A 72,089-nucleotide genomic window follows, 5' to 3' on the forward strand; every position below is an offset into this window, starting at 1 on the left:
TTATTTCACCCATTAAAATGCAAATCAATTTATAACTTTTTTGAAATGCGTTTTTTCTGGATTTTATTGTTGCTGTTGTTATTCTGATTCTCACTGTTAAAATAAACCTACCATTAAAGTTGTAGACTGATCATTTCTTTGTCAGTGGGCAAACATACAAAATCAGCAGGGGATCAAAAATTATTTTTCCCACTGTATATTGTGTGGCTTTTACTTGTACTCAGTGTTAAGAATTTAATGAAATTGAGATATTATGTCACTAAAAGATAGTTAAAATGAAAACTGAAAGCAAAAATAAGTTAATGTATGTCACAACAACTGGGTGTGTTGCACACTGTAAATAAAGTTTCACTGATTAACCACAACAACTGTGATCTCTTGACAAGCTAAGCACCTGATTTCTATGAAGGAGATATATTTTGACACACAGGCACTCCCAGCATTCTTGCAAGTCACAGCTACATTTTTGTCTGAGAAATAGATTTATATATATATATATATATATATAGAAATGTGTTATTACTAAAATAAGACATTGTAAAGGCAAACATTATTATAGCATTATAACATTATCATAAACAAAACATTTATTTAATCAAGCTTCAAAAATGCCTTGTTTGGATCTGAGGTGCCAGATGACATCAAAAGGGCACAAACATGTGCATCCAGAGCAAGTCATCCCACTGGCGTTACACTTGATTATGCTGAATGTGAGTGTTGCATTGTGTCAAAAGCAAATAGAAATTACAATCACTTGTCTACAGTACACAGATAAATGTTCGTTTTGGGACACTTTGGAGCACAGTCCACGTGCTTGAGTCTGTCGTCAATAGGACAAATGGAGTGAAAGAATGTTCGCTTTGATGGGTTTGGTTTAAACAGCTCCTTCGCATCTTTGTACAGATATCAGAAAGTTCCCAGTGTAAGAAACAAGTGGATAGTTTATTTTTAATGGCATCCCTGATTGTGTCTGAGGATTGTTCGGAGCATTTTGTTTAGTAAACGAGTTCACAAAGAAACATTTGTTGAAAGATGAAGCAGAACTAGATCTGACTGCAGCTGCATCACAAACTCTAAGGAAATGATTTTGTAATGCTTTGTCTGGAAATGTCTGTTTTATTTTAATTATGTTGCCAAAACACTCACAGGCAATAGTGAGGCGCCATTGATACTGTTTTCTATCTCTCGAGTGACGTTAGCCAATCATAACAGTTGTAGCGTCTGCCTAATATCAGTGATAACGGTTAGGCCGAATGCCTTAGAGACCCTCTTAGCCTTTTGACATTTGCATATAAATTAAAGAGATAACTTGTCCCTCTACATTTATATGGGTGTTAAATGGCCCATGGTTCCCTTCTCACTACCACGTAGATGCTAAACAGATCAACTCTTGTCTCCCCATTGGACTTCAAAGGGATTCCAACGAGGAGACCATCACCCACTCTGCCAGGCATGAGACGCCTGGCCACAGACTACCTTACAATACACAAACACACATACACAAAGACTTTCTCCTTATTTAGCCTATAATTAATCGGTCACAAATGTATCTGGTATATGCATGTGTTGTTTGTATGTTTTCCTATCATATTTGCCTAGTTACCTAGTGATCTGTATTAGTTAACCCTTTGAATGCTTATATTCCTGTGTATGAATATATCTTGGGTTTAATATCATCTAGACACTTCGTTCTTGGTACCAAAATGATCTGCTCTTCATTTTCTAAACAATTGTGTATGCTATGTGATTAGAAGATGCATCATATTGTTTACATTGTATTTTGGGTAAAACTGAAACAGTTTCACAGACCAGCCATAAACATGCAAATGGGCCATAAAGTGGAGACAAAGAAAGTTGTCCCACTCAAAAATCCAAGCTTTTGATTGGCCGGTCCACCCAAACGTGGGTGTGACAGGGAAACTTTGAAAAGATCGGGGCTCAAGCAGATCCTCGCTTCTCTTCTAAGGTCTCTTGCCTCTTAAACTTTTGCTCCTGAACCTTCTGGACCTTCTTCAAGACTCATCACTGAGTCTGACTTTTGGTAGTTTTATCATCAAATAACTTTGTAGACTCGTTGTGGATTCCCCTATCTTCAGAAGAACTACAGAAACTTCCAGCTCACTCTCCTAAAGGAATCCATCAAGAACCTCCGTTGTTTACCGCATCAGGACTCTTGTTCAGCAACAAAGCCAATGCAAGTATCCATCTACAGCTATTTTAGATGCGTTTAAGTTGAGCCCTTTTTTAAGGTGAATTGATTCTTTGATGATTCTCATTAGGTTGTGGTTATTTGTTACTAAATACTACCATTCTTCCTCTTCTTCTTCTCTCTCTCTCTATTTCCTTACTTATTTTCTTTATGCATATATGTGTTTAATTAGTTTAGTTGTTTGTTCACTGCAGATCCATTTATTAAATGTATTTTCACAATTGATTGTCTCTGTGTGCTGCTCACCATTCGAAGTCCCTGAATGCCTGATTTTGCTACATGCTACATGTGGAACTTACTAAGTTACTGCTAGTATACTGACTAAAAGTAGGAAGGTTACTCTTTCTTGGCCAGAAACATAATCTTTCCTAGAATTGATAAATGATTATACTGTCTATTCGGCGGACGAACAGATCAAATAATTGTAATATTAATTCTGCTACAGTTACTTCTGAGATCTAATCTAAATATTCATAATTAATTATAACCAGTTATAATTAATCATAAATATTTTTGAGCTATAAATCGCTACACAGTGGCCAATTACTGACAAGCCTTAAAGGTCCCATATTGTCAAAATCGAAATTTCCTGGCTTTTTTCATGATAACTGAGGTCTGGGGCTATGCAACTACCATATGAGTTTCAAAACAGTCAATCCACAGTAAACTGCACAAAGCCTGCTTAAAGTAGCTGTTTCTTTTCACAAGCCGCTGTGACTTCCGTACAGATGTGACGTCCGATCTACTCAGTCACCGCCTTCAGTCACCACCCCGAAAGCCAACCACCGTCCCACCCTCCTTTTGTCAAACCCAGACAATATCGTGTCCATAACATTGCTAAGCAACAACAACACGGAAACAAGTCGAGAAAACCCTGTTCAGTTGATAGATGTTGAAACTACATCATTGCACAGGCTTCAGAACAACGTGAAAATAAGAGACCAGAGGAACGTCAACTTCAGCCTCTTTCACTCAGCGATTCCGGTAAATACACGGATAATGTTTCCCATGATTTGTTCCGGAGTTGTTTAATTTGGTTCATTCACAGTTGTTTTCCGGAATCTGTGCGTGCTTTACACACAACCCATAAAGACATGTGACGTTTGGATGTGAGATGTAATGCGACGCCTACATTTCACTAAACTGAAACTAACCTGAACAATCTGTGCTTCAGCGCTGATAGTGAGGAGCTCCCTGATCGCTGCTTCATTCCACTTTGCACGTATTTTTTCGTTGTGAAGAGTCGCATGATAACGTGCAAAATCACTACAACACTGCCTTTATGGTTCTGGCTTTTGTTCACACAGCGCTCATTCCCGTAATTTTCCAGAATCAGCGCGCATTGTGAAAGGGGCTTTACTAAAGCAACATTTATGTAGCTTACTGCATTCGGTGTTTGAAAAAGAAAAAAACATTAATGATCATTCTGAAATATCCTGTTGAGTATCAGCAGGCTAGGCTCTCTCTATGGCTCTGGGCTCGGCCAGAGCCATATAGAAAGAGAGTTGCGACACGCTTTGATCTCGCCGCCGCGCGGTCACATGGTTCATGGAGCTCTCAATAGTTCCAAACAACTCCTTGCTGTCAATGTGTTTGAATGGGTTTAAGCAGGATAGACAACAGTTTTACTATATTTGCAGAAATTTCGAGTATTAACACATAATGTGCATTGATTGTGTATTGATAACTTCTCTGAATACGCTTTACAATCGCATTTTATTCTGGGGAGTGATAAAGAGACATAATTAATATGCTCTCATACTTTTTGGCAGTCAAATGTGACCAAACACCTTAAGTGTAACGTTTATTCAATTAAATAATTGTAATATATATAGTTCAGTTCTATATAGCTAATATTTTGGGAAGTTTTTTTGTACTAAATAATACAGCATGTGCAATAATGATCCTGACCATTTAAAAGATAACATTTTGTAATATAGTATTTATATTATAGTTAGTGTGATATTTAAGGTAAAATACAGTTGAATGTGTATTTGGACATGATCAAACACTCTTTTGTTATGTTTCGATTTAACGATTTAATGTTAAATTAAAAAAAAGTAATTTACTCGTGTTATTTTATGATATTCAAATATACAGCATAAGTGAATATTAGGCAAGCAAAAATTGCATTTAACACAATAGAAAAGATGAAAACAGTGTTTAAAAAAAACACAAGGCAACCAATTGCATTCAGCATACATTTTTATCGTATTTCTTGAATGCAGTCTTTACTGAAACTCATTCAACCTCCTACAGTGAGAGAAAGATCGCAGAAAGACTAAAAACGTAAAAATATGACAACTAGTATCTGGTTATGGTCGCTATTGCGGTGTTTTTCTCGTTATCTAACTGCATTTACAGTATACATTTTTTAACGATGAACATTAACTATAAAACAGTTGTTGGTTTATTTGACATCCATCTTTTAATAATACATTATAATAATACAACAATCAGCAAATATCTACAGCTAAACGGTGCCAGGGTTATTAAAAAAACTTGAAAAAAAAAAAAGAAAAAAAGTATGTTACGTTTGGGTGCTGGTTTGACGAGACTGGAGACTTAACTCAAATAATAAACAGTTCTTTTAATAAAGATCTTCAGCGGGAGTAACGGGAATATCCACACACTTGTACAACATGAAATGATCGACAAAGGACTGAAAACTGAGACAGACTTATAAAGACCAACTAATCAAGAGACACAGGTGATAAAGATAATGAATGAACAAGGACTAAACCAAATGATTACAAACAGACGGGGGAAGACAGAGTGAGAAACCAAATCAGAATAGTGCAAACACAAAGGCAAAAGACATGAAACATAAGGAGACATGTAACATTACCTCCCCCATCATGTGGCCCAGATGGGTCAGGCGGCCATGGCCGGACAGGCAGTTCTGGTGGCCATGGTGGGTCCGGAGGCCATGGTCGGACAGACAGTTCATAATGCCATGGCGGGTCGGGAAGCCATGGCCGTGCAGACAGTTCAAGGAGCCATGGCTGGACAGCCCCCGTGGCCTTGGCCTCAGTCCTCGGCCCGGCCACGTTGGCTAGGGGTATGTAGCCCCCCCAAAAAATTTTCTTTGGGAAATTTAGAGGTTCATAGGGGGGAGGCTCTGGAAGGCTGGGTTGGACCAGCGGAGGCTCTGGAGGGTTGGACGTAACCAGCGGAGGCTCTGGCAGACTGGGTGTAACCAGTGAAGGCTCTGGACAGCTGGACGGGATCAGCGAAGGTTCTGGATGGCTGAACAGGACCAGCTGAGGCTCTGGAAGACTGGACGGGATCAGCTGAGGCTCTGGGTGGCAGGACGGGATCAGCTGAGACTCTGGACAGCAGGACGAGACCAGCTGAGACTCTGGACGGCACTCTGGAGGAGCGGGCTCTGGACGGCGCTCTTGAGGAGCGGGCTCTGGACGGTGCTCTTGAGGAGCGGGCTCTGGACGGCGCTCTTGAGGAGCGGGCTCTGGACGGCGCTCTTGAGGAGCGGGCTCTGGACGGCGCTCTTGAGGAGCGGGCTCTGGACGGCTGGACGGCCCCAGCGGAGATTCAGGAGGGCTGGGCGTCTCCAGCGGAGACACTGAAGGAGCTAGCTCTGGGCGAGCGGTCACTGGAGGGCGCTCTGGCGGCGCAGTCACTGGAGGGCGCTCTGGCGGCGCAGTCAATGGAGGACTTGGCGGAACCAGCAGGGTTTCAGGAGAGAGGATTGGGGCCGTGAACTCCATAGGGAGAGCCATATCCATAATGTCTGTAATCTCCTCCTTTGTTGATGATTCAGGTACGGCGGCCCTCTTGGCCGGGAATTCAGGGGCATCGGCCATCTCGGCCAGGGACTCAGAAACGAAGGCCAGTTGGGCCGGGAAATCAGGAACGTCGGCTATCTTAGCCGGGAAATCAGGAACTGCGGCCATCTGGGCCGGGAAATCAGGAACTGTGGCCATCTTGACCGGGAAATCAGGAACTTCGGCCATCTCGGCCGGGAAATCAGGAACTGTGGCCATCTCGGCCAGGAAATCAGGAACTGCGGCCATCTCGGCCGGGAAATCAGGAAATGTGGCCATCTCGGCCGGGAACTCAGGAACTGTGGCCATCTCGGCCGGGAAATCAGGAACGCTGGCCATCTCCGGGAAATCTCGAACTGTGGCCATCTCGGCTGGGAGATCAGGAACTGTGGCCAGCGGTATTGGGCTGAGGAAATCAGGAACGCTGGCCATCTCCGGGAAATCTCGAACTGTGGCCATCTCGGCCGGGAGATCAGGAACTGTGGCCATCTTGACCGGGAAATCAGGAACTTCGGCCATCTCGGCCGGGAAATCAGAAACTGTGGCCATCTCGGCCAGGAAATCAGGAACTGCGGCCATCTCGGCCGGGAAATCAGGAAATGTGGCCATCTCGGCCGGGAACTCAGGAACTGTGGCCATCTCGGCCGGGAAATCAGGAACGCTGGCCATCTCCGGGAAATCTCGAACTGTGGCCATCTCGGCCGGGAGATCAGGAACTGTGGCCAGCGGTATTGGGCTGAGGAAATCAGGAACGCTGGCCATCTCCGGGAAATCTCGAACTGTGGCCATCTCGGCCGGGAGATCAGGAACTGTGGCCAGCGGTATCGTATGCAGAGGCTCTTGGCATTGGGTGAGCTGGTGCGATGTGATGTGTTTCTGAGGGGGTTGGACGTTGGATCGGACTGTCATTCTTTATTTGTTCTATCTCAAAATTGGAGCAGTTTAAATAGAGAATGGTATTGACCAATTCGACAAACGGGACATCATAACCAGAGAGATCGCAACGAATAGTTTCTTCATCCAACCCCAACAGAAACACAAAGCCGAGGGAGGCGTCGGACCAGCTCACCTGATGGTAAAGCTCAAGGAAATCCTCTACATACCGCTCCAACTCCCGACCGCTCTGCCTCAAGCTCCACAGCCGTTCCTCAGCACTACGGTTTTGGTCGATCATTCTGTTTGGGTGCTGGTTTGACGAGACTGGACTCAAATAATAAACAGTTCTTTTAATAAAGATCTTCAGCAGGAGTAATGGGAATATCCACACACTTGTACAACATGAAATGATCGACAAAGGACTGAAAACTGAGACAGACTTATAAAGACCAACTAATCAAGAGACACAGGTGATAAAGATAATGAATGAACAAGGACTAAACCAAATGATTACAAACAGACGGGGGAAGACAGAGGGAGAAACCAAATCAGAATAGTGCAAACACAAAGGCAAAAGACATGAAACATAAGGAGACATGTAACAGTATTGTGTTAACCGTTAACATCTGATTTATGTAACAAATTTCTGTAATTTCTGTAGGTCAAATTATTACAATTATCGACCCATTATTGACCCATAATTACAATTATTTTTATGCAGAAAACACATAGAGTTGTAAATGTGAAAAGTTAATGTGCCTTTTAAATATCTAAACAATTAAGACAGTAACATTTGTGTTTTAAATAAATATAATAAATTATATACTTGATTTATTCCTTTTTAATAGTATAAAGGCTGAAATATCGTTATATAAGAATTTTTTTGTGTGTGTGTGAAAACCTTTATCTGAACTGTATGTCATTTTATGGCATAATATGTTACCGTACATTGTCCAACCCCACTCATACTGTGCTTATTTTACTTGTGCAGCTCTTAAAAATTGTCATAAATGGCCTTAAATTGATATTTAAAACATTCTGCAGATACCCTGCAAATAGTGAAATAAAATTCCTTCCTTGATATTTGTTGATATTTGTGTATTGAAAATATTTTTGATGATATGTATCTGATTTTCTATATTTTAAAATATAATGAAGCTGTCAGTTTAACTTCCACATTAATAACATTTTTTTAATTTACTGCAGGGAAGAAGACTCCAGCCCAGGACAATGATGCCAGCTCATGTCCATCTCAGGAAAGAAAAAAAGGATTCATGCTGAACGTCACATGCAGAAACAAGAATTATTGCATCCCATTTTTGGTCTTCTGTTTGCACTTGTTACATATAGAGCTGTTTTACTTAAAATGCTTTAAAGAAAAGATACCAAAATATAAGTTTAACTGATGTCTGTAATATATGAAGATTGATATATACTGTATAGTGGTGGCCAAAATGATTAGAACACTAGTGTTTTTACCAGCCAAACATGGGTTTAAGTCAGTTATTTCTATCTTTTGCTGTTTTGCTGTAGTGTAAGTAGGAAATATCAGTTTACATTTCCAAACATTCATTTTTGCCCTTAATTGTAATAATCAATTGAAATTTCTGTGAGATTTCAGCTGGTGAAAATACTAGTGTTCTAATATTTTTGGCCACCACTGTATAAATGTTAATTCTTTTTATTTTCACTGATATTAAAAAAATATATTGAAAACACTTTGCTAAGTTAGCTTCTTAACTCAAAATAAAATCAATTGATATCGCTGTTATTTTATAATGCTGTTAATACTTTCTCTGACAAGCAGCAGTAATGAAAACTTTTTTCTGGTTTGTCATGTAATGTTTGATACATACCCTGTACTGGAGCTAAAGATTTTATAGTTAAAATCTATACATTAAAAAGAAAAAAAAAGAAAAAAAAAGAAAAATACAAAATTAAAATGTATTGTATGCTATGCTATTTTATGTATTTTCACAATTTAAAGTCAATAAATGTTATTTTTGTGACAAAAACAGTGTCTTCCTTTTAGACTACACACAATTAAAGCAGTACTGTTCATTATAGTACAGTATACTAATTACTATTTGTTAAAAAAATAATTTATTCATGAATTAATTCATTCAAAAAGAGCATTCTATTAATCTGAATGCAATTATGGTACTGTGATATTTACTGTATAAAAATTACAGTAGTACAGTAAGTTACTGTGAGTAAACTTACAGTTAGCATACTGTGGAATTAGGGGTGTGCAAAGCAGCCAGTATTTGAATCTGTATTTTTATTTGTTGAGGGAGGGGGGGGGGGGGGTATTTGTATTTGTATTCGAGTAAAATTCAAAATAGGCATAAAAATAATGAGTGACGGGAAGCTATGCTAAGGTTAACTAGCCTATAGCCTACATCTTGCTGTCTGCAAAAGACAGAGTAACCTAAACATACCATATAACTCCCACAAGTGCATACAATTCGACACAACTACACAAGTATTGTTTTACAACCTTTTTAACCAAACGTTAACGTTACTCTGTCAACAGCCTATTGTCTAAATTACCAGCTATGTAAACAGAGCGAACATGAAAGCACCCGACTGCAGACGTCAATAATGCAGCGGGGCCGTTTACATTTCGCGCCTAAAAATGCGTGGAAATGCTAGGCTCGCTGCTTTCTCCTTCTTTCCAAAGCGCTCTGCAGCTTGCACTCCCGTATTCGGGTTCGGGTTCGGCTCCACCCCTACCCCTATGTGGAATATATTATAACAACTTACTTGCCAATTGCAGCCAGCAAATTGCTGTAAATTTCACAGTTATCGTGTTACAGTGTAGCAGTGTCTATTTATAGTGGAGCAAAAGCACTTCAAGTTTCACATCAGTGTGACAGAGCAGAAAGACTTTTGACTTTGAGGCAATCAGCATGTCTACAGTGGACAAAGAAGTTCTTCTGGAGGGGCTGTCTGCCCTCCTCCAAACTACTGTGAAGCCTTACAATGGATTGGAAGAAAAGTCTCATCTTGATGAGCTCACTCTATTTAATATTCTGGAAATAGCCTTGACCAAATATATTGCAGATATACTTTTACAGCAAGCAACAGTGACAAGTTTCAACTCATATGTACGTCAGGAGATGTTTGTGGACATGGATGAATTCTTCGACCCACCCTTTGATTATGATTTCAGATACACAAGCGACAACTCCATCTGCATGCGGGGTAATGAGAGATACAAACGGCCATGTGGATGGTATCGTTTTGCTCTCAAAGTCCTGAACAAGTACCCTGATGGAAACGCCTGGCTGGGTACGGATGGATGGAGGTGTCAATCAGTGGCTGGCGAGTGGCCCGTCTCCTATCATGGAACCACCGTTGAGGGTGCTACAGGTATCATCAAATCCCATTACAGAGCAGGTCCTAGAAAACAGTATGTGAGGGGAATCTATTTAACATATGACATTGATCAGGCTTCTGGCTACAGCAGGGAATTTACATCCAAAAAGAATGGGAAGAAATATAGAGTCCTGTTGCAGAACAGGATCAATCCTAAGATGAGGAAAGTGTGCGACAGACCAGACTACTGGCTGATTGAGGTTCCTGAAGGCACCTCTCCTGCTGTAGAGAAGGAGATTGTGGAGAAGTCCATTCATCCTTATGGGATTCTGCTGAAAGAGGTGTGAGAGAAGAATCAGAACCAGCTGACTGGTTGAAAAGCCTCCATTTTACTGGGATCATCATGATGATGTTTGTTATGATTGATGATTTCTATAAATAAGGCACATCATTTGTTATCGAAACTGTTATTGATACATTATTAACACTTCATAGTGCTTCTTGATTATTTCTTTTATAACACGACTGTGTGTGGTGGTGGTTTACTGCAGGCTGACAGAATTAGCTTTTTTCACATTTTTAACGGCATTCAAATTATTTTGAACATCTTGATTTAGTTTAATATCTCAGGTTAATTCTTTAATGATATTAGTATTAGTGCAGATGTATATGATTAATCATTGCCAATTATTTCTATGTAAACATTTTCTTCATTGTGTAGGCCTACAATATACTTCAGACAAATACTTACTTTCTGTATCCTCTTTAAACTGATGAAATATAATTGAATAAAGATGAAAAAATGTGTGTGTGAGTTAAATCTCAGAATGATAATTGTACTTTTTTAATCAGGGATTTAGCATCATGACATCAATGTTAAGAGAATGCTGTTAGTGGTTATCACAGTCACATACCGCTGCTAGACTTAAACTTGACCTGATTGATGCTTTATAAAGGGAATGTATCAGCATTTCTCATTATGCTGAATGATAATGAGACCAGAACTCATCCCATCCTTGTCGCCTGGTACCTTTATTTTATGGGAGCAGTCATGGTCTAATGGTGAGAGAGTCGGGCTTGTATAAACCAGCTGGAAAAAGTAAAATCAGATAACACCTGATTTCATAAACTGTGAAACATGACATCATTTAAACTGACTTTATTTATACACATATTAGTTCTGCAAAATCTCCTCTTATTAATGCAGAAATAAAAATCTAATTTAAAAACTGTAACCAACCAAAATAAATAAATACAATAAAATAAATAAACACAGAAAACTATAATTTCATGCTTTTATATCTTCAGAGCTCAGCGAGGATCCCGTCCATTGGTAATGCGGACAGTGGGTTTTGATCCATGAAGCACTGCCGCTGTTCCAATGACTGCGGTTCAAATGACGTCCACCTGCACCAGAGGAGGGCTCTCAGGGGACAGGAGAAGGGAAAACACAGCAAAGCTGTTTGCTATGACAGGTAGAGAGGATAGGTTATATTACAGCTTATTCTGGCCAAGAACCTCCCATTAAGACAATCTAATGCCAAATTTACACTGCAAAGGTAGCACAGAAGTGCTTTTGAAGAAGCATTTAAACGTGCTTACACAGATTGTTAAATGCAGCTCAGAGGTGGTATAAATTAATTTACACAGAGCAGCCATTTCAGATAATTCTGCTGTAATGACAAAGCTGGTTATTTTCAAACTTCTTTATTTACAGAATAAGACCAGGTCTCCTGGTGGAGAACCACTGTATTACTGGGATTGCAACAGAAATGTTCAATTAAACTTGATCATTTGCAGCAAATATTCCCTTTGTCAAACAATCAAGCTTCTAAAGGTTCAACCTGTCCAGCAGGTGGCTCAGGATTCAGTATACTAGGACAGAGTGCTGCCATGAGCTTCTGTATACCTGTGTCCATGAACAACTATACATTTGTTTGGGGTCAAACACCTCAAAATGCCAAATGAGTGTTGAAATAGTAGGAAAATAAATAAATCATGATAAATCATTGATGCTGCTCTGCTGAACTTTATTATGCACTGCTTTGTTTATTGTTAAGGCCGGGACACATCAGCGTTGGGCTGTCTATGAGCATCTCTCAGGCTAGTTTTTGAGACAACAACATTGTTGGCTTTCATCACTGCTAGTTCTTTGAAGTCCGCTTGCCTTTATGATGACAAAGGGTTTTAAAGGTTATGTTTTTAGACTTCTCTGCCTCAGGGGTCTAACAAGGTTCATTAATGTCTATTTGACTGAAATGGCCAATCAAACCAAAGAACTTTAAATGAGTGTAAATTCCAGTGCGACGCTTCTGTTTTAACAGTCAAAGAGCACATGGTAAATGTAAGTAGCTAAACATTTTGAATTTGACTTCTTTTTTTTATAATGAACATTTTAAACAACCAAAGGTTACATTCAGTTACAGTTGAAGTCAAAAGTTTACTTACACTTTGCAGAATCTGCAAAATGTTAATTATTTTACAAAAATAAGAGTCATACAAAATGCATGTTATTTTTTATTTAGTACTGACCTGAATAAGATACTTCACATAAAAGACATTTACATATAGTCCACAAGAAAAAATAATAGTCGAAAAATGTCCCCTTTCAAAAGTTTACATATGCTTGATTCTTAATACTGTGAATGATCCACAGCTGGTTTTTTTAGTTGTTGTAGTTCACGAGTCCCTTGTTTGTTAACAGTTAAACTGCCCGCTATTCTTCAGGAAAATCCTTTAGGTCCCACAAATTCTTTGGTTTTTCAGCATTTCTGTGTATTTGAAGTTTGAACCCTTTCCAACAATAACTGTTTGATTTTGAGATCCATCTTTTCATACTGAGGACACCTGATGGACTCATATGCAACTATTGCAGGCGATTCAAACGCTCACTGATGCTCCAGAAGAAAAAAGGATGCATTACGTGAAATCTTTTTGAATTTAAAGATCAGGGATAATTTCACTTATTTTGTATTCTGGGAAACAAGTATCTTATAGGGTCCGAAGGGCAGTACTAAATGAAAAAAAGAAAAGAAAAGATATTTAGGCAAAATAATAGAAATGTACACATCTTCATTCTGTTCAAAAGTTTACACATCTGGCTCTTATTGCATTGTTTTTCCTTCTGTATCATGAGCGTATGAACTTTCTGTAATAGTAAAAAAAAACAAAAAAAACATACATTTTGTATGATCCCTCTTATTTTGGTAAAATAATGAACATTTTGCAGATTCTGAAAGGTGTATGTAAACTTTTGACTTCAACTGTATGTAAACTTCTCTTTTTGACTTTTTGAATTAATAAAATTCTACTTTTTCTTTATTCCCCTAAATCTTGTTGAATCATTTCATTCCGTTAAATAAAAAGGACCATTTAAAAACAAATGGGAGGGGGGTTACTTATTATATGCTCATTTGCTCCTAATAGTTTTATATTTAGTTCATCTTAATCTCATTTCCTCCTCTTTTTTATAAGCTCTTTTATTTCCAGTGCTTACTGTCAGACCTTGACTTTACATGTATGCTTGGTTTCGTTTCCCTAGTTTCTTTGTTTCTGGAGTTTTTTAGTTATTTCCATTATTACATAAACCATACGGATACTGATTCTGCTTTGTTGCTGAGTTCTAGTTACAGGAAGCAATTACAGGAAGCAATGCATAGTGTATTACAGCAAAACTGAAAGTAAAACATGTTAGTCATAGTCTATCTATAGCGGGTCAAAAGCACTTCAAATCATCTTTGTGAATGAGCAAATAGACTTCTGACTTTTTCAAGTTTGTTGAGAAAAATCAGCGTAATGTCTACAGTGGACAGAGAAGTTGCACTGGAGGGGCTGTCTGCCCTCCTCCAAACTACTTTGAAGCCTTACAATGGATTAAATGGATATTTGGACCAAAATATGCTCAACATACATAATTTTCTGCCAGTAGCCTTTGGCAAACTTTTTGCAGATCTATCCTATACACTTTTGCAGCCAGCAGCAGTGTCAGGATTCATCTTGGCAGGTGTACGTCAGGAGATGTTTGTGAACATGGATGAGTTCTTCGACCCACCCTTTGATTATGATTTCAGATACACAAGCGACAACTCCATCTGCATGCGGGGTAATGAGAGATACAAACGGCCATGTGGATGGTATCGTTTTGCTCTTAAAGTCCTGAACAAGTACCCTGATGGAAACACCTGGCTGGGTACGGATGGATGGAGGAGTCACTCGATGGCTGGCGAGTGGCCTGTCTCCTATCATGGAACCAGCGTTGAAGGTGCTACAGGTATCATCAAATCCCATTACACAGCAGGTCCTGGACAACTGTACGGAAGAGGAATCTATTCAACTTATGACATTGATCAGGCTTCTGGCTACAGCAGGGAATTTACATCCAAAAAGAATGGGAAGAAATACAGAGTCCTGTTGCAGAACAGGATCAATCCAGAGAAGAGGAAAGTGTGTGACAGACCAGACTACTGGCTGATTGAGGTTCCTGAAGGCACCTCTCCTGCTGTAGAGAAGGAGATTGTGGAGAAGTCCATTCGTCCTTATGGGATTCTGCTGAAAGAGGTGTGAGAGAAGAATCAGAACCAGCTGACTGCCTCCATGATGATGGTTATTGTTGTTGATTTCTGTAAGTCACATTGTTTGATGTTAAATATTAAGAGGATTTTTGTAATTTGATTCAAATATCCATTTTTAGTCATTCAAAAACAGGACAAGAAATATATATATATACATTTTAGCACTTCACGTGTTAATAAGAAAATCTGAATATTATTCCTGTTGTTACAAGACTGGGTGCAAAGGTTTATCACAGACTGACAGAATTTGCTTTTGCAGTTTGTTTTCAAGTTTATAACTGCATTCAAATTATGTGAATGTTTAGTTCTTGAACATATTTAAAATGATATTATTGTTAATAGTGTAATGAAGATGCAACTCATTCTCAGTGATTTCTACATAAACACAAACATGCAACATACTTGATTTGCTATAGTCTATAGTCTATTCTTTGGACATATACTTGCTTTTCTAAGTTAAATATGTTTCCTATATGTTTGTAAGATTTAATAGTGAAATTGTGTGTAGTGTCACAAAATGGCAATTTGATTTTTAGACAGACCTTCATAATTATGACATGTTGAGAAACATTTATGCTGTTATTCTCATACACTGCTTGGGGATTTCCGATTACCACACCACACAGTCTTGAGGCCAATGGCTGCTTAGCTGCTTATTTTGAAACTAAAAAAAATCTAGCTAGTAAGATCTATAAGTCCAATATTTTATGACATAGATAATAGGGATGTATATAGAAATATATTTTCAACATTAACTATCTTTCACATAATATCTATTTTGATCTATAATGTTTCCTGTAACAGAACCCTTTATGTTTAAGCCAAAAAAACAAACAAAAAACAAACAAACAAAAAAAAAAAAACAAAGAAATTGAAAGTTGGGTTGTACTCTGAAGAACAACTTTTTGCAGCATTAGTTATAGAACTAATTAACTAACTAACTGAAGAACTAAGTAGCAGATGATTGCTAAACTGAGGTTTGTTTCTTGTTGTATTAAAAACCTTTTGATCACTGTCTCAGCCTATTCTTTGGACATTGCTTTCTGTGTTCTCTAAATACCTATTTTTCTGCATGAAATATGTTTTCTATGCTAATAAGATTTATTAGCAAAATTGTGTGTTTTGTGTCACAGAATGGCAGTTTGATTTTTAGACAGACCTTATCACTATGACATGCTGAGAGATGGTAATGCTGTTATTCTCAGGTACGCTGCTTGACTACTCATATACAGAAACATCAGGATTTCTGATGACCAACCCACGCAGTCTTGAGGCTAATGGCCTTATGTTGAAACTAAAAATTTAACTAGTAAGATTTATAAGTCTGTAATTTCATGACACAGATAACACTCTGCAATGTCTTTTCAACATTAACTAACAACATTAACATCATGTGACTTGAACTCGAGTCCGACTCGAGTCATGAATTTGATGACTTTAGACTCGACTTGACAAAATATAAAAAGTCTTGCAACTCGACTTGGACTTTAACATACATAACTCGTGACTTTCACTTGGACTTGCGCCTATTGACTTGTAAAGACTTGCTACTTCCCATAAAAAGCCCAAAGATAAAAAGTATGTTGACACAGACAACTCCATCTCTGTTTATGTGTCTGTGCTCGTATGTGTGACAGAGAGCATGCACGCACTCGGCACTACTTCCTCAAAAAAAAAAACTAATTGTGCATGATTTATAAGCTTGTTTCCTCATGGGGACCTAAGAAATGTCTCCACAAGGTCAAAATCTACTGGTATTACTATCCTTGCAGGGACATTTGGTCCCCACACCGTGATGAATACCAGGACACGCACAAGCACACGCACACGCACACGCACACGCACACCAGTCTCTCTATGTATATGTGAAAACATTGTTGGAAAAACTGTTTGAGGACTGTTTTGCAACACTGTGGATATTTTGTGACAGAGTTTTGGAGAGTCAGGACACTGATTTTTGGGGTGTGATTTTCTTTTATAAAGTGGAGACATGTTTGAAAAGTAGTTAAACATACTGAAAAGTATATTTTTTTTACGTATATTTCTAAGTAAAGTAAAACTGTTTGGAGGACTATATTTTTGATCCTCTCTTCATCCAAGTACATGTTTTGAGGGTGAAGGCATGGTTTTTAGTTTAAGGATATATTTTAGATTTGAAACAATCATTTCAGGTGAAGACAATTTCAGGAAGTTGGTTCAGTTTTTCAGACCTGTTTTGCAATACAAGGTCAACTCGTTGTTAGTCTAGATGTACTTTTTCAGAAAATTACATTTGTATTTTTATGTATCTGAGCAATGTTCTTTCATAAAAAAAAGGTTTGTTTAATAAATACAGATCTTACAACCATACATAATCTGTATACATTTTATTTTTCTGTTAAAAAGACTCGAAAAGACTCGAAAGTCAAACCGTAGGACTTTGGACTTGATTTGGGACTTGACTCGGGACTTGCCTGTCTTGACTCAGGACGTGACTCGGGACTTGAGGGCAATGAATTGAGACTTACTTGTGACTAGCCAAACAATGACTTTGTCCCACCTCTGATCTACAGTGCCTTGCAAAATTATTCATACCCCTTAATTTTTTCACATTTTGTTATCTTGCTGCTTTGTGTTAAACTACTTTAAGTTAAATACTTTAAACTACTTTTTTTCCCTCATCAATCTACACTCCCTAATCCATAATGGCGATGCAAAAAATTGGTTTTTAACATTTGTGCAAATTTATTAAAAAAACAAAACTGAAAAGATCCCGTTGCATAAGTATTCATACAGATAACTGCCTGTAGAGCTCAGTGACAGACTTGCGTTAAGGCAATGATCTAGGGAAGAGTTCAGAAAAAAATCTGCTGCAGGTTCACAAAAGCATTATCCATAACAGAAGACGATTGGAACAACTAGGACTCTATAAAATGTCTGCCAGCCCCCATCCAAGCTGACAGAGCTTGAGAGGTGAAAAGGTGAGGCAAAGAATGGCAGATAATTGCCAAATGCAGATGTGCAAAGCTTGTCACATCATACCCAAAAAGACTTGAGGCTGTAAAGGTGCTTCAACTATGTACTGAGTTATACTTATGAATACTTATGCAATGTACTTATTTCAGGGTTTTATTTTTAATTAATTTGTAAAATTTACACTCCATACATCATAATAATAACAAAGCAAAAAACAGATTTGCACATTTTACAAATTTATTGATGTGACAAGCTTTGCACATCTGCATTTGGCAATTATCTGCCATTCTTTGCCTCACCTTTTCACCTCTCAAGCGCTGTCAGCTTGGATGGAGCTGGCAGACATTTTCTAGAGTCCTAGTTGTTCCAATCGTCTTCCTTTATGGATAATGCTTCCGCGAACCTTCAATGCAGCCGATTTTTTTCTGAACTCTTCCCTAGATCATTGCCTTAAATGCAAGTCTGTCACTGAGCTCTACAGGCAGTTATCTTGACCTCAGGACTTGGTTTTTGCTCTGATATGCATTTTCAGCTGTTAGACCTTTTCTGAGAGGTCTGTGCCTTTCTAAATCAGACTCTTTTAAATGAATTTGCCACAGTTTAACTCCACTCCAAGTGTAGTAACATCTAGAAGCAATATGAATGCTCCTGAGCTAAATTTCAAGTGTGCCAGAAAAGGGTATGAATACTTACAGTATGCAACGGGTCTTTTCAGTTTTTTTTTTTTTAAATAAATTTGCACAAATGTTAAAAACCTATTTTTTGCTTTGCCATTATGGATTAGGGAGTGTAGATTGATGTGAGAAAAAAAGTAATTTAAAGTAGTTTAACATAAGGCAGCTAAATGACAAAATGTTAAAAAAATGAAAGGGTATGAATACTCTCGCAAGGCACTGTATTTTGAGATTATGTTAGCTGTAACAGAATCCTTTATGTTCATGCTGACAAAAAAAAAAAAAAGTTGGGGTGTCCTGTGAAGAACAACTTTTGCAGCATTAGTTATGGAACTTTGAATGAACAACTTGGGTGTGTCCAAACAGACTGGTAGCATATACAATGAGATTCTAGTGGTACTCTAAAGCAGGGTTTCTCTCCAACCCTAATTAAACACATCTGAACAAGCTCATCAAGGTCTTCAGGACTGTTGTCAAAAGTACTGACTTATGTACCAGTTGGTACTGAAAAAAAAAAAAAAAATGGCGATACCAGCATTTCCTTTTGAATATTTTGAGCACTGTTGAGAAGATTCTTAAACACCTCTGATTGGCCACTGTGTTCATGCCCTCAACAGATATATCTGTGAATGACTACAACGATCATTATGCTTTCCATAGAGCGATTACACAGATACACACAGCACTTAAAAGCCAACTGACAACACTTATAGAAAATCACAGGTAAGTGAGTTTGATCAGGGTTTGAGCTAAACTCTGCAGGGCAGTGGCCCTGCAGGACCAGATATGTGACCCTGGACCACAAAACCTTTTAAGTAGCATGGGTAAATTTGTAGCAATAGCCAACAATACATTTTATGGGTCAAAATTATAAATTTTTCTTTTATGCCAAAAATCATTAGGATGTTAAGTAAAGATCATATTCCATGAAGATATTTTGTAAATTTCCTACTGTTACTATATCAAAACTTAGTTTTTGATTAGTAATATGCATTGCTTAGAACTTCATTTGGACAACTTTACAGGTGATTTTCTCAATATTTAGATTTTTTTTGCTCCCTCAGATTCCAGATTTTCAAATAGTTGTATCTATACTAACAAGCCATACATCAACAGAAAAATTATTTATTCAGCTTTGAGAAGCTGTATATATCTCAATTTATTTTATTTTAAAAAATTGACCCTTATGACTGATTTTGTGGTTCAGAGTCACATATGAACCTTGCTCTACATCCTTAAAGGGGTCATGAACTGAAAAATCAAAATTCCCTTCCCCATCTCCGTTCTGTTCAAAGGTTGATTATGTTTGACCATATAATCACCACTAGAGGTAATTCTCACCTCAATTTTGTTGTGAAAAATCTGTGAGGAATAAAGACACAGCAGATCAGTGTCAAGATCTAAAAAAAAGTTCAACTAGCACTGAAAAATAACGCAACGAGGGAATCATCTCTTTGTGACAAACGGCTTCCTGGATGATCGCCATATTCTAGCGTAGCTAGCTAATATTTGAGATTGTATAGATTGGATTTCATAGACTTTAAGGAAGAAAAAAAAAAAATCAAACAGATGGAACAAATTGTTTACATATGATGACAGGCATGGCATAATGATTTATACTTTATTTATACACAGATCTGTTCTGCAAAAATGCCCCCTCATCAATCCAGAAAAAAAGTCAATGTAATTTCTAAATCAAATAACCCTTAACCAAATCAACCAACAAACAAAAGATTAGTTAAAAAATAAACACCGAAAATAAATACAAAACAGAATCGTCCCTTACACGGAAATATAATTGTCATGTTCTTATCTCTTCAGGGCTCGGCGAGGATCCCGTCCGTTGGTAATGGTGACAGTGGGTTTTGATCCATGTCCTCCGCCTGCAGCTGCAGGAGCATTGCCGCTGTTCCAATGACTGCGGTTCAAACGACGTCCACCTGCACCAAAGGAGGGCTCTCGGAGGACAGGAGAAGGGGAAAATACAGCAGAGCCGTCGTCTGTGACAGGTAGAGAGAGAGAAGATAATCTGATGCCAAAGTTACACTGCAAAGGTGGCACAAAAGTGCTCATAAAGTTGCATTTTAGATGCGATTACACATTGACTGTTTAATGCTGCTCAGAGGTGGTATAAATAAATTTAGACAGCAATTACAGCTGTACAATTTGATACTACAGCTGAGACAGCTGGCATTATTTAGTATTGCTTTTATGTGGCATTGAGACTTTACATTACATTTTGAGCAGGCACAGATCAGCCATTTCTGATACTTCTGCTGTAATGACAAAGCTGCTCATTTTCAAACTTTTTTTATTTTATTTACAAAACTAGAATAATACATTATACTAATATATTAAAATAAATAATTATAATAAATTATAAGTGGATGTTCTTCTGGGTTTTGATTGTCGTTATTCAAAAATTTTCTAGTCATTTTTGATTACTTGTTTTTTTTTATTTATATTTGACATTTTCTATTTTATTTATTTTTTATGTTTTATTTAATTTAATTAAATTATAAAAATGTTTTTAAATATATTGTTAAAAAAAAAATTTAAAGGAAAAAAATAAAATAGGAAATATGATTTTAGCTTGCATCTTCATTTCCAGCTGTTTTAGTTTAAACCTATATTATTTTAAGGCCTTTTGCGGCCTCTTTGTAAGTATGCTGAGGCCTCCTGGCGGAGAACCACTGTATTACAGGGATAGGAACAGAAATGTTCAATTACATTTGATCATTTGCAACTAATATTCTCTTTGTCAAACAATCTTTCAAGCTTCTAAATGTTCAACCTGTAGGTCCAGCAGGCAGCCCATGATTCGGTATACTAGGAGTGCTGCCATGAGCTTCTGTTTTTACCTGTTAAGAGATCAAATAGACACTCATTATGCGCTCATACTTTCCTTGCCCTCTTAGAAGTATTTTTGAACTCACATGGGTGTTGTTTATTTGGTTCATTTTAGCCAGAACCTCTGGGTTGGGCTCACTGAAATTTGGCACCTCTGAGAAAATCATACAGAACCTTCGACAGATACAAGAATATGCTGGTTATTGTCATTATCGCTTCTGTGTCAAAGAACTTAGGTTTAATCATCTGTGAAGACATACTCTCCAATCTTCTGAAGATCCCCTGTTCTTCCAATATAGAGTGTAAGACAGCCTTTGAAAAGAGATGCATATCTGAAACCAAATATTTACACCAACAAGATTATAAAGAACAAATTTAAACCTCATAATCATGTAATTATCAGGATTACTAAGATTATCAATAATAAACTGTCACCCTCGATTGAGTCGGATGATGTCTCCTGTTTGTATCAGGCTTCCCACCTCGTCCCACACTGATATTGTAATACTTCCAGTCTTGTCAGCCACTTTACATGAACGAACTTCGTGTCCATCCTTTGTCTTAGATACTCGACCTTACACAATTTGTTAAAGAAGCACACTTGAAATGTAGGTCAGCTGGTATGAATTATTAGTTATGATTGTTTCCTTAAATTATTTTTTTTTTTCAGTTGGTTTTAAAGTACCGGTTTAAAAATTTATCTTTTTTTGTTGGATATATACACCAACAAAAATTTGAGTTCAGTAAGATTTGTAATTTTTAAAGAAGTCTCTTATGCTCATCAAAGTTTGTTTTATTTGATCAAAAACACAGAAAAAAACTCTAATATTATGAAATAATATTGCAATAAAAAACATTTTTTTCTATTTTAATATACTTAAAAATATAGTTTATTTCTGTGATGCAAGGCTGAATTTTCATCAGACATTACTTTAGTCCTCAGTGTCACATAATCCTTCAAAAATCATTTTAATATGCTAATTTATTTTCAGTGTTGGAAACAGTTGTGCTGCTTAATATTTTTTGCAACCTTTGGATCCTTTGATGAATAAAACTTTAAAAGAACAGCATTTATTCAAAATAGTACTCTTTTTCTAATAATACAAGTCTTTACTATCACTTTTTATCAATATCACACATCCTAAGAATTAATTTCTTTTAAACAAAGAAAGAAAGTAAAAATGCACTGACCCCAAACTTTGAACGGTAGTGTATATTATTTCAGAAGACTTTTATTTTAAATAAATGCTGTTCTTTTTAACGTTTTTTTTCTGTCATCAAATAATCCTGAAAGAAGTATCACATGTTCCCAAAAAAGCCGTTTCCAACACTGATAACAAATCAGCATATCAGAATGATTTCTGACGGATCATGTGACACTCAAAACTGGAGTAATGATGCTGAAAATTCCTCACAGGAAGACAAAATATTTTGCAGTATATTTATTTAAGCAATAAGGTACGAGAGGCCGTGCTGTATCATGAATAAATCACGGCTGAAGGGCATTGTTAGGCAACCCCTTCAGCCGTGATTTATTCATGATACAGCACGGCCTCAACAGTACCTTATTGCTTTTATAAAACGGTTACCACACAATAAAAATATTAAAATCAAAAATATATATTAATTTATATATATTAAGTTGTACGTTTTCATAAAGTAAAATCATTAACTGCCTTCCGCTGTAAAAAGTAGTCCCTAACTGCTGCAGCTGTGTTTACATTGCTAAGGGTGGTTGCTAAGGGGGTTCAATGATACACAAAACCGTTGAGTGAAGCGGTCATAGCAGTGCCATATCATGAATACGACACAGCTGCTGACCAATCAGAATTGAGGAATGGAACTAACCGTTTTATAATAAAACAGAAACCACAATTTTAAATTGCAATAATATTCCACAATATTATCTTTTTTCTGGCTATTAACGAAATGAAGTAAGCCATTTCGGATGCATACATATTCTCTTTCCCTGCTTCCCAATGTGCATACTATCCACCCTATCTGCCCTAAAAAGTTTTAAATTACTACTAAAACATATAATTTAGGATTGATAGTATGCACATTGGAATGCAGGCTTTATGAGTTGCTGATTCGTGAACCACGAGTCGATTCAGTTCGAACGATTAGTTTAGAACGAAACGGGTTTGTGAATCAGTTCAACCGATTCAAAGAACAAAGCTTCGTTCACGGATTCGCCACTGAAAACGACTACTGACTTATTTGTGTTATATTTGGGTTAGAAAACCGAACAACACAGACTTAAAGATTTGTAAGATATTGTTCTAAGATTATTTGTCACTTTAAATGCCTCAAACTGTTTGTGAACAAAATGGCGTGTTTTAAAATGAGGATTGCAAGTAATCGTGTAACATCAGAGCAAACGGTTCATACACAAGTTTGACTTACCAGTTTCCAGCACGATGAAAACCAAATTAATGTTTTTTAGCCCAGGTTTAAGGTCTTTAATCAGATACAGGTTTTCGTTTGACGCATTGGCCATTCTAAAACAGGAAAAAGATCATTCATGCTAACGTTAGCCACCTCAGACCACCTTGTGTTTACTGACTGATTGTGCCAGGCATCTATATAAGCTACCTCGATTAGTTTGCACCCAAACTTCCCCCTAAATTGAAACACATGAACTCACCCCATATTGGGAAAGAAATACAAATGGTTCCACAGCAGAATAAGTGTATTTTCTTGTAATAATTAAAGTGATTAAATATGTTCACAACGGTTTATTGGAGTGTTTTGTGTGGTCTAAGATGTTTCATAAAGCGATAAATGCAGTTTTTGTCAAAACTAAATATCGTCACGAACAGGATTCGAACCTGTGCGGGGAAACCCCATTGGATTTCGAGTCCAACGCCTTAACCTCTCGGCCACCGTGACTGCTTGATGCATCCTTATGAAAACAGCCCCATCTATTGATCAACGTTTTAAAATGTGATTTTAGTGAGCAAGTAACGGTAAACCTCTTTATTTTTAGGGTGAATGAATTAAATAAAATATAGAAAATGTACAAGATTAAACTGTTTTGGAGATGAAACTCGTATTTAGAATGCCTCGTGTCATCACTTCAGTTAAAAAACAAACAAACAGAGGACAAAATTAAGTATTTGTAAAACACAAAGCAGTTCATTCGATAGAATAGCCTAACTGAATATTTCGAATTATGTTTTACTTATGAATTTGGCTCTCATATAAGCTTTTACATCGTTTGCTTTGTTGCTTTGAGTCATCATAACGCCAGATGGCGCTATTGCCTAAGGTGTTTGTCATAAAGGGTGTGATTTGATTTAACCACTCTTCACGTTGAAACATGGTGCAAGAGATTACACAAACCTGTCCTTGACATGAGAAAAAAATAGTTAATATGAATATTCTAAAACAGATATCCTAAATGCACTGTTTTAAATCAACAAATTACTTTGAAAATGCAGGTACGAAACATTTTCATTACTAATGTGTTTGTAACTTCACTTAATTCATGTCAGGTTCATATTAGATGCTTATGAGAACAAAAGTTTACATACACCTTACAGAATCTTCACAATGTTAATTATTTTACCAAAACAAGAGGGATTATACAAAATGCATGCTATTTTTATTTAGTACTGACCTGATTAAGATATATCACATAAAAGACGTTTACATATAGCACGAAAGAAAAAATAATAGTTGAATTTGTAAAAATGACCCTGTTTAAAAGTTTACATATTGATTCTTAAATAACACTGTGTTGTTACCTTACTGATCCACAGCTGTTTTTGTTGTTGTTGTTGTTGTTTATTTGTGTAGTGGAAGTTGTTCATGACTGATTTGTCATGACTTGTTTGTATTTGAACCCTTTCCATCAATGACTGTGTGATTTTAAGATCCATCTTTTCACACGGAGGACAATTGAGGGACTCATATGCAACTATTACAGAAGGTTCAAACACTCACTGATGCTCCTGAAGGAAAAACCTATCCATTAAGAACAGAATGAGGATGTGTAGCCTTTTTTTAATTTCAACTAAATACCTTTTTTCATTTAGTACTGCCCTTCAGAAGCTACAGAAGGTATCTACATGTTTCCTAGAAGACAAATTAGTTAAATTTACCCTGATCTTCAAATTCAAAAAGTTTTTACCCCCCGGCTCTTAATGCATTGTGTTTCCTTCTGAAGCATCAGTGAATGTTTAAACCTTCTGTAATAGTTGCATATGCACCCCGTTGTTGTCCTTAGTGTAAAAAGATGGATCTTAAAATCATATAATCATTGTTGAAAAGGGTTCAAATACACAAAAAAGATGAAAAACCAAAAGATTTGTGGGACCTAAAGGATTTTTCTGAAGAACAGCGGGCAGTTTAGCTGTTCAGGACAAACAAGAGACTCATCAACAATAATCACAAGAAGAAAACAAAAACAAAAACAAAACACAGCTATGGATCATTCAGATAACAACACAGTATTAAGAATCAAACACATGTAGACTTTTGAATAGGGTAATTTTTCATAAAAAATTACTTTCTCTTGTGGACTATATTTAAACGTCTTTTGTAAAACATTTATATTTAAATATCTTATTCAGGTCAGTAATAAATAAAAAATAACATGAATTTTGTATGATCCCTCTTATTTTGGTAAAATAATTAAAATTTTGCAGATTCTGCAAAGGTGTATGCAAACTTTTGACCTCAACTGTATATCGATGTATTTAGATTTGGCTGAACATGTACTGTTTAAAAATGTATTGAGGTTAGAGTTTAGAGTCTGTCAAATGAAAAAGCTTTAAAAGGACTTTAAAAAAGCATACCAAAGATTCCAAGGAACAAGATAGACACAAAAAGGCATGATCCAACATTTTATTTGCATTAAAAGAATAATTTGAACAGAGCGTGCTTCAATAACAATTGGTAAACAGGTGTCACAGAAACGTTATGAGGTCTCTGCTGTAACTGAGCCTTTTCTTTGGCGTGAATCATAATGTTAAAATATGATAACCAAGACAACATATAGCTCTCTAATATATTATAAAGTCATCGACGCAATTAACATCTTAAAGAATATGCAGAAAATACAGATTAGGGATTACAAGCATCAGCAAAAATGAGTTAAAGTTTGTTATATTTTTAAAGACTCAAAAGAAGTAAACCTCATCCCTTTTCACAACTGAAAGAGACATCCACCCAAAGCAAAGATACACACTTTAATGTTTTTGTTCAGCACTGGAATACTGAAATGAATAATATGCTCTAATAACTTGCATTGTGCAGAAAGCAACAATTAATCACAAACACAAAGATAGATTTCGAACTACTTAAATGTTACTTTATTGTTGTTTTATATTATGGACCGAACTTTCCGGAAAAAGTACTCTAATTGGTAATTTGTCAGTGCTGTGTCTCATTTTTCACTTGATCCTCTAACAGCACTATTGTTCTATTTTTGGGTTTGCATGATAGCTGTGCTGAAGTGTGCACAAATATTAGTAAATTGTATGTATTCTAAAATGATGAGGGTACTTGCCCTTGGTGTTAGTCAGTTCTCACATTTCAAAACTTCAGTTCAACACTCCACACTCCTTTTTGTACTTTTTCAGATCTCCACACTTCTCTGGCTTATTTGCCTCTAACTGGGCTGATCGTCTCCTTCATCACTTTCAGAAATATGCCTGTAATCTAAACTGGCCTCACAGTGCCTGTTTCTCAGCCAGCATCATGCCAACGGGTGCTTGAGAAATGGTCTCTGAAAAGAGCTGTATATCAAAAGCAGGAATGCTTTCTGACTATGGTCCGAGACATATGTGAAGCTCAGGGAAGACCAGGATCCCCCATGTAAACTGTATTCCAGATTCCAGAAAAAGGTTATGTAAATGTTTATTAGTCACTATAAAGCAAAATTCTACAATTCAGAAATGATATTTTTAGTTTAGTTTAGGACAATACACTTCCCAACTAGCTTTCTCACATCTTTTGGTCTCTGTATTTATGAATTCACAGTATACATAGTGTGACTTGATTAAAACCAAAATGTAAAATTGAGTACATTACACATTTCTGACAAACACGTGTCACAATATATTTTGCTGTTTAATCTCAAAAACCAAACCAAATTGGACAAAGATTGGAAATAATCTAGGTTGCATGAAATCAATATCACTTTCAGCTGTGCACAGGCTGTTCCAGAAGAAATGAATTGGATGAAAACCAAGCTATTGTTAAAAAAATGTCCATGGGATAGATGGAGTGCACTTGGCGCCCATTGATTCCCTTGGCTGTTAGCGGTTTGTTTTCCTTTGCCAGCCTTCTCAGCTGACAGGTAGGCACCACCAGAGGAAAACAGAGTGTGCAGTTATACCAGCTGGAGTGGGTTTCTCACAAGCGGATGGTCTGTAACAGACTGTTGGATTAGACTGATTTCACATTCATTTCTGCTGAAAGACTAGGGACAACAGCGAGATGAGATTTTTAAGCAAATGTCATATAGTTCAGGAATTTTGCCTTAATAGCCTGTATTGTAAGTCTGTATTCTTTGAGGATAGGGCAGATGTCTGGGTTCATGGCAGGGATGGCTGGCACTGATAAGGGAGAGAGTGTTTTCTCATCTTAGGAGGGTGTCCAGGGGCTGGAATGGAGGGTCAGGACATTAGGATGCTTGTCCTACAGCAAAACCCTCTGCTTGGCCTGCAGCTTCTGCTAGAGGGCTGTCTTCACTCTGCACACTTTCTCTTGCCTTTTCCTCCTCTTCTTCCTCTTCATCCTCTCCCTGTAAGGCATTGTGGGACACCTCTATCTTGGAGGAATCCTGGGGCAGGGTCGCAGAAAGAGCATATTCCTCGCTTACATCTTCTGTGATGGACAGCTCAACCTCGGCTGTGCCATTCAGAAAGTTAGGCACCTCATCTTTCTCCATTGCTTCCACAGCTGCTTTTACTTCTTCCTGTGCTGGTGCAAGTTGGGAGTGGACCTCTTTGAAAGACAGGTCCTCAGTTGGACTCTCAATCGGGGCCAGTTCGATGGAGGCAATAGCACTCTCAGATTGAGCTGAGCCCTCAGCCTCTGGTTCGGCTTCACCACTGCGGTTCTTCTTGATGTTGAAAGTGAGAGGAGAGACCTTGAAAGAGGAGCTCTTGGCACTAGGGTTCTTCTGGTGGTTTGGTGTCAGACTCTTCTTGATTTTCTCACGCTTCTCTGGGGACACAATCTTGGTGCTGAACTTGTTCATCTTCTTCTCGATGTTCTGCCTGGAGAAAGCTTTCTTCAGGCTGTCCACTTTCTTCAGACTGGAGCGCTTGATCTTCTCAGCTCGAGATTTTTCAACTCTGCTTTCACTCTCGAGGTCCAAAGCGGCCAAAATTTCATCCTCGTCATCTTCTGGTGCCTGCTCCTCATCTGAGGAGAGGGCAATGGTCTGAAGGCCCTCCTCTTGAGAACGGTTGGCATCAATGGCCGGGGTCTCCTCCTCCACTTCAGGTAATGGTTCAGGTTCCTTCACAAAGACACTTGAAGGGATTTCATTTTCCTCCTGCACAAGAAAAAATAAAAAAGATCTACTAAATTATTTAGTTCACATACCATATTATTTCATCAGATACACATCAGTTCATCAAACCACACGTGACCCTGGACCACAAAGCTAGTCATAACGGTCCGTTTTTTTAAAATTAGGAACTGAGAAACATTTGAAAGCTTAATAAATACACTTTCCATTGATGTATGGTTTGTTAGGATAGGACAATATTTGGCCGATATGCAACAATGTGAAAATCAGTTCTTAGCAATGCATATTACTAATCAAAATTTAAGTTTTGATATATTTACGGTAGGAAATTTACAAAATATCTTCATGGAACATGATCTTTATTTAGTATCCTAATGATTTTTGCCATAAAAGAAAAAAACGATAATTTTGACCCATACAATGTATTTTTGGCTATTGCTACAAATATACCCGTGCTACTTAAGACTGGTTTAGTGGTCACATATGATTGCTCTTAATACACAATTCTGACAATATTGATACTCAGAATTCTTAGATGGCAAAAACTTGGCAATGGTTTCCCCACGTCCGAATGCCACAGAGGAATACAAGTCAGTGCAGAAATTGCTGCCTACAAGATTTGTATTTGGTTGTCTAGACAACTGGAGTGTAAGAATGCTGATGATACATAGAGTAGTCATGTGTTTGTGGGAGATATCTTCAGCAGTTTCTACATAACAGCGTACTCTATTAATTCCTTTCAGATGGTCTTAAGATAATCAAAATGCACTTTAGAAAAGGGTAAAAGCAGTCTGCGCCGTTAGCTTTGTGGGCAGCGCAGCGACATATAGCGCCTTGCGCTATGGTGTCCCGAGTTCGAATCCCACTTGAGGACCTTTCCTGATCCCGCCCCATACCTCTCTACCACTTTGATTCTTGTCAGCTCTGAGTTGTGTTTCCCAAAAGAATCATAACACTATGTCTACACCGCCACAGCTAAAGTCTGTCTACACTGGACGTGACAAAGTGACCGTTGCAAATCTTTTAAAATTTGTGTGAGCATGTCATAAATAGAATGCAGGCAGCAGTTTACTGTCTGGGATTTGTTGTGTTGCGCCGGTCGCATCTGGTGTAGACACGGTAAAGCCTAAGTTGATCGTAGCTCCATTGGTGGCAATGGGTCTATGATGTACCTCGGCTCACAATACTTTTGGAAAATGCAGCCCTGATTTGTGAGTTAAAAAAAAAGGGTATGGGCTTTATAGTGAGGTCTACAGCTTAGAACAGTAGTGCCCAAACTTGGTCCTGGAGGGCAGGTGTCCTGCAGAGTTTAGCTCCAACTTGCCTCAACAGATGTCGGGAAGTTTCTAGCATGCATAGTAAGAGCTTGATTAGCTAGTTCAGGTGTGTTTAATTGGGGTTGGAGCTAAAATTTGCAGGACACTGGCCCTTCAGGGCCAAGTTTGGGCACCCCTGGCTTTGAAGCTAATTACTTGAGTCTAAAAAAGAGAAGCAAGTGTCTCTGGTTGTCTGAAACATCTCTAAAAGTCAGTATCCTGGTCAGATCAAAATTACTGTGGGAAAAAAGAAACTACTTAAAATGTAACAGGATAACTTCAGCCAGAGGTTTATCTGTGGTGCAGAGGTCAGTATGAATAGGTTTAGAAGTACAGCCTGCTGTCGAAGAACCGTCACCGCATCATGAACTTTTGTAATAGTTTCCAGAATTTGTCTTTTAAAAGATTATACAAATGTTGCAGACTTCACCAAGGTCATTCTGCTCAGCTTGTGATATGAATTACTATATGCAGTGAAGATGTGTAGTGTGGATGCATGCTTTTTTAAAATGACACAAGGGGGCAAGAACATCTGTTGTGTGAAACATTGTGTACCGAACTTTCTTTTCCCTTCTGGAGACAATCATAAAGGCTGAAGAATAGTGAGACGATAGGAAGGAAGGCCAGGCATGACCCTACACTACTCCTATCAGAGTTTCCACTGAGTTTTGGAGGACAGCCAGAACTGAAAAAGAGGGAGAGCAGGGCAAGTGGAAAAAGAGAGAAAGCAGAAAGCAGGGAAGTCTGGTGTAAAACTTTGAAAGGGAGTAGGATGAGGGTCAGGAAGCATTTGGGGTGGAGTGGAGCAATAGGGACACCTGGACAGAAGCCCTATTGGCCCCCAACCCATCAAAGTTCCATGGCATGTTAGAAATGCGCAGGAGAGCCTGAGAGCCTCTCTCTTAGCGATAAGGCTCTAAATGCTGATACGGATGAGGTCATGTCACGTAGGAAACCTCCCAGTTAATCACTTTAACTGTACTGTTTTCATACCGTCTGAAATGTAAGCACACACAAGCGTATATGAATGCAAATACCCCCTTATTTGGGCATATATTTTCTCTAAGGATCAATTATGATTTTTAAATAGTTGTTCTTATGCAAACAACACTGTTGCTTGTTTCTCAGTAAAAACAACACCATGGACATTTGAATTTACATTCGTTTAAATGATCATAATTGCTCAATCAGGTTTTGTTTTATTCTTTCTATCAATCGCCAAAATGCACATACACATACAGAATTTAGATATAATAAGCAAGATACATCTAAGCTGCCTTTGAAAAGCAAACAGATGAAGGTGTAGCTTAGTAGAATGTTACGCAAACATTGAATTTGAACATGCCTTGATGCTTCTTATCTTGTTATACTAACTGCAAAGGGCCTTAATGTTCATGATAGAAAGGTTGTGATCCCCTCTGAACCCCCTGTTGTAACTCTGGCCTCTGAAGGTCTCTGTGTGCAAGGAGGGAATGCGGGTTTGGCCTGTCAAAGTTAAGGAATTGGTTTAACCTAACAGAACAGAACTAACAAAAAAGGCACATAATGACTGACGGTAATCCCTGTGGATATATGCAACACGCTAAATCAGGGGTGAAATAGCGCTTTTGGGATTTAGCAGATCTGTCCACCACGAAAGAGCTTTACTTTGGACCGCAAATATGGATCAAAGGTATTGGTATGATATTGCTGGCACTGTTTTGAAATGAATCTGGCCAACTCCCTGCAAACTTTAACACAGAATTTCCATGTTCCATCAGTCTCTGATCAGAGTTGCCAATTAGTAAACTTGGATGCTTGGAGCTATAAACACGGTGTGACATAACTTTGGCCATATTTGCCTTTAAGGATCATGAAAGCAAAGTGTTGTATGTAGGTTGTATTGTTTACCTCCAGCTGCTTTGTTTAAGTCTCTTTTTGTTGTGATGGGATTGTTAGAGGTGGTTTTTGGCAAGGAGAAGTTTTTCATGAACCTCCTGATTATGTTTAAAATTAAACATCAAAAAATTGATGTAGAGATGCCGAATGATAACATTTTGGGAATCTAAGGGAAATTAAGTGTTTCACTTTAGCGTTTAAGGAGGGGAAGTTCTGAAAAAAATCAGCTGGAAAAAAGAAAAGAACAGATACACAAAGTGATACAGTGATATTGTCTGTGATATTTGGCACAGCAAATTTGCTTTTAAGCTCCAACAGATTATGAATTAGACAAGAATGAATGCAATTCATTTATAGCACCAAGTTCAAATTGTAACCATTGCAAGAACAACTAAACACAAGTTGTCCTCCTTCAGGGTCATATTTAGAAATAATAGTAATATCATGCGTAATTTTTAAACCTATTAAAAAACTACCAGGTCACATTTCACCACAAAACGAGGCTGTTTAAGAACCACTTAAACCGTTGCACAGTGACAGTTTGTTTCTGTAAACATTATTAAAATAGAATCATTCTTCATATCATGTACATATATTAAGGCAATAACTTAACATTTAATTAATAATTTAGAAATAAGAAATTCACCATTAAGATTCATAAAAAAATTAAAAAAACTTTTTTTGTAGTATTTAATTATGTATATATTTAGCAAAGCTTTAGAAATGGGTTCTATGGCACAATTTATATACAGCGGAAGACAAAAGTTTACATACACCTTGCAGAATCTGCAAAATGTATTTATTTTACCAAAATAAGAGGGATCATACAAAATGCATGTTATTTGAGTTATCTGAGTAAGATACTTCGCATAAAAGACGTTTACATATAGTCCACAAGGGAAAAAAATAAAATGACCCCATTCAAAATTTTCTTAATACTGTGTTGTTACCTGAATGATCAACAGCCGTGTTTTTTTCTTGTTTAGTGATAGTTGTTCATGAGTCCCTTGTTTGTTCTGAACAGTCAAACCTGCATGTTTTTCTTCAGAAAAATCCGTGAGGTCCCACAAATTCTTTGGTTTTTCAGCATTTTTGTGTATTCGAAGCCTTTTCAACAATGACTGATCTTGAGGACCATCTTTTCACACTGAGGACATCTGAGGCACTTATATGCAACTATTACAGAAGGTTCAAACACTCACTGATGCTCCAAAAGTAATCACGACTCAGTAAGTAACACAGGGGGTTAAAACTTTTGAACAGAATGAAAATGTGTAAATATTTCTTATTTTGCCTAAATATCTTTTTTTTTTTTTTTTGTACTGCCCTTCAGAAGCTACAGAAGATACTTACATTTTTCCTAGAAGACAAAATAAGTAAAATTTACCCTGATCTTTAAATTCAAAAAGTTTAAACCCCAGGCACTTGAATCGTGTTTCCTTCTTAAGCATCAGTGAGCGTTTGAACCTTCTGTAAGAGATTAATATGAGTCCCTCACTATGAAAAGACACAAAATGCTAAAAAAAAAATTTCTGAAGAACAGCAGGCAATTTAACTGTTCAGGACAAACAAGGGACTCATGAACAAAAGGAAAACACGGCTGTGGATCATTCAGATAACAACACAGTATTAAGAATCAAGTGTATGTAAAGTTTTGAACAGGGTCATTTTTATAAATTCATCTATTATTTCCTCTTGTGGACTATATGTAAACGTCTTTTATGTGAAATGTCTTATTCAGGTCAGTACTAAATAAAAAAAACATGAATTTTGTATGATCCCTCTTATTTTGGTAAAATAATTAACATTTTGCAGATTCTGCAAGGTGTATGAAAACCTTCGAGTTCAACTGTAGTTGCTGTGTTGTCTGGATGCCTCTGATATTGTTATTCATTTAAATTTGTTTGTATTTGCATGTTTTCAAGTATTGTCCTCGAGATAATAAGTGGCAAACAGTAACTCAAATTTGAAAAGGTAAGGGGAAAAAGGTGCTAAGTCACTGGACTAGCCTGTGTGGCAAGAAGAGTGTCTATCAACAGTCAGTCAATCACTTTTTAGTTGTAACTGTAGATTATACAGCAATGCCAGTAACTCACAAATCCCCAGCATGTAGGAAAGTGTACAAGAAAGAGAGTGTTGTGTCGACATTTTGATATGTCTGACAGCAGCTTGCGTAATTGCACTGTTTAAAGTGAACAGTTTCTCTTGACTTAACCTGGTTAACCAGGTTCAGGCTTGTCTTCGGAACCTGTGCATTTGAAATGACTTTAGATGCTGATGGCAAAAACGCAAAGTAACACACCCCCCTTGAATTAAGCATTAAATACAAAAAGAGCAGCTGCAAACAGGTTAAAGAATTCCTCCTTATGGCCTCCAGAGACACAAGTTCCTGTTGTTTTCTCAGTAGGGAGCCAAACAGTTCATTCCATGCATTCTGCCTTTTAGGTATGAGATCTGGAAATGACTTGTAAATGACTGTAACCTCTTCTGCATCTGCATCTGCATTGTCTTCATATTCTAGCTGTTAGAATTTTTTCAACTTTCTTAACAAATGTTTTTGTCACTGAGGAGCATGATTACCTCATGGTGAGCAGCCTGTCAAATGATACTCTAGGTTTGATTCATTTGCGTACTAAACCGGTCCCTCTTGCCTAAGGCAATGCAGCGCTTAGGATAGCCGAGTTGATATATGTTTTCTCATATATGCACGCAAATATAAGAAGATCTCACAAGGGGCAAATAGAGTTTCTGTTACATTTTATGGTTGTTAAAGGAATCCATTTTCAGAGAGAATGTTTTAGTAAACACTGTGCGAATGAGTCATTGCATACAATGCATGCTTTGTGCACTCTTTGTGCAAGAAAAAAGTCTGGGTTTTATTTGACGTTCATTTGACCAGATGTAGTCCTAATAGACACATAAATGCCTGCATTACTTTTTCCCTCCTTGCCATAATACTTAAAGTTTCTTATAGTTCTAAAGGTTGTTCAAGACAACAAAAGGCACCAAATATTATCCTGGGATAAAATAAAATGTATGTAATTCCTGTAAATCTATTTGTATATTACATATTTAATATATAGATGTGTCTAATCGCTTGACAGTTGGTTAGTGTACGTCAACTAGATATATACACACACACACACACACACACACACACACACACACACACACACACACACACAAAAGTGCAGGCACCTCTCCGTACCATGCTTCTCTTCTCTCTTTGCTGTCAGTTATAGCGTTATCAGAGACGCTGTCCAGTTGTTTTCCCAATATTCACTTCATGTTCTAAACACACTTAACTTGCGTGTCAACTTGAGGCCTACTTATGAAGGATTGGGGGTAAATATTTGCTCTGGGGTGGGGTGTGGAGAGTAGAGAGAGAGAGTTGTAGGTGGCTGTGTTTGAAGGTGTTGTGGATGGTGGAGGATTTAAGATCATGGTATGTTTTTATCGTTAGCGATGCAGTGGGACCTCCAACCCCTGTAATTCTCTGAAAAATTGTAATGCTTACATTCCCCTTCCTACCACCCATTAACATCACATTTGACAGGAAGCAGCTGTTTAACCTCATACACTTGTCCATGTTCTCTGATGCGTCACATGCAAAATATAGGCACATATATGTGACCCTGGACCACAAAACCAGTCATAAGTTTAAATTTGACAAAACTGAGATGTATACATCATATGAAAGCTCAATAAATAAGCTTTATATTGATGTATGGTTTGTTAGGATAGGACAATATTTGGCCGAGATACGTCTATTTGAAAATCTGGAATCTGAGGGTGCAAAAAAATCAAAATACTGAGAAAATCACCTTTAAAGTTGTCCAAATTAGGTTCTTTACAATGCATATTACTAATCAAAAATTAAATTTAGATATATTTACAGTAGGAATTTTACAAAAAGTCTTCATGGAACATGATCTTTACTTAATTTCCTAATGATTTTTGGCATAAAAGAAAAATCAATAATTTTTGGCTATTGCTACAAATATACCCCAGCGACTTAAGACTGGTTTTGTGGTCCAGGGTCACATATATTCTCTGTCTCTATCAAAAATACACATGGATCTGTGGAACACAGTGAAAGCGAGAGAAGAGAGGAATATTTGTTTGGAGTGTTGGGTAAGAACTAATTAAAAGTTGCGTAACTACAAACTTATTTAAAAAAAAAAATTTTTGTACCATAACGGTTAAGCTAATTAGTTCATTGGATGCCTTTAATTAAAGAAATAGTTCAGCCAAAAATTAAAATTTACTCTTAAGCCATTCAAGATGTACATGAGTTTGTTTCACCATTGGAAAAGATTTGGAGAAATTCCGCATTACATCACTTGCTCACCAATGGATCCACTGCAGTGAATGGGTGCCGTCCGAATGAAAGTCTAAACAGCTTATTAAAAACATCACAGTATTCCACAAATAACCTACACCACTTCAGTCCATCAGTTAACATCTTGCAAATTCAAAAAGGTGTGTGTTTGTAAGAAACAAATCCATCAAGACATGTTCCTTGTAAGACATTTCTTTCGTATTATTATTTCATAGTATTGCTTTCTCCAGTGAAAAAAGTTGTCTTGTGTGAATCAGCAGAGAAATGTGGACAGCTTAAACACTGTTTACAAGTGAAAATGTGGATTTCTGTTTCTAAACAAAAATGTCAGTGTATTTTGATGTGAGATGACAACAGGGGAAGGACTTTTCCACTGGAAGAAGTGTATTATGGATTATGGACTCTAAAGCAATGGTCTTAATAATGAATTTATTTATTACAAACACAGTTTTTCACTTCACAAGATGTTAAATGATGGATTAGAGTTGCATATATCACTTCTGGATTATTGTGATGCTTTTTTTCCTGTGTGTGTGTGTGTGTGTGTGTGTGTGTGTGTGTGTGTGTGTGTGTGTGTGTGTGTGTGTGTGTGTGTGTGTGTGTAATGGGGATTTATAGCTCTTTATAGCTAGGTAGGTCATTTTGAACAACTATACAATATGTGTAACTTGTACTGTAGCTTGTTAGTTGTAGCTTTAGAGATTTAACACTGTCTATGTGGGCAAAAAAACGTGTATGGGTGTGTATGTGTTTTCGCATGTGTAAGAAGTCAGGCAGAACTAAATAGTTGGAGCAGGATGGGGAGGGACAGCTGAGTGGAAGAGGGCTTCATTCTAAAAAAAAAATCAGCCCTGGAAAAAACTTAAAGCAACAATGGCCACGTTTACATGTACACCATCAGTCTGATAATTGGCAGCAATCAGAGTAAAGAATTAACATGGATTAAGATGTTTTCATGACATGAGCAAACCTCTTCAAACATGCTACATTATAATTATTCACTAAGTATGAGAAATTTGATTTTGTCCTATGCCTATACATGTAATGTTTTACTGCAATTATAGTTACTCTGATTATGAGCACAGTCACATTAACAATCACAGTATTCTATCATGAGCTTTAACTTAATTCCAGAAGTTCCTCAAACACATATTATAATATGACATGTTGCATAATATGTCACATCACATATTGAACATTTAAAGGATTAGTTCACTTCCAGAACAAAAATTTACAGATAATGTACTCACCCCCTTGTTATGCAAGACGATAATGTCTTTCTTTATTCAGTCGTGAAGAAATTATGCTTTTTGAGGAAAACATTTTAGGATTTCTCTCCATATAATTGATATGTATGATGCCCCCGAGTTTGAACTTCCAAAATGCAGTTTAAACGCAGCTTCAAAGGGCTCTAAATGATCCCAGACGATGTATATACTTTTTAACCGCAAATGCTCGTCTTGTCTCTGCAATGAGCATGCGTACTCTGTGAAATCCGGGTCAATACAGTTAGGGTATGTCGAAAACTTCCGTCTCATTTTTGTCTTCAACTTTAAAATCGTCCTACAACAGTGGTTTACCTTTTTTTCGTGAAGGGCATTTGATCTTCTTTGTATGTTCACTTTGTAAACACTGGGTCGGTACTTCTGCAGTGATGTAGGATAATTTTGAAGTTGGGGAAGAAAACATGCGCATCACAGAGACGAAACAAGATGAGCATTTAGGATTAAAAAGTTATAAATTGTCAATCTGTTTCAAAAATAACCGATCGTTTCACTAGATAAGACCCTTCTTTCTCGGCTGTGATCGTTTAGAGCCCTTTGAAGCTGTGTTTAAACTGCATTTTGGAAGTTCAAACTTGGGGGCACCATAGAAGTCCATTATATGGAGAGAAATCCTTAAATGTTTTCCTCAAAAAACTATTTCTTTACGACTAAAGAAAGAAAGACATGAACAGCTTGGATGACAAGGGCGTGAGTACATTATCTGTACATTTTTGTTCTGGAAGTGAACTAATCCTTTAAGTGGTAGGTTTAGTTTTAATGGTAGTTTTGGTTTTAACTCAAAATTTTATGCTTAAGTTTAAAAATTGCTTAAAGGGGCCATAGGATCAACATTTTCCACAAGTTTGAGTGATTCTTTAGGGTCTTCATGAAATGTCTGTAAAATACTTTGGTTAAAATTCCTCAGTGGTCGTGTACCTTGGCAAAAACAGCTCTGTTCACAGCGATCTGTTTCGTGCATGCCTCTTTAAATGATAATGAGCTACTGCTTACCCTGCCCCTCTCTTTCATTTTTTTTTTGTGTATTCCATGGTGCGTTACTGTCAAAAACAAAACTTATCCACTGTGTCCCATCAGTAACTCTGATATTGGGAGAAAATCAAGACTCTTATGTTTACTTTTAAATCCAACTACAAAACACCTGCACTGCTTACAAGAAATTGTTGTCGTTACAGCTACTCGAATGCAGAGAAAATGGCGGACAGCGTAGAACTGGCTGAGGGCAGAAAATATTCTAATATGGCACAGTCCGTCAGCAGTCATGGGCGGGGCTTGAACAGTATGATGTCATACTGCTCAGGATATCAAAATGGCTTAATAATTAAGATTGTTTAGGTTTTTGGGGGATTTAAAATAAAAAAAGACATGAATGGATTTTTATCATTGTAGACCTATTTACATATATAGACATATTTACATGCAAACACCAAGTGAATTTTACATCCAGTGTCCCCTTTATTATATTACATAGCTCTTGTATATACTTGTTTCTGATTGGTTAATTGCAGAATTTTGCATTCAGGCTTTCCCCCTCACATAATATAATGGAATAATGTTTAGTCAGTGAGTCATTATTGCAAAAGGATAATCAGGACCCTGATGTGAATCAAAGTCAATGTGTTTACTTATTACTTAACCTTTATTCTGAAAGAGGAGGTTGATGAAAGATCAGTGTGAAAGGGCATGGCTTTGTTGCAGTTTCCTTTGTAATCGATGTGTAGTCCTGGTTTGTCCCAGCATGTATGCCCCCATGAGTTCCCATGGCATTGTGAGTGTGTATAGTTTTCTCTCTGTGTGCTGGCACTGCTCCCTGTCACGGGACACACACACAATAACAGCTTTTGTCTCTTCAGTGTGTGTCTATATGTATGTGTGTGTGTATTTAGATAGGACCAAAGAGCTAGATATCTGTCAGCTTTCATAACCCTAGTCCAAAAGGATGTCTGTTTTTGTAGATAATTACAGTATATGTCTAGCTCAGGAAGGCCCAGCCAGTGTTATCCTTACAATTCTGTCAGACATTGTGAATATACTGTATCACTTGCCCTCATCTGCTTTAATACTTTAGTATTTAGCACATGACGCTATCACAGGTGCTTCTGTGTTTTTTACTTTTCTTCATTTGTGTATAAATGTTCAGTATGCTTGTGCTCAATTTTGATTTGATTGTCAAATATGAATTTAAATGATGTGTTTGCATTTCATTTGATTTCACTGTGGCAGTTAAAAAAAAGGGAGTGAGCAGCTGCGGGCAGTATATCAGACAGCTGTCAGAATATGTACAAACATGCTGTGTGTTTAAATGTACAGAGTAAATGCTACAATGAGTTTTATAATTTTATGTCTGCTGACTATTTTGAAACTAGTAAGACTCAGTGCATTAGTGTAAAGGAAATATAGATTTTTGTTCTTTTAATCATGAATATAGTCTATTTAACAAACAAAGGACTTGTATGAGTCTTTTTAGTGTATCAAAAAGACGAGTGTAACTTGATTCCCAAAACAAGTGATTCTTATGAGCACCTACAGTAGTAGTTGTTACTGGTCTTATGTGCATAAACATGTCAAATCCCTCTCATATTACACATTTCACATGCTCATCCAGTATTTGACCCCGTACAGTGGAATGGAGCAGGTTGGACCCCGATGCCATCTACCCGCTAGGGTTGAAAGTATTTGCTTGTGCTTTTTTTTTTTTTTTTTTTTTTTACAGTTACAGTTTTGTTATTTCATCACAATGCAATTCGATTTAGTGTTTTTTATTTTATTTTATTTATTTATTTATTTTTTTTTGACGATTTGTTTCTTTGGAATAAATTTTAAAGTGATATTTTACCAAAACATGAAAACTCTGTCATTAATTACTCACCTTCATATCATTCCAAACCTGTAAGACATTCGTTCATGTTTGGAACACAAAGTAAGATATTTTTGATGAAATCTGAGAGCTTTATCACCATGCATAACAGCAACAGAACTACCTCATAGGCCCAGAAAGGTAGTAAAGACATTAATAAAATAGTCCATGTGACATCAGTGGTTCTACCTTAATTTTAAAAAGCTACAAGAATCTTTTTTTGTGCAAAAAAAAACAACAACAACTTTATTCAACAATTTGCATGAGTTGTGGTACTGTTGTGAACTGACAGGGAAGAGAAGAAATTGTTAAATAAAGTCTTAATTTTTTTTTCTTTGCACACAAAAAGTATTCTTGTAACATTACAGTTGAACCACTGATGTCACATGGACTATCTTAACAATGTTCTTCCATTCTGAGCCTTGAACAGGGTCAGAAAGCTCTTGTATTCCATCAAAAATATCTTTATTTGTGTGTTGAAGATGAACGAAGGTCTTACAGGTTTGGAACAACATAAGGGAATAATAATTAATAATTAATGATGGAATTTTTATTTTTGGGTGAACTATCCCTTTGTCACCTTGTAAATAAATAAACTACTAATAATAAATAAAAAAAATTGTGTGTTTTTAGCAATGTTGTTTTGTTTAGCAATGTAACTAAGCAACAGCTATGTTGTAATTCTTCAGTTGCACTGAAGCTCTTTTTTCATCTTGTATCATTTTCATCTTACCCCCAATGCACCAGTGGGAACAGTAAGCCAAGTTGGAGAGAGATAATGCCTTTTTGATGGACAACGGAAAACAAACACTCTTGTCTCCCTTCTCTCTTCCTACAGGCCTTCTTACACACTTTTTCCCCCTCTCTCCCTTTCTCCCTCTCTCTCTCTCTCTCTCTCTCTCTCTGGAGAGGCACAGATAGCCTTATTAGGTGATAGTGAAGGGCTAGTTGTAAAAATATTCCTACACTTTGTTTTTGGCTTTCAGCATGATGAAAATTGAAGCATTGTGCACTGAAAGTAATGAGAACTTGGAGACGTTGTGCAGCAATAACACATTCCATATGCTAAGTTTTGAGAAACACGGGGACAATTAGTTAAACGTGTTCATTGAACGTTGCATCATGCAAAAGAATTGCAAATGGAATGATGTTTGACTAAATCCAGGAAGTCTCCTCATAAGCTTACGAACTTCACAAGCTCTGTCCTCCTTTTCTCTTTTATGGCTGTGACGACCAGTGTCTTGATCCAAGTCTCATGGAGTTCTAATTGATTGTGGTTCTGGCCTATTTATATCATTTTTAAAATGGGAGAGACTCGCTCCGCCTATGGAATGTGAGCATTTGAGCCAGAATTTCTGCTTATGCAAGAACAGCGTTCTCTCTCCCGCCTGCAAGTCCGCCTAAGGGGGGAGCCAAGAACCCCTAATCCAACAGCAGCAGGGGAAGATAAAAGTGAAAAACAGGCAGGCAGGGTGTGGTGTACACCTGAATGTAGCTACGGAGATGAGGAAATAAAACTAAGAATGTTAAAAGACAAACAGACCATTTGTTGACTTATAAAACCACAAAGACTTCACCCGAAAGTCCTTTTAAATTTTTGTCAAGCTTCTTTAGTCGTGGACAATTGTATATAAATGTGGGCAGAAGTGACTTGGACAAAGTTTTTGCTTCCCCTGCAGAAGTTGTGTTTGTTTAATGAGCTGAGGATACTTGCAGTACTGGTCAGATCCTATCATTCCTTAGAAACAAACCCAGGCAACCCTCAAGGGAAGGCAGAAGGGACATGCAGCAAGAATGTTTGTTTGAAATTACAAACTTTTGGAACCCCCGATTCCACCACGGTCCCACCCATGCTAACTATGATGCGGGACAGATCAGGAGACCACAAGAACCCCATGGCTACATTAAACACATTCGCTCAGATACTGACCAGACATGTCTGGACTGCTTTGCGAATGCTTAAGAAATGAAACACAGCAAACCAAATCCCTTTCTGCAAGTAATGAGCCCGGAATAATTAGGACAAAGAGGAAAAGCTCAACTATCATACCCTCCGAGCGGATTTCCCTGCCAGTAAACAAGGTAGGTGCCATAGCAACATACACACACAACATTTTTGGCCAGCTTTAACAAACAGCACTCTGTCTGGGACGGCACACTATGAAATCTTAGTTTAAACCCTCTCTTTGCACATGGAAAGTTGACTTTCTAAAAAATATTTCACTAGACCCTCATTCTCTACTTCATGTACTTCTGCAGTAACCACACAGCTGGGAGGAAAGAGGGGAAAATGGAAGGCCTCTCTCAGCGCGCTCTGACTTCGGAATCACTGAGTCATTCGGTTGATTGTAGGTCTTGCAGTAAACAGCGGCTAGCCAGTGTAGCATAGCACATTTCAGCACGGTTCTTCTGACAACAGGATACGCATTACGCTGCACTGTAGCTGATCTCTGGACACACCTTCTATTCAAGGCTATTGTGCTTTAAATAATAGCTTTTGGCTAAGCTTCAAAACAAGCCTCCCCTATTGAGTCTCTCTCTCGAGTTCTCTAGCCCTCTTTTAGTTTGGATTCCTACTGATTTTCATTCTGAAATATAGGGGTGTATGAAATTCTAGAGAGGTTAATACTTTGAGTCAAGTACAGAAATTGCAAGGAGTTCTGCTTTCAGGTACTCTAACATCCCAGAAACTCTTGAAAGTTTGAGTAGTGTTGTCTGAGCTTTTGACCCCAAAGCAATAGCCATTAGAGACCGAGATAAGAGGCGACCACCTAGTACTTGCTTCCATTCCACCTCACAATGACCTATCACACCCTCTCAGACATTGCTTTCATCTTTACACTCTGAACTACAACCTTTCTCCCCTGCTTCTGAAATAGACCCACCCTGAGGGAGGCGTGTGATCTGTTTTTCATTTAGTCAAATGACATTTAGATTCATTAGACTCTACTCAACTGTGCAAGATATTGTTATCAGAGTTGAAGACAGTTGAGTGCACACCGTCATGCAGCGATGACCACCCGCACAATGCAATCATTTAGTGTCCTCACCTGAGCACATCAAATACCCCACCGCATTACACACACACACACACACACACACACACACTGTAGATTTACCTGGAAGATGAGCACTTTGAAGTTGTTCCTCTTGATCAGCTGAGCATGATTAGCCTCCAATTTCTTCACCTGGACGCCTTGTTTATCCATCTTGTCCTTGACCTCCTTCATGTGGACGCTGACCTTGCGACTCTTCTCCAGAAGTTTGCTAACCGTGTTGGAGGTGGAAGTGTGGCTCTTGGAGAGCTTGGTCATGTCGTTCTGGATGCCCCTCACTGCCCCCTCTATATCGACTTGTCTCATCTCCATCTTGTGCTGGTTCTCTTGCACCGTGTCCAGCATGTTCACCAGCTTATCTAGAAGTGTCAAGACAGTGATGGCATTCACTTGACCTGTTGGTGAAGCTCCATCTCTGGGGAGAGTGCCTCCAGACAGAGGCCCTGGGCTGCTAGGTTCTCCACTAGGGGCGTTGGTTGCGACGTTGCCCAGCTGTGAGAGGCTGTGTGTGGGTGAAGACTGAGTGGGGCTGGGGCTTGGCACCACCAGCTCCTGGTTCTCATGTGTGCTGGCCATGCTGCTCCTCTCCGCTTGCACTGCATCTTCTCCCATTCTGAGGCTGATCTTGGTCTCGACAGATGACTTTACTTGAGAAAACGGTCTTGTTCTTCACCTTTAAGTGAGCTGGTCTTGCTCCCCTCTGAGTTGGTTTAGTGCCACCACGTTCGTACAGCTTTGATTCTTGTTTACAGGCTTGGGAATAACTTTTCAGCTTCCAGGTTTGACGTTCCCACCCCTTTTTGAAGATAGCCACACTCTCACTCTTTCCTCTCTCTCTGTCTCTCCCTCCCTCTCTGGTGCGATTGGAAGAGCCGTGTAGAGGCTTCCCCACAGCTTAAAAAGCCTGTCCACACCCTATGGGGGCGGAGCTTGGTTTCCATAGCAGCTAGCCTGGCCCATTGCTGAGGGAGTTATGTGTTTGCATGTGTCAAGTGCGAGCATGTGGGTGTGTACGGTGGAACATGAGCAACTCTCTCCACATGTAGAACCTCCCCCTAACTCTTTCTCTGGTTCTCTGGGTTTTGTTCTGTTTATATTGAAGAGAGCAATAGTATATTAAGAGTCATGTTTGAAGAATGAGCTCATCTGTGAATAAAGAGAGAGAGGGTGAAAGAGATACAGAAAGGAGGATAGAACAAAGGTGTCTGTTTTCTATTTAAATACGATTTGCTAAGCAACACTTCAGAGGAGTTTTCTGTGTGGGTAGATGCATACAAGAATGTGTGTGTATATGTTTGCCGTACTTATTTTGTAAGAGTCATTTATATTGTTGTAGCCGTTCGAAGTTTATTCTGGAAAAAATGTCACACAAACAGTTCTCAGGCCGTGTGAGTGGAGTCATTTTTCCTGCCTGCAGCCTTAGCAGGAGCATGGCGAAACTGGAAAACTTTGCGTTTACATTTCACTATGCAAGGAAATGGAGTGAACAGTAAAAACACTGCAAGCATGAAATCTTAAAACTTGTGAAACCTCCTTGTCATTTTCTTGGGTGTTTGCCTCTTATACACGCAAACATAGAATGTCTTAATTGCTCCCATTTCCTTCTTTCTGCATTGTTTTACGTGCCTCCATGATGTCATTTTCCCTCCGTTTTCCTTTGTAGGGCAATGGCTGTGGAAACACAGACTTCTGAGAGCGGAAAAGAGTCCAATCATGGACCTCTGACCTCTGCTCTGGGGATACTTTACATGCTTGGATAGATTACATAAAACATTATCATAGCATACAGGCACATGCATTTTGGCAAGAGTTCATATTGTGTGTTTTAAATGTTTAAGAGTTGACAGGCATGTATGTGCTTGTATAGCGCCAGCCTCACATGGTAGTAAATAACATGGTGATTTAGAACTTTTCCTTAGTTAGCAAATAGTAGTTTGGCATGCATTTAAATGAAACTAAAGTAGAGACAGGATGAGAAATACAATCCTGTCTGTTAGGAGTACATTAGAAGGGTGGGGATTCCAGCCTTATCAAATTTTTATCTCCATTGTTTTCATTCCGGGGAACTTGCATCCTGATCTCTTGTTTTGTATGGGAATATCTTCAAAGACTTGAAGGCATATGGCTCAGGTTGCATATCTTTTAGAAATGACTTGTCGCCCCCTAGAGAAAACGCTATGTAATTGCAACCTCAGAGCACAAGTGAAGCACAAACAAGACCAGATTGTCAGGAATTCCGCAGCTGCTTCCTTGGAAACTTTTACAGTGACCCAAGTTCAGTATATGTGAACTCCCCTTTTACTCAGCGGGAGTCAAAGAGTATTTATGAGTTCTTGAAGCATTTAGGAAGATACTTTGAAATCATCCCAAAATGAAGTGCCAAATTGTGATGTAATTTAATAATGTGGCATTGTGCAAAAACTGGGAGCTGAGGAAGTAAACAACATAAAATTACCCAACTTATGTTTAAAAAGAAGCATGTGTATCACCAGAGTCAGTGGTGTTATCAACCAAATAACCCACACAACAGACTTCACATTTTAGAAATGTTCCAGGTTAAATACAAAGTTTATTGAAAGGATTGAAACAATTTGGCCAAGAATGAGGCTAGAAATGTATGAAGATACTGATTACTGAGGCACAATGCACACTACATATAAGTATTACAATGTTTTTATTTTTTAACTCAACCATCAAATAAACTGTAATGTATTGAAGCCTGTTTCACCACTAGATTAATAAAAAAGGCAATTCTGACTTTATAACACAACTGGAAGTTATTAAGCTAGAATTGTGACATTCTGAGAACATATCAGTTTCCTTTTCTCATTAAAATTAGACTTTATAACCTGCAATTGCGACTTTATCTCACAATTAAAAAAACCCCTCACAATTGCAAGATATAAACTCGCAATTGGAAGAAAAAAGTCAGAATTGCAAGATACAAACTCGCATACACTCGTAAAAATAAAGGTGCTTCACGATGCCATAGAAGAACCTTTTTGTCCAAATGGTTCCATAAAGAACCTTTTACATCTGAAGAATTATAAATTCTTCAGATTGTAAAAAGGTAAGAAAGAGATGGTTCTTTAAAAAACCTTTGACTGAATGATTCTTTGTGGAACCAAAAATGGTTCTTCTATGGAATTACTGTGAAAAACCATTTGAAGTGTATGTAAGAAAAAAATGTTTTTATCTTTATTTTTTGCAATTGTGAGTTTATATCACACATTCTGAGAAAAAAGTCCAAATTTGAGTTTCTAACTCACAATTGTGAGTTACGTCACGCAATTCTGACTTTATAACTTGATTGCAAGCTTATATCACAATTTTGAGAAAAAACAAAATCAGAATTGTCATATAAAAATCCACAATAACCTTTTTCATTTTGTTGTGGAAATGGGCTTTCATAGTTATGAGCATCTTCGAAAGTGCAAAAAATGTTAAAATCCCTCATCAAAAATAGAAGATATGCTAAATCTTCCCTATTCTTGAATTCTTCCCCAGAGTTTCCCAACTGCTCTAATGAAACAATTAGCCATCAGTTAACATTTAAACAGTTTCTAAGTGCTTCAGACTTTTTCTAATTCTTACACTTTTGCTGAGACACCTAAGTCTCATGTGAACAACTCTAGAATTGTGACTTAATGCCCACCCCTCATCCTTATTGGTCCAAGTGCCCTTTTGTGGAAGCCTAATTTCATTGTACCATTTTAAGATTCTGCTCATTGGTTTTTACTGCATGCTGTTTCTGAAAACAGGCTTTGACTTGCCATTCTATCATCTTCGCTTTCTTCATGGGCCCTATTTCAGCTGTAGAGCTTCCTAGAGTTGTACTGTAAGTGAGTTGTAAATTTTGTGTGAAGTTTCTCAGCCCGCACTAAACATGATATATTCTGCTGTGACAAATGTGGAAAATTAAAAGGTGCTTTGCATGTCCATTATGCCCTTATGTCTTATTTAGTGTGACAGTTTACTTGTTGCCCTGGTCTCTAAAAGCCATGGCTGCTTTCAATAGGTGCCAAATAATGTGACCACACCCAATAACCCCCGAATCTCAATTGATTTTTTGTTTTATTGGTAAAATTAACAGAGAATATCTTGTGCTTTTCAGTGGGTGGTCAAACCCCACAAATCTCACTATTTAAATTTTTTATAAATATTTTGCAAATAGCTGTCAAAACCTAAAACTATGGATACATATTGAGTATTTTCATAACATAAGTTGTATTGCTGTGCAGTGTTTGTACAAATTGCTGATTTTTTTGTAAGCTGCCAGAGCATTTAAAAGCAGTATTCAAGTACAAAATGTCTTCTTATTAAAGCTACAGATATTATTCAGTCCATAACAGTAAGTGATTTTCTGTTTTTGTTTTATTGTTTGAGGCATATTAACAGCGTAGACAGCAGTAGGTACTGTATATTATGCTGCTGTCACTTAATACACAGATCTATAAACATGCAACTTTCTCAGCTGTTTACCTTTACAAACATAACCGACTGTGTTTTTGTAACTTGTGTGTTTTTAACATAAACTTGTGTGCATTTGACAGTTTAAGCACAATAAGACATGAAAGAGAACTTAGTTTAGTACTTACATGCCGTGGGACAGCTGCATTCTTGTGCGTGAGCTTCGGATGTGTGCGTTTAGAAATATCAGAAGTATATCAGAAGTTCAAACTGATATGTGACCCTGGACCACAAAACCAGTTTTAAGTCGCTGGGGTATATTTGTAGCAATAGCCAAAAATACAATGTATGGGTCAAAATTATTGATTTTTCTTTTATGTCAAAAATCATTAGGAAATTAAGTAAAGATCATGTTCCATGAAGATTTTTTGTAAAATTCCTACTGTAAACCTATCAAAATGTAATTTTTGATTAGTAATATGCATTGTTAAGAACTTAATTTGGACAACTTTAAAGGTAATTTTCTCAGTATTTAGATTTTTTGCACCCTTAGATTTCAGATTTTCAAATAGATGTATCTCGGCCAAATATTGTCCTATCCTAACAAACAATACATCAATAGAAAGCTTATTTATTGAGCTTTCATATGATGCATATATCTCAGTTTTGTAAAATTTAACCTTATGACTGGTTTTGTGGTCCAGGGTCACATATGGCTTTAAAACGCATGATTTCAGTGTGATAGACATAATCAAAACCAAACAAATGTTTTTTTGGCAGAGCATCTGAGGCACAAGCTGTAAATGCACAGCTCTATTCTGGAAAAGGGGGCGGGGAGCAGGAGCTCATTTGCATTTAAAGAGACATGCATAAAAACAGCATGTTTCTGTTTTTAAAATAGGCATTTTCAAAATGATATAATACATTATCTATAGCAGAGGTTCTCAACTCTGGCCCTCGAGGTCCACTTTCCTGCAGAGTTTACATCCAACCTTGATCAAACTTACCTGCCTGTAACTTTCTAGTAATGATGAAGAGCTTGATTAGCTTGTTCAGGTGTGTTTGATTAGGGTTGGAGCTAAACTCTGCAGGAAAATGGACCTCGAGGTCCAGAGTTGAGAACTCCTGATCTATAGGGTGTTTTAAAATGAAACTTCACAGACACATTCTGGAGACACATGAGGCTTATATTACATCTTGTAAAAAGGGTCATATAGGTGCCATTTAACAACAAGGTTATATATTTAGATATTTTATATTTTTCCATTTTTAGGACACAATCAATAAATAACTAAACATATGATAAAAACAAAGCACCCCTTATCTTTTTTTTTTTTGATCAAGCCCTGTGTCTAAAGTCAATCTTAGCATTATTGATCTATCATAAACTGACTTTGTTCTGTTTGCCTTGGATACATTCATTATTAACAACTTTCTATTCTCTCTTTTTCTCAAATTTTTCCCTCTCTTTCTGACTTCGACCCCTATGATCCCTGCTTTACAGTTTTTCTTTCTTGAAGACCGAACCCACCCCTCCCCTCATCTTGAATTAACCCCAGAAGCAGACCTCCCTGCTGTCTCTGTTCTGTTGAGCGTCTGCTGTACTTGTTATTGAGATTCCCTGCTGACAGTCCGACTCTGGGAAACCTATGGAGAAGGAGGGATCCTGGTGTACCTGGCACTGCTATGAGGGAGGAAGATGGGAATCTGTACTTACAGCAAGTCAAGGAAGTAATTGATTGCCTTACAACCTCGAACTCGCCTCAAACACACATCATTCCACAGCCACACACAGCCCTGGTGTAGATTATTCATAACTGTGAGAAGAAAGTGCCTGTGGTAGCCAGGCTTATTTATAAGGCTTCACAATCCTTCGCAGATACAAATCGGCTCATTATATGAGACTCCTAGTAGTCTTTCTTTTGTGTTTTGATGAGAATATAGAAGCCTGAAACAGTATTTAATTGAAGCCATGCTTAAAATGCTCTGAATTTCATTGCATTAGATGATAAAATATTAAACAAAGTAGTCTGTATTTTAAAGCAGACAGAGTCCCTTTGAAATATGTTCAAAATGAACTTCACAATGAAAACTTTTTGAACAAAGTTAAATATGTGTATTAAAATATTTGTGACCCTGGACCACAAAACCAGTCGTAAGTAGCACAGGTATATCATTAGGACATTAAGTAAAGATCATGTTCCATAAAGATAGTTTGTAAATTTCCTGCTGTAATTATATCAAAATGTATTTTTTGATTAGTAATATCCATTGCTAAGAACTTTGGACAACTTTAAAGATGATTTTCTCAATATTTAGATTTTTTTGCACCCTCAGATTTCAGATTTTCCAAATATTGTCCTAACAAAACATCAATGGAAAGCTTGTTTATTTAGCTTTCAGATGATGTATAATTCTCAATTTTGTATTAAAAAAATACCCTTAAGACTGGTTTTGTGGTCCATGGTCACATATACTGAATATCTAAAATGACCAATCAGAATTTTGATATGTGTCTGCTTTCATCCAAAATATGGAATAAATCGAAAAGGGAGGATAAATTCTTTACCCACAATCATTATCAGAATTAATTATTTAAGCCAATCAGATATCAGTGTCACTTTTATAGGTCAAGTCTGCCTATGGTTTAGACAACATGAAAAGACAAACTTTTAGAATAAAATATATATTTTTTTTTATCTACATTTAGATAAAATATAGAAGAAATAATTTGTACGGTTACTGTAAAGGAGTGTATTAATGTTCATATATTAATGTTTATAATTCATTCTTACGAATTTGCCTTTATGCTGTGAAAATACAAACGGAAGTCAGAAGAGGAGTTTACGCTGAAAAGGGGAAGAGCTACATAAAATATTTCTTAGCCTAATAAATAATTAATTAGCACTAACAAACGTTTGGTAGGACAACGTGTTTATTTTACCATCCACACCAAATATAATTTATATTAGGTCCTCTTTTGTTTTAAAATCTCTTTATATCTGTCTTTGAGTTTTGTAACAATAGTAAACTCTCATTTTCAGCGACACTATAAAGAGGAAATTACATCATTTGCATTCCCAGATGCCTTTATGAATTTTTGAAACGGGCTCATCACATAAAACAGACAGGCCCGGATTGGCTAATCGGGAGGACCGGGAGAATTCCCGGTGGGCCGGTCCGTTTTTTTGGCCGCGAGGGCCGGTGTCCCTAGCTGCCTGCACTCACAGCAGTCGCCAGGGGCGGACTGTCCATCGGGAGAATTTTTGGCCCGCTACCCTCCAATTTTTATTATTATTATTTAATATTGTTGTTGTTATTGTTTTTGTTGCCGGCCTAATGTACTAAAGTGGTTATTTCAGAATTAGCCATTCAATAATAAAACTCTAATAAATCATAAATCGGTTAGTTTTAACTGGCACGCGTTTCATCTCGCGCGCGCTCCGCGCATCCGCGCGTCCGCCAAAACGACGCGAGACTGAAGTAGAAGTGCCCAGGTGGAGCAGAGAGACAAATCTGTCCTGTTTAGGACCTAAAGTGCAGGTCAGTTACATCTGTAAACAGACTATTGTAGTTTTGTCTTCGTTTACTTAAGTATTGAACTGCTAACAAATGTTAATCTATAAAAAATATCGTTTTAAAACAGGTTTAGGGAGCTACCCTTATTAAAAATTAACTGTGGTTTTACAAAACATGTTTACTATAGTTATACAATGGTTTTGCTACACTATAGTTTCACCATGGTATAAAATTGTGATTATACTAATGGGAATCAATCCTAAAAAAAAAAAAAAAAAAACATGGTTACAATGTTTACCATAGGCTCAATAATATCATGGTTAATTTTCCTTTGGGCCAAACATGACCCATGATAATGCAAAACATGTTTAGTTTTAAGATTTTTAAATAAAGGTATATTCAAGATGTAGCTAATTTTTGTTTTAATTTTAACATTACGACAATAAATAACACATGGTCCTAATGTAGTGGCCCTCTTTTTTTCTGTTGCCCTTTTCTCTATCAAATGTTTTAGTACTAATCATAAATTATATATAATTTTGAAATCTTAGAAGCTAAAGAACCATCCTGGTGGCTGTCTCCTCCCCCTTAGCAGCAATGTCAAGTGTCATTTTACAAAATCACAACTTTTTACAATCTTGACAAAAACATGTCTTTAAAAAGGTCTCAGTATTTCTGCAATAATCTGCTGATTGTCTTCTTTAAAAAAGACCAACCTTAGATCTGTACTGTATAGGTGGTTGTAAAGGTGGAGATGTGTTTATGACAAAAGTGACAGATACAAGAAAATTAGTTTAAAAAGTAAACACACATGAGAGACAGAGAGATTAAAAGAGATTAAAAGGCAAATTGGAAGTTCAAGAGATAGCATTTAATTATTTTACCCAGTTGATTTCAACTTTTCTTTATGTGATGATGAAAAATATTGTTGTCCAGGGTTTCAAATTTTGGTGTGGGATGGCCTGGATAAGTGTGAGATTTCCCGGCCTGAAATTTTGTCCCAGTCCACCCCTGGTTAACGTCAAGCTAGTTAGGAGCAGTGCAAAACAACGATGTCTGCAAATCATCGTTCATGTTTATGTATCAAACTTTTTCTTGTACGGTTGCTCTTCAGCAGCAGCAGCCTCTAGTCCAGTTTGCTGCTAACAGTGAAGAGCCAGGCCCCGTAACGTTACCAAGCACCAGTCATGAGCCCAACACACTAGAATGGGCAGGTAGGACAGTGCAATACTTGTTCTATTCTTTATTTGTGTTTAAGGACTGGATATCTGTGAACAATTTTGCACAGAATATATATTCAGATATTGCAGAGAAGGACATTGTGATGTTTAAAAGAATAGTGTTGGAGATTTACCCTTTAATGTTCTCATTTATGAAAAATATTTGAACTTATAAAGCAGCTGTTTACTTGAAAAAGACATGATAGTGTCATTAGAAAGTTTAATACATTTTATTTTAATCTTTATTTTATACATATAGCTTAATATATATTTGTATTTATTTGATATTTTTTCATTTCAAGGTTTGGATATTTATGAGCACTAATTCTAACAGAAAATAGATACTGATACTGTTAAACATTACATTGTGTTAACTGTTCAAATAAATCTTCACTGTGAAGCAACAATTAGGCTACTGTATTTGCACTGAATTGGAAATGACGTCATTTTAATATAGTCAGTCGTGAACTAAAGTGGGCCGGTCTAAGGCTTGAAACTCCAGGGCTGAAAAGGAGTCCCACTCCGGCCCTGAAAACAGACATGAAAAACATTTTTCGCCTGATATTTCTAGAGAAGTCACGTTGAAGACTTTTGAATGCTAATGACAAGGCTATAAACCTAGAGCTATTTTGGTCTGAAATTTTTCCACCCCATTACATTCCCTTGTCACATGTTTGAATTCCCTGATATTTTTTTTGTTAATTTAGCTTGGGATGACTTTACTTTGCAATTTATTACTTCAACACTGCATACCAGACATTTCTTATCTGACAGAATTACAGAAATGTCCTTAAACAAATCGCCTTTTTAACATGGAAGCGACACGTACGCTTTCACAGAACGACTCATTAATGTCTTCTCATTATGAATGAATATAATGATCCATTTGAGCCGCTCACTTGATTCAGCACTGCCATCGTGTGGTCATTGATCATAATGGCAACAAGAGAAACGGGAATCATAAAACATATACTCATTCATGCATCATTTGTAGTTTTATATATCTAAGCTTGCTCACATGCTCTCACGCTATTCTGTTTCCCAAGGACTGTTGGATCTGGTTCCACAAGTTACCTCAGGTCACAGAGGGCATTGGTAACAGTACAACTCACACACATACACACTACTTGTTGGCGGTGATTGTATTTGACAGCTCAGAGGCGTAGGAGAGAGCCGGACTGAGGTTGTGACAGCCTCTCTGCTGTCGGATCTTGTGGCAGCATTGATTGCTGGGTAATGGGTGCGGCTCGCAGCCATCGACCGGCTGCTGGGCTTCATCCGCCTACAACTCCCTTTGGGCCGGAGGAGCCAGACAGACAGACTTTCCTTTCCTGCTCGTGTCAGATTGTGCTAAGAGAAACAAGGTGACGAGAAAGGATGTATCTCCGTCCTAAAGCTAATCAACAGAGTGCTGGGTACTTCTAAATCTGTGAGAGTATTGATATTTTTGACAAGTGACAAGACCTTCAAACTTGGAAGGTTAAGGAGATTTGCAGCAAGGAACGTTGTGGGAAAGTTAAGCACATTTTAGGAAAACAAATTCGCTGGAGAGATTGTAAGAGTATGTCATTTAGTAGTTTTGAAAGATCGGCTGGTGTGTGTATACAACAAAATAATATAAATTTACTTAAAATGCTAAAATTGTGTGAGATATTAAGATTTATTTTGAGAGAATGTTATTCCTCACTACCAGTCAAAAGTTTTTGAACAGTAAGATTTTTAATGCTTTTAAAATAAGTTTCTTCTGCTCACCAAGCCTGCATTTATTTGATCCAAAGTACAGTAAAAACAGTACATTTTTAAAAAATTATATTTAAAAGAACTGTTTTCTAATTTAATATATTTTAAAATGTAATTTTTGTCCTGTGATTTCAACGCTGATTTTTCAGCATCATTACTCCAGTCTTCAGAAATCATTGTAATATGCTGATTTGCTGTTCAAGAAACATTTATTATTATTGTTGTTGTTATTATTATTATCAATATTTAAAACAGTGGAGTATATTATGATAAAGACATTTATAATGTTACAAAATATTTCTATTTCAGATAAATGCTGATAAATAAAAACAGTTATTTTAAATAGTAAAAATATTTCAAACTTTTTTTTTGTTATACAATAAATGCAGTCTTGCTGAGTAGAAGAGACATCTTTAAAAAACATTTAAAATCTTACTGTTTAAAAACTTTTGACTGGTGCAGTGTAAATTCTATATAACTTTACATTTCAGATAAATTTATTGTTTTAAAAATGTTTTTAGATATTTTAACTGGACAAAGAGACGCCTGATAAAAAAAAAAAAAAAAAAAATAAAAAATAAAACCCGCCTGATGCACTAATATTATTCTGAGCAATACAGATAAGCCAGTAATTATTTATTATAATAAATGGCCAATAATTTATATTTTATACCTCTATAAATAAAAATAAAACACTTATCAATCACTAATCAATCATTTTCATCCAACATTCTAAAGTCAGTTTAACATACATGTACTAATTTGTAAAATTAAAATTCATATACATTTTTATAATAATATTAATTATTAAAGTATTAGTGTTTTAAAGATCAACTTTAAGTGACCTTAAGATGATGGCAAAATAATCTAAATGTAAAAATATTGTTAATGAGCATGCACAATTACATAATTAATATCAGCCAATAACTAATATGGTACCGATATACTGTGCATACCTAAAAATACCAATAAAGGAAATTAATTTTGCTAATACTTTACCTTTTTTCATGTGTTAACATTAGTTAATGCATTAACTAACATGAGCTAACGAGCAGTGTATTTTTACAGTATTTATTAACTTTTGTTAAAGATAGTTAATGAAGATGCATTAATATTAAGTGGATAAAACCTTAATTGTAAAGTGACTTCCACACTGCAAAAAATCAGGTAACAAAGTCACACACAATGATGCATCAAATCACATGATATAAATTATTTATTTACATTACAGCGAATAAAAACAAAGAAAAAACATCACAAGTATGTTAACCTATTGGAAATATATAATACATAACCAAAGAGAGCCCTGGAGAGCTCATTTCTTCGATGGTGTCATAGACAACAAATACAAGGCAACATGTGGCACACCTCTCCAGTCATCCATCATCCATCCATCCATTCATCCATCCATCCACAAGCACTTCTCTTTCCAGATTGTTGCAACCCCAGGGAAGGGCTTTTTTTGGCCATACGCTCTGACGAAGCCGACTGCCTGATCGCTTTCCCATTGAGTCTGACTCAAGCCTGCAGGCCAGGTGGAAAAACCGCTGCAGGCCCGTCCCGTGAGGCTGTCCCGCTTGCGTCCTATGGGAATCAAGGTTTGCACACGGCCAGTAGTCCCGCCTCAGTTCTTACACACACCCAACAACACCTGTCTGGAGGGGTGTGTGTTCCCACAATTCCCTGGGGCCTTTTCTCCACTGTCTTTAGCACATGTCACTCTAAGTTTAAGGGTTCGTCAGATGAGTCTGGTGGAGGCCCGCAGGGTGTTTTCGGAGTTGAAGTGTGGAACGTTTTGTTTCTGCCGTGCTATCCGATTCCCACGTGGACACCTTCTGGAAACACACAAAGAAGCAAGTTTGTATTCATTATTCCTCGATTTTATAGAGCTGGAGGATTAATTAAAAGAAATTTGCAATATGGGTTCGTTTGATTATCAAATTGCATCATCCAAGATGTTCATGTCTTTCTTTCTTCAGTCGAAAGTAAATTGTTTTTGAGGAAAACATTCCAGGATTTCTTTCTATAAAATGGACTTCAATAGGTTGAAGGTCCAAAGTGCAGTTTCAATGCAGCTTCAGATGATTCTACATGATCCCAGCCAAGAAATAAGGGTCTTATCTAGCGAAACGATCAGTCATTTACTTTAAAACAAAAATTAAAATTTATATACTTTTTAACAGTGTTGGGGAAAGTTACGGATTACAATATTGAATTACTCCCTAAAAAAGCAACTAATTACGTTGATTAGTTACTTTTTATGCAAAGTAATGTGTTACGTTACTTTTGCATTACTTTTTAAATCTGGGCAGGGCTTGTTTGTTTGTTTTTAATATAAAAAGTTCAACGTTTGGCAAATGTAAAAGCCTTTTCACACCAAAAACCTCAGGCTTAGAGAAAAGTAAATTCACGTCTGTACAGTAGACCGCAGAATAAAAAATGTCAACTCTTCAAATAATAAATGTTAGATTATCTTGAGTAGTTTTTGCTTATTAGTATGGATGAATTGGATCATCGAAGATCGGCAGCAAAGACATTGGTTAATAAAATGGGATTAAATACATAAAGGATATTTGTAGTAACATACTTAATTATTGCAGGTTTGTGTTGAATTTCACTGTTTTTATTCATTTTGAGGAATACTGTATCTGTGTTTTATTATGAGTGAGATTATTTTTTTGCATGTTCACATTTATTCTAGAACTAAAGTAACATCTTACTCACAAAAAGTAATGCGTTACTTTACTAGTTACTTGGAAAAAGTAATATTATTACGTAACTTGCGTTACTTGTAATGCCTTACCCACTGCTTTTTAACCACAAATGCTCATCTTGCACCACTTGACCTCATGCATTAATTAGTCATGTTGTAATGGACACATGTGACGTAGGTAGAAGTACTGACCAAGTGTTTAAAAAAATGGAACGTTCAAAGAAAGTTGAACACCTTTTACAAAAAAGAATAAAACAACTATGTTGGACAATTTTGAAGTCGAAGGAGAAAATGAGATGGAGTTTTTCGCCCTACCTGAAGAACTAACCTTGCGTGACTTTTCCAATGTGATTATGTAATGCGTGAAGTCGTGCATTGCAGAGCTACACTTTTAAAAATATAGGTGCTTCACGATGCCATAGAAGAACCTTTTTGTCTAAATGGTTTCATAAAGAATCTTTAACATCTGAAGAACCTTTCTGTTTCACAAAAGGTTCTTTGTGGCAAAAGAAGGTTCTTCAGATTACAAAAAGGTTGTTTAAAGAACCTTTTACTGAATGGTTCTATGGCATCACTGTGAAGAACCTTTTAAAGCACCTTTATTATATTTTAAGAGTGTAGTGCAAGACGAGCATTTGTGGTTAAAAAGTATATACATTTTTTTTTTTTTTTTTTAGAAAATGACAAATCATTTCACTAGGTAAGACTTTTATTCCTCGGCTGGGATCATGTGGAGCCGTTTGAAGCTACACTGAAACTGCAATTTGGACCTTTAACCCATTGGCCATCATTGAAGTCCACTATATGGAGAAAAATCCTGGAATGTTTTACTCAAAACACTTCCTTTTCGAGTGAAGAACGAAAGACATGAACATATTGGATGACATGGGGGTGAGTAAATTATCAGGAATTCTTTTTCTGGAAGTGAACTAATCCTTTAAATATATGTGTTGCAGATTTCAGACACAGTTGTTCTTGTTTTCTTTAGTTCCAACTTCTTGCTTACAAACATTAAGTTGAGGACAACCTTTAACTTTAATATCAACTTTAACTTTAATTGGCTATACAGGTTGAGGAAATGAATCACTTACCAAGTTTTAAAACTTTACATTTACAAAACTTTAGGAGTCAATCTATATACATTTTTCTCTGTATCACTAAAAGCCTGCCACTGACCTACACCTGAAAGATTGATTTATGGTTTGTTAGGACAGGAATATTTGGCCAAGATACAACTATTTGAAAATCTGCAATCTGAGGGTGCAAAAAAATCTAAATATTGAGTAAATCGCCTTTAAAGTTGTCCAAATGAAGTTCCTAGCAATGCATATTACTAATCAAAAATTAGGTTTTGATATATTTACGGTAGGAAATTACAAAATATCTTCATGATCTTTACTTAATATCCTAATAGTTTTTGGAATAAAAGAAAAAAATGTTTTGGCTATTGCTACAAATATACCCGTGCTACTTAAGACTGGTTTTGTGGTCCAGGGTCACATATAGTAATCCATTTTACAATTGTGTTTTGTCAATCTGTCTGAGGTAGACTTTCAAACAGGATTGTTTTATAATATTATTGATCTATGTTCCCTATTACAGCGTTTACACTGGGGTCAGCGGGCATGGCTACATGTGTTCAATTTTTAACAGGTTGTTTTTTATATAATTAATTTCACTACATTAATCCGTTAAACTGACAGCTCTAATCATAATATATAAAATGCACAGAAAGCTGGAGATGTAGAGAGACGAACGGAGATCAGATAGCGATAGACAGCCACTTGCTGTGGTTTAAATTGTCTCATTAACAGCTTCTCTCTCTTCCCTAGCAGCTCAGCAGGGGAAACCTTCCACCACAGGGAATCTTTATTATATTTTCCTCGTCGCTTTATTAAATGTCATGTTTTGCATAGGGCAGAGTGCGCCCCTGGCTCTTAAATCGGCTCGGAGGCAGCAGGGTACGCGGGGGACACTCATTCCTGACCAGTCCAAAGCTGTTCCTGGTTTAATTAGTTCCATCCTCTCGCTCGCAAACATGAAGTTTTACAGAGTGAAGAGAACCTTTCACGCATTGCCGTATGGGTCGGGAAAACTAATCACCTACCAAGTCTTAAAGCATTAGATTCACAGCCTGAAATGAACTTTTTGCCACCCTAGCCAATGGTGGATGATTTGAGAAAATTAACAGCCATAAGTTTTGTGCATTATTTTTATTAACATTTTTTAGCAGTTTTCTTCTTCATGGCAGCCTTCAGTTTCTCTTGCTGAAAGTTCAAAAGTTTGAGGTTGTTACGAGCAGTGAAAAAGCAGTACTGAAAGCAGTAATTATTTTTTATGATTCACTGTTTTACATAAAATCATCCAACATAATCAGATTTTTAGATTATGTAGGATGATTTTACAGTATATTAAAAAATGTAATGGCAGTGAATGGCTGTAGAGATTTTTGAAGTCCAATAAAGTGCATCCATCCATTATAAAAAGTGCTCCACACAGCTCTGGGGGGTTAATAAAGGCCTTCTGAAGCAAATTGATGGGTTTGTGTAAGAAAAATATCTTTATTTAAAACTGTATAAACCGTAATTTTGTAATCTTTTTTTTTTGTGTGTGTGATTTCATAGAAGAACCATTTTTGGTTCCCCAAAGAGCCTTTCAATAAACAGTTCCTAAAAGAACCATTTTGAAGAACATTTAAAAAATCTAACCTTTTTCAACTATAAAGAAACTTTTCTGCATTTGAAAGTTGCCATTGATGTTTAAGGTTCTTCATAAAACCATTAATGCCAATAAAGAACCTTTATTTTTAAGAGTATAGCGGAACAACAGTTAGCGGAAGCTAGAGATTATGGTTTATAAAGTTTTAAATATGGATATTTTTCCTACTGTTACGTTCCACGTGTGTTTTGTGTATGTTTAGTTTCCTCATTTGTGTATATTTTGTTTTTCTCATTGCTTCCCCATTTCTGTGTTATTTTCTTACTCATTTCCAGGTCTCTGTTTATTGGCTGACCGGACTGTCAGTCATCGTTATGACGTCATCACGTTCCGCCAATCCGCTGATTTGCCCGCTGCATTTGAGGCCTCGAGCTCAGTGTGTGTTGGTGAGCCTTGCCAGCGTACCTTGTGCTCCACGCGGTCAGCTTTCAGTCTTGTGTGCTACACCAGTATCTTCAAATGCTTAAAGTATCCTGATTTTCGAAGTAATGCTTTGTGCAGTGTAATTTGATCTATTGATTAGATTTGTTTTGGCTATTGACTTGTATCGAATGTAGAGAGAGGTTGTTCTGTCCGTATGGAGTTTTAGTACCTTATGCTAAGTTTAAAGTTAAGAATGCACCTTCTTGTGATTTCTGAGCATTGAGTTTGTTAACCATAACTGCCTTTGTGACAATTAGAACAATTAGTCAACTGCCATAGTTCTGTTTGTTTTGTTCTTGTGAGTTTAGTTTGTACGTTGTTAGTTAGTTTTGTGTGTGTCATGCCACTTTTGTATTTCTGCTTTTTAGTTTAATTGAGTTTAGTTAGAGCGTCGCATATGCTGAAGATTTCGGTTTTCTTTTCTTATTTTTCTTTTAAGCAGTTTAGAGGTTAGACCTAAGGCTGTTTTGTTCTGTTTATTTCTTTGATTTGGGTGACACTCATCTTTTCTTTTGCTATTTATGTTAATGTTTTTCTGCTTGCACTTAATTAATTGTACAATTATAATACAACTTAATTAGTAAATACTTTAAACGTACTCTGTTTCTGTCATCTTTTGATCTGCCTCACAACGCAACAACAACTGTCTCACTTAAATGTTACGCTATCATCCCCTTTAAACATCAAACACGTAACACCTACACAAATGTGATTCTGTTCAGAAGGCCTTTATTGACCACCCAGAGCTGTCTGGAGCACTTTTTAAGATGGATGGATACACTTTATTGGACTTCAAAATCTCAACAACCATTCACTGCCATTAAAAAGGAAGGGAAGGCCCAGGACATATTTTAATATAACTCAGATTGTATTTGTCTGAAAGAAGAAAGTCATATACATCTAGGATGGCTTGAGGGTGAGTAAATCATGGGGTAATTAAAATTTTTGGGTAACCTTCCCTTAAGTTTGGTTTTATTTGGTTATTTGACGCTATAATGATGGGGTGTGGCTTAATGATTGTGAGCTTGTGATTGGCTCTGCGGAAGTTTAGGCAGGACTTAGACTCAAGCAGGATACCGCACAAGATGACAGTGGCCAATTCTGGGACATTTTGACTTTTCTTCGGTGAGAGGAAATAGACACACATCATCTTTCTTTATTGCACCATATAGCCCTATTCGGACAGTAATTGTTTCTGATGGGGACATGAGCTATTTTCAGCATTTACAGGGGTTAGTCAGTGATTTTATTGCCATCTGAATCCTGAATGTCTGTGTTTATCTCTTACCACCAGCGTAAAAATCCCTGGCTGAATTACCTACTGTTTTTTTTGGACAAACACCAAGGTTGTGTGGTAATATAATTGTCATCTAAATCCACATCTCTGAGTTTACAAGAAGAAATCGACTGTTTAAATACCAAACACGGTAACTGTTGCACTTCGCTGTAATTTGCATGCATATTTAATACTAAAATGCTGGAAAGTATTTACAAGAACAATATTTCATAACTGCTCCACCACAGCGAGAGGTATATAGGCTCATTGGAAATATGTGCTTCTATTTAAATTTCTGCAAAACTGAAAAAAATGTACCTCTATGTACGAATCACTGCAGTTTCTAGTTGAAATGAACACTAGAGGCAGTAAAACTTGTATGATTTACAGATAGAGAGTTTTGATTAAAGGTGCAATAGGAGATCTTTCACGAGTTCCCTCTTACGGATAATAAACTGAGCGAAAGGTTGTGCGTATTTGGCGTGCTGTCCGGGAGAGGGCCTCGAGCTCGGTAGTCATTCCCGAGCCCGGGGCTCTCCCCCGCCCAGGGGGAGGGGTCCGAGCTCAGCACTGGTCCGAACCCTATAAGCGCTCCCCCTTAAGGGCTGAAGGTGAGGAGACGGGGTGGAGGAGGGGCGTTAACAAGACAAGAGATGATGAAGGTAGGAATGTTGTGATATTTATAGGGTTTTTTCCTGGGTTGATTGGATAGGGAGAGTGATCGCTAAGGGTGAATTGGCCGTGTTAATTATCTGTGCGAGCTCCTCCCGAAACTTGTTAATAAAACATCACTTAGAATTGCTAACTTTAGCCTGATAGCACTGAAAGTGAACGTCCCACTCTCCCTGCAAATTGCCGTCCAAAGCCTGGATGCATCTACACACACAGACCAGACGATTAGAGACAGCAATACTACAATACATTGTAACACAGAGTTGAAATGTTCAATTTACCATTAACCATGAAAACACTGGTGCAGTTAGTAAAAGTAAACCAGAAAGGAAGATCAGGTTGTTGATGTTTGCCTTCCATTTTTGCTCTGTCTGCACAGCGTACATGAACGTGCTGATGACTTATGTTGTCTGCGCAAACAGGGTGCGCAGAGGTATGCAAATACATATGTTGACTAGCAGATAGGACAGCCTATCGTAATGTTCGGACCGAACATTTTGATTGGACGAACATTTCTTGGTCCTACACCTTCCACAGAACATATAAATACATTTAGACCACTTATACTACAGGGCCGTTGAATGCTTGAATCTGATTGGCTGACGAACGTTCTAGAGGTGTGCATTATATTCAGGGAAACGCACGGCGAACGTAGTTCCAGGCAGCTTTAAGCCCCGTTCACACTAGACGCGACTTCTGTCGCTGCATGTCGCCAGAGGCTGGCGATGAGGTCACTAGTGGGCGTTCTCATTACTGGTTGCTTAGTAACGTCATTTAACAGATGTTTTTATCCAAAGCAACTTTAGAAACAAAGACAAGCAGGTTACAATTCATTTTAATGCAGTTGACATTATTTTTGTATGTGGGCATGGACATGTCATATAAAACAGGACAATCACTGCTGGAGCTGAAAGGAGAATGATCACGAGCACTATCGTCTTCTTTCCTATTGGCTGTCGCTCCCGAAAGTCGCTCTTCATTTGCATAAAGTTTAGAGATTCTGAACTTTGTCGCGTCGCTGGACACGCCCACATCCGGTCGCCAACGGTCGCTGACGGCCACTGTCGCTCTCGTCGCCGGAAATCGCCGGCTCTCCATTGAAATGAATGGGACCGCGTTGCTTAGTCGCTGCATGTCGCGTGTAGTGTGAATGGGGCTTTAGACCGCAGTGCATGTCTGTATCACTTCGCCATACGATTTCAGTTATTTCAAAGGTCCTTACAGCCCAAAACAGCAAAATAACTAAAACCCACAATGACACTGGCCAAACTAATAAATACAGTAAACATCAGGATAAAAACGACAGATTATTTCCATGTTTTTTTTTCACAATATATTACGTTTTATTATGTACGGAAAGCACAAACTCTATTTCTCTCGCCCTCTTTCACTCACCTCACAGACGCACACACATAACGTTACAGTTTGCACTCGCGTTAGCATTCGCGCTAATGTTGTTAGCGCTGCTCTGACGATTAACAACTTAAAAACGACATGACAGCTCTCACGCGAGGTAACAATGGCGTGGTCTTGAAGAAAATGAACTTAAAGTTTAACTGTTAGTAGAGACGATGCTGCCAGTCACCCTTGAGAGACACACAGACTTGAGAGAGGTAAAGTCATACACTGACGCTGCGTCCAAAATCGCATACTTCCCTACTATATAGAACGCGAAAAACAGTATGTGAGGCGAGTAGTATGTCCGAATTCATAGTATTCGAAATATAGTAGGCGAGAAGTACCCGGATGACCTACTGCTTCCGCCCGAATTCTGCAGTACGCATCCAATGGACACTTCAGGCTCCAGGAGAGGAGTCGTTATTCAAAAAAATGGCGGAAAGTGGAGACGTGGCGGATGTAATACGCCCGAATTCCATTCATACTACCCACATTCATACTATATAGAACGTACTGTTTTAACGGTCATGAAGTACGTTTGAATTTAAATGTAGTACCTACTGAAGCAGTATGCGATTTCAGACGCAGCATTAGTTTCTCTCCCTCACTCTTTCCGTCTGTCTGCTTGTCTTTCGGTCTGTCTAAACTTCATTATTAACGGCATTATTTTGCTATTAACAGCTCAAGCGTCGTTACTAGTTCTAAAATGACGTTTTGGAACTAGCAACGGAGCTGTTAAATGAGCTGCGTAAGAAATTAATCCTACTCACAATAGCGTTTTAAGGATAAAAACGGGACGAATGTCTTGAAACATATCATTTGATCGATGTCTTGAGGTGTGGTAACTGTAGTATAAGCGGAATAACACCTCGGGTGTGCATTATTTTCTAAGAATTCTACGGCCCGTCGTCAATTGTTCCTTACTTAACTTAACGATTGCTATCGGGATGTGAAGAGACTTTTAACCAGCATAAAAAAAAAACGTTTCTGAAGACCATCACCTATTGCAACTTTAAGAACACGGAGTACATAAATATCCACAATCGAAGCCAAATGTACAAATTCTACTGTTGGACTGCAATGACAATCTTTATTATTTAAACCCTGTGTGTGAAGTTTGTGAATGATGCCACAGGTACGATTTCATTTAAGTAATATTGTAGTAGTGGTAAGCTAGATCGACTGTCATGTGAAATGTGTAAAGTAAAATCAATGAAACGTGTACATCGCGGCATTTCTTTTATAGTAGCTTTATTACATTGCATCAAATCTATTTTTGAGCGCGGTCTGCAGCATTGAGCATTATAACCAATCACACCTCAGAAGCATCAGTAATCAGATTTCCACAGGGGCATTTCTTTACTTTTCTTTTTCGTACTTGATATATGATTACTTTTACTCTTACTTGAGTAATTATTTATAAAAGTACTTGTACTTTTAATTGAGTTCAGTTTTTGGCTACTCTACCCACTGAGTTTTATCACTGAGGTGCCATGTAAATTTATTTTTACAGACAACCACTTGGGAAACAATTACTGTCTGAACAGAGCTTTAGACTGTAATTTTGGAGACCAAATTATGCCACTTTTTGTTTTGTTCCTTTTTTTTTTTTTATTAAGGGTTTGTTCTTCATAATGATATCAGGACAGTTCACCCTCCCATTTCTAATGTCAACTTAGCCTACTTGTACACACTCTGAAACTATAATAGCCAAAGTTATCCCCAAAAGCTAGACGTTAAATCCCTGCAAACCATTTTTGCTGCATTGTTGTGTCTGTTTGGCAAATCTTTCACTGTCTTTAATCAATAAACCCCCTCCTTTAGAATCCTACAGGGCTACTTTTGGAGAGTTATATTAAATGGATTGTAGTCGATGCCCATTTGTGCTGATTATACAAAAGTGAGGTGGCAATTTCCCCCATGGGAGGAAACACTGAGGGCAACAGAGCCATTATGACAACATGGTCCATTCCACCGCCCCGCGCGTCCCTGGGAGCCTCGTTACGGGACAAAGCAACAATCAAAACAACCATAACACATTAGAGGCCTCAGAAAGCCTGCTCACAGGTAGAACAGTACATAGGCACAGTGGAGGAAAAAGACTGTGCATTGTAAACTTTTAAAAGGTCAACGAATGTGAATGATCGCTCGTCAGAGAGTGCTTGATGTTCTTTCCAGTCTTTGTATTTTCACTGTACTTTTGCTACCTCCCTGTAGCTCTTACACTCTGCATGCAACACAGCGTCAGAGAATCATTATAATCACCTAATCACTACGCCGACTCTGCACCCTTGCAGGAGTGTGTTTGATTAAACATGTGCTTCAGTCTGAGCATCTTTGATTAGCTAGACTGAATGACAGAGCGAAAGACGCCGACAGACAGAGGAGAGAGAGAGAGTGTGTGAGACAGTGAAAGACAGGACTTGAGAAAATTAAAGGGGAGAAAGCAAGAGGAGACCGATAAGAGAAAGACGTCCTAAGTCACTGCTGCAGTTAGAAAGTGTGTTGCTATAGAAACCGGTTGCGGGCTGTAAGGTGAAGGAGGGCACTGCGGTGAACACTGTGCACTTCTCAAACACCTTTTACTTCATGCCTGTGCACGTTTGTGTCAGGTTTCATAAACATTATTCATAATTGTTGATTTGGACATTGCAGGCAGAGTTATTCTGATTTACTTTTATAAACTTGTGTGTCTGTATTTATTTATGTAGGCTTCATATCTAGATCAAGCTGAGAACTGTTACTGAATTAATTGGCTGCTTCATGCATCAGACAATCAAGGAAATCACACTGTCCTTCTCGGCAGCAGGAAAAACAAAACTGTTGAATTTTGAATAAATTATACAGAGGAACTGTGCAATGCGACAATACTCCAACACTCCCATGCCATTATAATCAGCAAAGCTGTGAGCGTAGCTCCGTGTGTGTGTGTGTGTGTGTGTGTGTGTTGTTTCTGTACAGATGCAGTTCATACATAACATAGAGTCGCCCCAAAAAGTAATTAGACAATCAAGATAACTTAAAAATATTTATGCAAGTAATAATGTTTTTACTTCAAGGGATAGTTCACCCAAAAATGAATATTCTCTCATTGATTGCTCACCCTCATGTGGTTCCAAACACGTAAAACCTTTCTTCATCTTCTGAACACAAATTAAGATATTTTTAATTAAATCTGAGAGCTTTCTGACCTTGCATAGACAGCAATGCAACTACCACATTCAAGGCCCAGAAAGGGTATAAGGACATTGTAATGAATGAAAGAAGTTTTGGGTGAACTAACCTTTTAAGGGTCAAGATACTTTTTGTAGTCACTGTGTATAATATATATATATATATATATATATATATATATATATATATAATAAAGGGATAGTTTGTCCAAAATACTTGAAAATATGACCACTACCATTCAAAAGATTTAATGTAATTTATTCCTGTGACGTTAAAGCTGCATTTTCATCAGTCATTACTTTTTGGTGTCACATGATCCTTTAGAAATCATACTAATATGCTGATTTGGTGCTCAAGAAACATACAGTTGCAATCGAAATTATTCAACCCCTCAGGGACTGTAGTACTTTACAAATACATGCTTTTCTAAAGAGACAGGACTTTATAAAAATTTCATCTATAACAGATTACTGCCATATTAAAAGTGATATTTTTGAGTTCTAGGATTTTTTAATAACACAGCTGTCATAATTTTTCAACCCCTATTCAACATTTTTTTAATCACTTATTTGTATGGTGGGAAACAAAATTGTCTTAAAACACAGTTAATACTTTGGAAACTTTAGCAAACAGAATTAGCTTGAGCTGTTACACATACATTACCGTTAACGCACGCATGTGCTGAAGTTGAGTAGCAAATATGACAAAGTCAAGAGATCTCACAAAAGCTATAGAGAAGAAAATTTTTTTATTACTTTAGAAAGTCTAAGGCTATATGAAGATTTCCAAGACATTACAAGTTCTGACACTGATGGCCACCTTATTCCTTAGTTGTACCAGAAATCCTTTGAGGGTGTTGAACAAAAAAGCACAATATCATAAAATGTTTTATCAGAGCAAAGAGAAAAACCTGCAATGTACAGCCAAAGACTTGCAAGATGACCCGACGAAAGAAGGAAACACATTTTAATGTAGAGTGTAAGATGAACACAAGACTAGAATGGCCTTCATGTTGAGACTTTAACATGCTAAAATTCATTTGGATAGACCTGTGGAGTTCTGGAAGAATGTTTTTTGGAGTGATGTGACCAAACTAACTTTTTGGACGTATGGATCAACGGTATGTCTAGTGCATAAAAGGAAAATCTTATAAGCAGGAGAGCACCATCTCCATAGTTAAACATGGAGGTGGAGTCCTGTTATTGGGGTGTTTTACTGTAGCAAGAAGTGGAAATCATCAAGACCATATGAAGCACATAATGGATTCTTTTAAGTATCAGGTCATTTAGGCAAGAATTGTGATGCCTTTGGTCAAAAGACTGAAGCTGATGATCACTGAACTTTTCTTGCAGGATAGCCATCCCATATACATCCAAATCTACTTATGCTTGGTTCAGGGATCAGTCATAGAATGTCCTTGAGTGGCCTGTTCAGTCTCCAGATTTAATTCTCATTGAAAATATTCGGTTGAATTTGAAGAAAGATGGCAAAAAGAGAAAATCAAATATTATCAGTGATCTGAAAGCATTTTCAGGCGAGGAATGGGCCTAGACTGAAGCAGAGAGGTGGCGGAAGCTTCTAAGCACTTCAAAGCAGCGTTTATTGGTGGTTTTAAAGAATAAAAGATTATGGACCAAATTTTACTTTTGGAGGTTGAATAATTTTGAACATGAATGTTTAGAGCCAATTTGATTTTTTATCATGATTCATCAATGTTACAGTCTCAGAATCACTCCAATGTGTATTAAACTTTCTTTAATAGTTTACTGATGTATTTGTTGAATTGTTTCATAAAATGTTGTTCTCCGCAGCCAAATGTCTTGCAGGGCCAGGGGGTTGAATAATTTTGACTGCAACTGTATATTATTGATGTTAAAAACAGCTGCTTTCATATTTTTATGGAAAACCATTTTAGGATTCTTTGGTAAATAGAAATCTTTGGTAATGTTATAAAGGTCTTTACTATCAATTAATCAATTTAAAGCATCTTTGCAGGTTAAAAAGTATACATTTCTTACAAACAAACAAATAAATGAAAAACAAGTGGGCTTGAACTTTGGAATGCTAGTGTATGGTGTTATTTTGTTTTCTATGAAAAATAAAGAGCAGAGTTGAGTAGTAGAATGCCCAGGCTGTGTTTCTATACAATGACACATTATACCTATGGTTATCCATGTCAAAAAGATAAGTTCAATACAAGTTGTAAAATAATGTGACAAAGAATTACATTTTTATAAGAGAATAAAGATATAAACAGTACATCAAGAATTAATTTAATTATTATTTTTTTAAATAATTTTAATTTAATAATATGAATTATAAAAAAATAATAATAATAATAATTTTAAATAATTTTAAAGGGAACCCTGGGTATTACGACATGTATGGCTTAATATAATGTAAAGATGTCTCTTACTGAAATATGTACAGTAGTAGAAAACTACCCATGAAAAAATCCACATTGTTTTATACATATTTTGGACTTTGGGGGCGCCATTATGACGTGGCGTGCTTGGTGAACTACCCGCTGCTATTTTTACCACAACACAATTCAGAATACACAGCTCTGAAAAAAAAAATACTCATATGACGACCACAGCTACTAAAAGAGCTTACAGGTACCAAATCGAGCTTACAGGTACCAAATCGATTTTCCCCACAAGGAGTCTAAACAGCTCAGATATCGAGTAAAATCTAAGCTGAGAAACTCATCATCTGCATGTTTACATCCTGCCAGGATGGCATCTTGCGTTTCTTGTCTCTGCCATTTGTAAGCTCTTTCAATAGCTGTGGTCAACTAAAAGCCTCAAAGGCATCAGGGCTAAAGTGGAGAGAACAAAGACGAAAATCTTTAGGTAGTTTTATTCATTATTCACAAGCAACTTCCCATTCTTTTCTACTCTTCTTATCGCTAGAAAAGCAGTGAAGACTTACATCGCTTCTCTTGTTGCCCTTCGACTAAAAATTACAACCAAAAGCCACTCAATGTGGTTATCGTATCAATATTTTATTTTTAGAGTTGTTGCGGTAAAAATAGCAACAGGTAGAGTGCAACCATTTCACGTCATTGAAATAATGTCGCCACCCCATAGTCCAAAAAAACAATGTGGATTTTTTAAACAACTTAAGTCTTTCATTTGTTTTCTGCTACATATTTCAGTAAGAGACATCATTTACGTTATACACTGTGAAAAAAAGCTTTTCTTACTTAGATGTTTTGTCTTGTTTTCAGCCAAAATATCTATAAACTTTTTAGACAAGTAAAAAATATTTTCTTGTTTTCAGAAAATACAAGTCAAAATTAAGTGTTTTTGCTTGAAACAGGCTAAATAATCTGCCAATGGGGAAAGAAAAATAATCTTGTTTTCTGTTTGAAATTAGATTTTTTTGCTTACCACATTGATAGATTATTTAGCTTGTTGACCAGTTTTTTTCTGAAAACAAGAAAATAATTTTAACTAGAAAATCCTTCTTGATTTAAGAATTTTTAGATATTTTGGCTGGAAACAAGACAAAATGTAAGTAAGAAAACATTTTTTTGCAGTGTATTAAGCCATACAAGTCTTAACACCCATGGTTCCCTAATAAAAGATTATTAAATAGATAATAAATTGATAAATGTAATGCAGTATGTAATTAATTAATATAATATCATAGAGCTGGGCGGTATGACCAAAAATTTATATCACTGTATTTTTTCAAAATTATACGGCATCACGGTATATGGCGGTATTTTTTATTTATTTTTTTCATGCATGACTAGGTGTTAACCACATTTCCTAATAAATTAGAGAATAATTACTGCAGTATATTGGCTTACATTGACCAGACTAGTATTAACCCAGGTTTGATTGGTCTCACAATATGCTGCTGTTCAGAAAGAAGTGACAGTGGTACTCTGTAATGAGGTGAAGAAATTAGAATTCATTTCTTGCAGTCAAAATACACAACACTTTATTGTGCATTCTTCATATTCCAGGACATGTTTGTGGCGGAGGTGGTGAAGCAAATTGCTTGTGTTGCCTCCTGCAGCTACAACTTTAGCCTGACCACATTTACATAGGATGCAGTGATGCACCGAAATGAAAATTCTTGGCCGAAACTGAAAACCGAAAGAATTATGCCAATTATTAGTACCATTGCATTTATGGCTATGACTGTGTACTAAATCTTACTAGAATCAAGGCATTGCAATTACATAAATTAATATTAAAGTTTCAAAGAATAAATCAATTATATCAGTTTAAACAATTATTATCAATCAAGTATTATATTACTTAACATATACATATATTTTACTGCCTTTGTTTAAATTGTTTAAATTTTTATAACACATTATCTTGTGGATCCATGAGTTCACATTTACAACTCTATGCGTTTCTCTTCCAGCAGGAGGCGTTATCAGAATGGTACACAAAGCAGCAAATGACTTTGAAACGTGCAGCGCTCATATTTATTCAATGGATAGCTTTTTGAAGTTTCATCGCAATTATTGCCTTCCAGTTCCCACATTTAAGACCACCTGAAATCATAATTATGACTTTCATAACCTCCTAATACTGCAGTCATCAATGAAAATTAAGAGCTTTATTTAAGACTTTCAAAAACAAACCTTACACAAAATACGTTTCTTTTTATTTTTTTCCCACCATGTTCGGGGCACAAGAAAAATATTAAGGGACTAAATTAATGTCAGCATATTAAGTATAATCGTCTCTCATTGTCTCTGAAAGAATGCACGTCAGATGCTGAAAGTCAGTTTTTACTTTCACTTTAACATATTGGGCAGTTTTCACATTGCATGTGTGATATCCATTGGCTCACCTCCATGGTTTAAAACATAAATATTTATATAAAAAAAAATACAGTATATATAGAAAAGACATATCTATAAAATATTGCAACGTAACTGAAAGCTACATCTCCATCTGTCTGCGCGCAATGCTCCGATCTCTGCTCTCATCACTGCAGACACACCCCCTCTTGAAATTTCGGTATTATAAGTTTTGCAAATCGCTAACCCTGGGTCTTTCTCAGAAATAATGAAATACGTCCACACCGCAGATGTGTTGCTTCAGACAAGCACGTGCAAGCTGCAGTTTCTGTTTGCATCAACGTACGTTTTCCCGACGCTTTGTATGCACACTAACCGGTATTGGGGTATATGAAAAATGAATATCATTTAAAAAACAAACAAACACCGGTATTTGGTATGAAAAGGTATACCGCCCAGCCCTATAATATCATTATCTGAAGGCAATATGTTATTATTTTTGTCTTGTTTCTCAAAAAAAAAAAAAAAAAAAAATGAAAATTACAAAAACAAGAAAACAAATTTAATGTGTCTTTTTTTTGGGCTTACAT

At 37.0% G+C, this 72,089-nt stretch overlaps 5 protein-coding genes and 1 non-coding gene across 6 annotated transcripts in view; 2 read left to right on the plus strand and 4 right to left on the minus strand.

Moving 5' to 3' along the window:
- The first annotated feature begins 9,782 nt into the window (after positions 1-9,782).
- On the plus strand, positions 9,783-10,785 carry LOC141346868 (uncharacterized). Its single transcript, XM_073851828.1, has one exon. It carries the CDS (start codon positions 9,783-9,785, stop codon positions 10,536-10,538), a length of 756 nt encoding a protein of 251 aa, XP_073707929.1. The 3' UTR covers positions 10,539-10,785.
- A 3,117-nt stretch (positions 10,786-13,902) lies between these two features.
- LOC141347537 (uncharacterized) lies at positions 13,903-15,665 on the plus strand. The gene has a single exon (XM_073852539.1). It carries the CDS (start codon positions 13,987-13,989, stop codon positions 14,752-14,754), a length of 768 nt encoding a protein of 255 aa, XP_073708640.1. The 5' UTR covers positions 13,903-13,986; the 3' UTR covers positions 14,755-15,665.
- Positions 15,666-20,200: 4,535 nt separating this feature from the next.
- Positions 20,201-23,741, minus strand: nabp1b (nucleic acid binding protein 1b). The gene is made up of 6 exons (XM_073851155.1): positions 23,648-23,741; positions 21,677-21,815; positions 21,502-21,573; positions 21,328-21,415; positions 21,186-21,252; positions 20,201-20,391 (listed from the first exon to the last, which is right to left on the minus strand). The coding sequence occupies exons 1-6, from the start codon at positions 23,739-23,741 to the stop codon at positions 20,201-20,203; spliced, it is 651 nt and encodes a 216-aa protein (XP_073707256.1).
- Positions 23,742-24,051: 310 nt separating this feature from the next.
- Positions 24,052-24,133, minus strand: trnas-cga (transfer RNA serine (anticodon CGA)). The gene has a single exon. It is a non-coding gene; the product is annotated as a tRNA-Ser (tRNA).
- Positions 24,134-26,078: 1,945 nt separating this feature from the next.
- Positions 26,079-44,334, minus strand: cavin2b (caveolae associated protein 2b). The gene is made up of 2 exons (XM_073852313.1): positions 43,526-44,334; positions 26,079-28,754 (listed from the first exon to the last, which is right to left on the minus strand). The coding sequence occupies exons 1-2, from the start codon at positions 44,072-44,074 to the stop codon at positions 27,876-27,878; spliced, it is 1,428 nt and encodes a 475-aa protein (XP_073708414.1). The 5' UTR covers positions 44,075-44,334; the 3' UTR covers positions 26,079-27,875.
- An 11,242-nt stretch (positions 44,335-55,576) lies between these two features.
- tmeff2b (transmembrane protein with EGF-like and two follistatin-like domains 2b) overlaps positions 55,577-72,089 on the minus strand; it is a 113,877-nt gene continuing 97,364 nt past the window's right edge. The window contains exon 9 of the mRNA XM_073851960.1: positions 55,577-56,186. Coding sequence (XP_073708061.1) covers positions 56,090-56,186 — 97 coding nt within the window. The 3' untranslated portion in view covers positions 55,577-56,089. The remainder of the gene's footprint in view (positions 56,187-72,089) is intronic.

The sequence above is a fragment of the Garra rufa genome, chromosome 12 (genome assembly GCF_049309525.1).
Source record: "Garra rufa chromosome 12, GarRuf1.0, whole genome shotgun sequence".
Taxonomy (NCBI): domain Eukaryota; kingdom Metazoa; phylum Chordata; class Actinopteri; order Cypriniformes; family Cyprinidae; genus Garra; species Garra rufa.

Excerpts from the sequence above, each read along its gene's own strand:
- LOC141347537 (XM_073852539.1), top strand. The coding sequence starts at position 13,987 with ATGTCTACAGTGGACAGAGAAGTTGCACTGGAGGGGCTGTCTGCCCTC.
- nabp1b (XM_073851155.1), bottom strand. The coding sequence starts at position 23,741 with ATGGCCAATGCGTCAAACGAAAACCTGTATCTGATTAAAGACCTTAAA. Across the intron at positions 21,816-23,647 it reads TTTCATCGTGCTGGAAACTG|GTCGAGTATCTAAGACAAAG; the intron begins GTAAGTCAAACT and ends AAATTGTGTAAG. Across the intron at positions 21,574-21,676 it reads ATCATCCGACTCAATCGAGG|ATATGCATCTCTTTTCAAAG; the intron begins GTGACAGTTTAT and ends ATTTGGTTTCAG.
- cavin2b (XM_073852313.1), bottom strand. The coding sequence starts at position 44,074 with ATGGGAGAAGATGCAGTGCAAGCGGAGAGGAGCAGCATGGCCAGCACA. Across the intron at positions 28,755-43,525 it reads TCAAAGTGCTCATCTTCCAG|GAGGAAAATGAAATCCCTTC; the intron begins GTAAATCTACAG and ends TTTCTTGTGCAG.
- LOC141346868 (XM_073851828.1), top strand. The coding sequence starts at position 9,783 with ATGTCTACAGTGGACAAAGAAGTTCTTCTGGAGGGGCTGTCTGCCCTC.